Raw genomic sequence first — 70,736 nt, forward strand, 5'->3', positions numbered from 1 at the left:
GCTATGTTACTGAACCTGAGCGATTGATCCCTTGGCTGTTAACCGAACTCGAGAGATTCCTTAGCTACTGCTGCTAACTGAAGCCGATTGAACCTGCTGCCTCTTGATGACCAATGAGCGTTTTTGGGGGTTGGATGAACAGCTCTCGGTCGGGGTTGGATGAACAGGTCCCCGTGGTAGCTAGTAGAGGCCGTTGCCGCTGGATAAACATGACCCCGATTGAGCCGGTTGGGGGTTGATGAACAGGAACCCGTGGAGGGCTGGTTGAACAGTACCGGTGGAGGCTGGATGAATAGGAGCCTGTGGATAAACAGTAGCTGGTGGAGGCAGGAGGGAGACGCTGTGGATGAATAGTCATAGGTGGAGGCTATAGGAGGTCGACGGTGGATGAACAGTAGCCCATGGAGGCTGGAGCAAGGCAGTAGACGGTGGATGAATAGTAGCCCATGGAGTCCTGTTTTACGGTACGCCACACCCCTCCTGATGAACAGGACCCCGTTTCGACCGTAGGAGGTTGAAGAGAAGTCTGTTTCCTCCATTTTGTCGTGCACCACACCCCTCCTAATCAACAGGACCCTGTTTCGATCGTAGGAGGTCGAAGGGAAGTCCGTTCCTCCATTTTGCAATACGCCAGACCCCTCCCGTTGAATAGGATCCCGTTTCGACCGTAGGCTGTCGAACAGAAGGTCGTTTCCTCCATACTGCGGTACGCCAAGCCTCGTTTCGGCTGTTATGTCCAAGCCGGTTGGCTCCTGATGAACAACATGCATTTCATTGTCTCCCAATGAACACAACGCAGTTTCTCTGTTCTGGCCAGTTGGCTGCCGATGAATAGGAGGCCGTTGCTGCCCTTAGCTGCCTCTCCATGTACACAAGCCCTGTCCATACGTATGCGTGAGTAGGCATTCGAGACCCCGCCCTTATGTATGTATGTGGTCGTATTTACTTTCTTGCACCCTGGCTGTACGTACGTGTACATGATATAGACGGGACTGCGTGACATGCTACGTCTGCGCCTCTTCTACGGCACGTGCCCTTCCTTACTCGGCCACGGTTCATCGCTGCAGACAGACCGATCGACCAGTATGTACGTACACGTTCGCGACCAGACAGACAACCCTATGTAGGGTTCGACCGGGTGGGTCCCAGCTATCAGGGAGTTAAGGAGGCACTTGCTTGCGTGTGAAGATATAGCTGGTGGGTCCCAGATGTTAGGGGGAGTATCATATTTTTTGCCCGTAATATGGACATACTTCCTTCCGTGCGAAGATGTAGATGGTGGGTCCCAGCAGTCAGGGGGAAAGGTTTTTTCGCAAAATACGGTGGCCCGTCGGGTGGGTCCCTATTGTCAGGTGAATGAATCATAATTTTCCACGTAATAAGGAGGCACTTCCTTGCTGCGACCATGGACCCAGCTGTTAGCCTCTCCACGTACATTCCTCTTTCGATGGAAGTTGTTCCTTGACCACACTGACCACGGCATGCCGAGAGCACCAAGGCGGTGGACGACGGCGAGGCCTAGGAAGGGGACGACGTGGAGCTGGGGAAGACGTGGCAGTGGATGCCCATGTAGAGAGGAGTACGAGGGTTGACTGGTTCGGCTGCGGTGTGAGGCTGTCGTCGCCGTAGAATAATAGGGGTTGTGGGTGAGTAGAGGGATGGCCTAGCCAGAGTTTGGAGTAGGGTGGGGTGGTGAGGCCTGCGCGGCAGCAGAGCCGGCCATGAGAGGAAGGAGCAGGTGGCACAATCGGCACTGGTTTGGGCGGCTAGAGCAAGAAGACCATAGGTTGAAGAAGCACTACGGTTGTTGGATAGACATTGTACAGTCACTGGAGCTAGAATCGTTCATATTGACTAAGTTGACAAAGCCCTCTATCCGCATCAACTTAGTAAGCCCACAAGTCATCCTCCCACTATGGTTGGTCCCAGCTAGTAGGGGAGTTCATTTTTTTGTGCGTAATAAGGAGGCACTTCCTTCCGTGCGAAGATATAGCTGGTGGGTCCGAGTTCTCAGCAGGAGGAACAATTTTTCGCGAAATATAGAGGCCCTTCCGGTGGGTCCTAGCTGTCAGGTGGAGGAATCATTATTTTGCGTGTAATAAGGAGGCACTTCCTTGAGTGCGGCCATGGACCCAGCTGTCAGCGTCTCCCTGTATAGTCCTCTTCGGATGGATGTCGTTCGTTGAACACGTTGACCACGCCACCAAGAGCACCAGGGTGGTGGACAATGGTGAGGCCCTAGACTAGAATGACCCAGAGAAGCCCCACTATTTTCACGTAATAAGGAGGGACTTGCTTGTGTGGGTCCTACTGTCAGCCTCTCCACTTACATCCCTCTTCCAATGTTTGTTTTTTGTTGACCATGTTGACCACGCCACGCCAAGAGCACAAACGTGATAGATGAGGGCAAGGCCCAGGAAGGGAATGACCCGGAGCCAGTGAAGCCATAGCAGCGGGTGCCCATGCTGAGGGGAGTACGAGGGCTGGCTGGTCGGCTGCGGGGTGAGGCCGACGTCGCCGAAAAATAATAGGATGTGCGGGTGGGTATAGGGATGGCCTGGCGGCAGCATAGCCGACCATGGGAGGAGGGAGCAAGTAGTCCCGGCAGCGCTGGTTTGGGCGGCTAGAGCAGGAAGATCAGAGATTGAAGAAGCACGAAGGCCGTTGGATGGACATCCAACAGTCAGTGCTATGTGTTGACTAAGTTGACAAAGCCTTGCGTACGCGTTAAATTTTTTTAGGACAGTGTCATCGTCAACCTAGTAGGCCCAAAAGCCAACCTCCAAATCTGTGGAAAACATCATACAACCCATTTGCCATTATTTCCAATAATTTACAGCCCATTTTCTAATTCTTAAGGATATTTTGAAACCCATATTCTTTTTATTAGCACTACAGACCATATTCTGGGCAATGCTGAAAAATTTAATGAAAATTTGCATATTTCGATGGGGTTAAACTCTTTTAATCACGAAATTTCGAGCCACGTTAAACATAAATTTTAAAAAATTATATCAAAAAAATTCTCGCAAAAAATGAATGAATTCAAAATCTTCAAATCCAGAAAAGACGACATTTGAGTGTAATTGCCGGTTGGCTTTGGTTTAAAAATTTATAGCCCATTTCTTACTACTTATAGCCCATTTTCTGGGGAAGCCGAATACATCCCTCCTTGTCTTGAAAGATTTGCAGCCCAGTAGGGCTGAGAAAAGCAAGTAGGCCTCGGTTGGGTATTCTCAAAAAAAAGAACTGGGCTAGCCATTTTCAGAAAAGAAAAAAGATATCAACTGGGTTTGTCATGTGCTTAAATAAAAGCATAAGCGTGGGCTAGACGGGACACAGCCCCGCACAACGAGTAGTTGAGCTCTGTCTCTAAAACTAAAAAACAACTGGGCAAGCTGCTGGGTCCCTGGTGTTATCCTCTCGTTGTGTAATTTTCTCATTTATTGACTACATGGACAATGGCGTGGGACCTAGTTGTGAAACAATTAGGAGGAAGCATTTTTTTGGCTTGTAGTAACGAGGCACCTGCTTGTGTAATGCAATGACCCTGGGTCCCTACTGTCAGCCTCTCCACGTACAGTCATCTCCTGATTCCTCTTGGTTGTTGACCATGTTGACAATGCCAGACGACGACGGGCACAGCGAGCGAACCAAGGCGGAGAACGACGGCGAGGCCTCGGACGGGAATGATGCGGCAGTGTAGTGGCAGGTGGAGGGTGTTGGGAAACGTAACATGCAATTTCAAAAAAATCCTATGCTCACAAAAGATCTATCTAGGAGATGCATGGCAACGAGAGGGGGAGAGTGTGTCTACGTACCCTCATAGACTGTAAGCGGAAGCGTTTGACAACGCGGTTGATGTTGTCGAACTTCTTCTAGCTCCAACCGATCAAGTACCGAATGTACGTCGCCTCCGAGTTCTGCACATGTTCAGCTTGATAACGTCCCTTGTCCTTTTGATCCAGCAAGATGTCGAGGAAGTAGATGAGTTCCGTCAGCACAAAAGCGTGGTGACGGTGATGATGAAGTGATCCGCGCAAGGCTTCGCCTAAGCACTATGAAGATATGACCGGAGGCGTAAACTGTGGAGGGGGGCGCCGCACACGGCTAACAGTTGATGTTGTGTGTTCTAAGTGCCCCTCCCCATGTATATATAGGTGGGAGGGAGGAGGGAATAGCCAGGAGGGAGCCTCAAGTAGGCTGAATCCTACTTGGGGTTCCTCCCCAATTCGCCTCCTCCTACCATATTTACCGGAAGGGAAAAGGAAGAGAGGGGAGAGGAAAGAAAGGGGGAGGCCGAATCCCCCCTTTCCTTCTCCCACTTGGCCAGCGGCCTAGCAGGGGTGCGCCAGCCCCTTGTGGGCTGGTGTGCCCTTTCCCCTTTGGCCCATGTGGCCCATTAACCTCCCGGGGTGTACGGTAACCTCTTCGGTACTCCGATAAATACTCGATACGCTCCAGAACACTTCCAGTGTCCGAATAATATCATCCAATATATCAATATTAAACTCTCAACCATTTCGAGACTCCTCGCCATGTATGTGATCTCATCCGGGACTCTGAACAACATTCGGTTACCAAATCACATAACTCATATAATACAAAATTGTCATCGAACGTTAAGCGTGCGGACCCTACAGGTTCGAGAACTATGTAGACATGACCGAGACACCTCTCCGTTCAATAACCAATAGCAGAACCTGGATGCTCGTATTGGCTCCTACATATTCTACGAAGATCTTTATCAGTCGAACCGTTATGACAACATACGTTATTCCTTTTGTCCATCCGTATGTTACTTGCCCGAAATTCGATCGTCGGTATCTTCATACCTAGTTCAATCTCGTTACTGGCAAGTCTCTTTACTCGTTCCGTAATACATCATCCTATAACTAACTCATTTGTCACTTTGCTTGCAAGGCTTCTTATGATGTGCATTACCGAGAGGGCCTAGAGATATCTCTCTCCGATACTTGAAGTGACAAATCCTAATCTCGATCTATGCCAACCCAACAAACACCTTTGGAGATACATGTAGAGCATATTTATGATCACCCAGTTAATTGTGATGTTTGATTGCACATAAGGTATTCCTCCAGTATTCGGGAGTTGCATAATCTCATAGTCGAAGGAATATGTATTTGACATGAAGAAAGCAATAGCAATAAAACTGAATGATCAATATGCTAAGCTAACAGATGGGTCTTGTCCATCACATCATTCTCCTAGTGATGTGATCCCGTTATCAAATGACAACTCATGTCCATGGTCAAGAAACCTTAACCATCTTTGATCAATGAGCTAGTCAAGTAGAGGCTCACTAGGGATATAGTGTTTGTCTATGTATCCACACATGTATTTAGGTTTCCGGTCAATACAATTCTAGCATGAATAATAAACATTTATCATGAATAAGGAAATATAAAACAACAACTTTATTATTGCCTCTAGGGCACATTTCCTTCTGTGTCCCACTTGCACAAGAGTCAATAATCTTGATTACATTGTAATGATTCTAACACCCATGGAGTCTTGGTGCTGATGATGTTTTGCTCGTGGAAGAGGCTTAGTCAATGGGTCTGCTACATTCAGATCCATATGTATTTTGCAAATCTCTATGTCTCCCTCCTTGACTTGATCGTGGATGGAGTTGAAGTATCTCTTGATGTGTTTGGTTCTTTTATGAAATCTGGATTCCTTTGCTAAGACAATTTCTCTAGTATTGTCACAAAAGATTTTCATTGGACCCGATGCACTAGGTATTACACCTAGATAAGATATGAACTCCTTCATCCAGAATCCTTCATTTGCTACTTCCAAAGTAGCTATGTACTCCGCTTCACACGTAGATCCCGCCATGACGCTCTGCTTGGAACTGCACAAACTGACAGATCCACCATTCAAAATAAATATGTATCCGGTGTGTGATAGAGTCATTCAGATCAGTGTCAAAGCTAGCATCGATGTCGCCATTTACGGCGAGATCTTTGTCACCTCCATAAACGAGAAACATATCCTTGGTCCTTTTCAGGTACTTCAGGATGTTCTTCACCGCTGTCCAGTGATCCACTCCTAGATTACTTTGGTCCCTCCCTGCCAGACTTATGGCAAGGCACACATCAGGTCTAGTACACAACATAGCATACATGATAGAACCTATGGCTGAGGCATAGGGAATGACTTTCATTTTATCTCTATCTTCTGCAGTGGTCGGGCATTGAGTCTGACTCAATTTCACAACTTGCAATACAGGCAAGAACCCTTTCTTTAACTATTCCATCTTGAACTTCTTCAAAAATTTGTCAAGGTATGTGATTTGTGAAAGTCCAATTAAGCATCTTGATCTATCTCTATAGATCTTGATGCCCAATATATAAGCATCTTCACCGAGGTCTTTCATTGAAAAACGTTTATTCAAGCATCCTTTTATGCTATCGAGAAATTCTACATCATTTACAATAACAATATGTCATCCACATATAATATTAGAAATGCTATAGAGTTCCCACTCACTTTCTTGTAAATACAAGCTTCTCTAACAGTCTATATAAAACCATATGCTTTGATGACCTCATCAAAGCATATATTCCAACTCCGAGATGCTTGCACCAGTCCATAGATGAATAGCTGGAGCTTGCACACTTTGTTAGCACCTTTAGGACCAACAAAACCTTCTGGTTGCATCATATACAACCCTTCTTTAGAAATCCATTAAGGAATGCAGTTTTCATGTCCATTTGCCATATTTCATAATCATAAAATGCGGCAATTGCTAACATGATTCGGAAAGACTTAAGCATCGCTACGGGTGAGAAAGTCTCATCGTAGTCTACTCCTTGAACTTGTCGAAAACCTTTTGCGACAAGTAGAACTTTGTAGACAATAACATTACCATTAGTGTCAGTCTTCTTCTTGAAGATCCATTTATTCTCTATGGCTCACCGATAATCGGGCAAGTCCACCAAAATCCATACTTTGTTCTCATACATAGATCCTATCTCAGATTTCATCACCTCAAGCCATTTATCGGAATCTCGGCTCATCATAGCTTCTTCATAGTTCGTAGGTTCGCCATGGTCTAGTAACATGACTACCAGAACAGGATTGCCATACAACTCTGGTGCGGATCTTGCTCTGATTGACCTATGAGGTTTAGTAGTAACTTGATATAAAGTTTCATGATCATCATCACTGGCTTCCTCTCTAGTTGGTGTAGGCATCACAGGAACGGATTTCTCCGATGTGCTACTTTCCAATTCGAGAGAAGTTACAATTACCTCATCAAGTTCTACTTTCCTCCCGCTCACTTCTTTCGAGAGAAACTCCTTCTCTAGAAATGTTCCATTCTTGGCAACAAAGATCTTGCCTACAGATCTATGGTAGAAGGTGCACCCAATTGTTTCCTTAGGGTATCCTATGAAGATGCAATTCTCTAATTTGGGTTCGAGCTTATCAGGCTGAAGCCTTTTTACATAAGTGTCGCAACCCCAAACTGTAAGAAACGACAGCTTGGGATTCTTGTCAAACCACAGTCCATATGGTGTCGTCTCAACGGATTTAGACGATGTCCTATTTAACGTGAATGTTGCTGTCTCTAATGCATAAGCCCAAAACGATAGTGGTAAATCAGTAAGAGACATCATAGATCACACCATTTTTAATAAAGTGCGGTTATGACGTTCGGACACACCATTATGTTGTGGTGTTCCAGGTGGCGTGTGTTGTGAAACTATTCCACATTGTTTTAAATGAAGACCAAACTCGTAACTCAAATATTCGCCGCAGCGATTAGATCATAGAAACTTTATTTTCTTGTTACAATGATTCTCTACTTCACTCTAAAATTCTTTAAACTTTTCAAATGTTTTAGACTTGTGTATAATTAAGTAGATATACCCATATCTGCTCAAATCATTTGTGAAGGTCAAAAAATAACGATACCTGCCACGAGCCTCAACACATATCGGACCGCATGCATCTTTATGTATTAATTCCAATAAGTCATTGGCTCGCTCCATTGTTTCGGAGAACAAAGTTTTAGCCATCTTGCCCATGAGGCATGGTTCGCAAGTATCAAATGATTCCTAATCAAGTGATTCCAAAAGTCCATCTGCATGGAGTTTCTTCATGCGCTTTATACCAATATGACCTAAACAGCAGTGCCACAAATATGTTGCACTATCATTATCAACTTTGCATCTTTTGGCATCAATATTATGAATATGTGTATCAGCACAATCGAGATTCAACAAAAATACATCACTCTTCAAGGGTGCATGACCATAAAAGATATTACTCATATAAATAGAACAACCATTATTCTCCGATATAATTGAATAACCGTCTCGCACTAAACAATATCCAGATATAACGTTCATGCTCAACGCTGGCACCAAATAACAATTATTCAGGTCTAAAACTAATCCCGAAGGTAGATGTAGAGGTAGCGTGCCGACGACGATCACATCGACCTTGGAATCATTCCCGACGCGCATCGTCACCTCGTCCTTAGCCAATCTTCGTTTAATCCGTAGCCCCTGTTTCGAGTTACAAATATGAGCAACCAAACCAGTATCAAATAGCCAGGCACTACTTCGAGCATTAGTAAGGTACACATCAATAACATGTATATCGAATATACCTTTGATCACTTTGCCATCCTTCTTATCTGCCAAATACTTGGGGTAGTTCCTCTTACAGTGACCAGTCCCTTTGCGGTAGAAGCACTTAGTTTCAGGCTTGGGTCCAGCTTTGGGCTTCTTCCTAGGAGTCACAACTTGCTTGCCATTCTTCTTGAAGTTCCCCTTCTTTCCCTTGCCCTTTTCTTGAAACTAGTGGTATTGTTAACCATCAACACTTCATGCTCCTTCTTGATTTCTCCCTCCGCAGCTTTGAGCATTACGAAGAGCTTGGAATTGTCTTCTCCATCCCTTGCATATTATAGTTCATCACGAAGCCTTTATAGCTTGGTGGCAGTGATTGGAGAACTCTGTCAATAACACTATCATTTGGAGGATTAACTCCCAACTGAGTTAGGTGATTATGATATCCAGACATTCTGAGTATGTGTTCACTAACAGAACTGTTCTCCTCCATCTTGCAGCTATAGTACTTGTTGGAGACTTCATATCTCTCAACTCGGGAATTTGCTTGAAATATTAACTTCAACTCTTGGAACATCTCATATGCTCCATGACGTTCAAAACGTCTTTGAAGTCCCGATTCTAAGCCGTAAAGCATGGCACACTGAACTATCGAGTAGTCACTAGATCGAGCTTGCCAGACGTTCATAACATCAACATCTGCTCCTACACCAGGCCTTTCACCTAGCGGTGCATCAAGGACATAATTCTTATGCGCAGCAATGAGGATAATCCTCAAGTTACGGACCCAGTCCGTGTAATTGCTACCAACATCTTTCAACTTAGCTTTTCTAGGAACGCATTAAAATTCAAGGGAACGGTAGCACGGGCCATTGATCTATGATAACCCACAAGTATAGGGGATCACACCAGTTTTCGAGGGTAGAGTATTCAACCCAAATTTATTGATTCGACACAAGGGGAGCCAAAGAATATTCTCAAGTATTAGCAGTTGAGTTGTCAATTCAACCACACCTGGATAACTTAATATCTACAGCAAAGTATTTAGTAGCAAAGTAGTATGGAAGTAACAGTAACTGTAGCAAAACTAACAGTAGCAGTTTTGTAGTAATTGTAACAGTGGCAAAGGTAAAGTAACTAAGCATAGAGCAATATGTGAAAAGCTCATAGGCATTGGATTAGTGATGGATAATTATGTCGGATGTGATTCCTCATGCAATAGTTATAACATAGGGTGACACAGAACTAGCTCCAGTTCATCAATGTAATGTAGGCATGTATTCCGAATATAGTCATACATGCTTATGGAAAAGAACTTGCATGACATCTTTTGTCCTACCCTCCCATGTTAGCGGGGTCCTATTGGAAACTAAGGGATATTAAGGCCTCCTTTTAATAGAGTATCGGACAAAAGCATTAACACTTAGTGAATACATGAACTCCTCAAACTACGGTCATCACCGGTAAGTATCCCAATTATTGTCACTTCGGGGTTAACGGATCATAACACATAATAGGTGACTATAGACTTGCAAGGTAGGATCAAGAACTCACATATATTCATGAAAATATAATAGGTTCAGATCTGAAATCATGGCACTCGGGCCCTAGTGACAAGCATTAAGCATAGCAAAGTCATAGCAACATCAATCTCAGAACATAGTGGATACTAGGGATAAAACCCTAACAAAACTAACTTGATTACATGGTAAATTTCATCCAACCCATCACCGTCCAGCAAGCCTACGATGAAATTACTCACGCACGGCGGTGAGCATCATGAAATTGGTGATGGAGGAAGGTTGATGATGACGACGGCGACGGATCCCCCTCTCTGGAGCCCCGAACGGACTCCAGATCAGCTCTCCCGAGAGAGTTTAGGGCTTAGCGGCGGCTCCGTATCGTAAAACGCGATGCATCCTTCTCTCTGATTTTTTTTCTCCCCGAACGTGAATATATGGAGTTGGAGTTGAGGTCGGTGGAGCTCTAGGGGGCCCATGAGGCAGGGGGGCAAGCCCCCCGCCCTCGTGGACAGGGTGTGGGCCCCCTGATGTTGATTCTTTTGCCAATATTTTTTATTAATGCCAAAAAGTTGCTCTGTGGGTTTTCAGGTCATTCCGAGAACTTTTATTTCTGCACAGTGTTAGTTTGGGTTAGTTCCATTCAAATCATGTAAGTTAGAGTCCAAAACAAGGGAAAAGTGTTTGGAAAAGTAGATACGGCGGAGACGTATCAACTCCCCCAAGCTTAAACCTTTGCTTGTCCTCAAGCAATTCAGTTGGCAAACTGAAAGTGATAAATAACAACTTTTACAAACTCTGTTTGCTCTTGTTATTGTAAATATGTAAAGCCAGCATTCAAGTTTTCAGCAAAGATTATGAACTAACCATATTCACAATAACATTAGGTCTCATGTTTACTCATATCAATGGCATAATCAACTAGCGAGCAATAATAATAAATCTCGGATGACAAGACTTTCTCAAAACAATCATAATATGATATAACAAGATGGTATCTTGCTAGCCCTTTCTGAGACTGCAAAACATAAATGCAGAGCACCTCTGAAGATCAAGGACTGACTAGACATTGTAATTCATGGTCAAAGAGATCCATTCATAGTCATACTCAATATAAATTAATAGTAATGCATGCAAATGACAGCGGTGCTCTCCAATGGATGCTTTTTAATAAGAGGATGATGACTCAACATAAAATTAAATAGATAGGCCCTTCGCAGAGGGAAGTAGGGATTTTTAGAGGTGCCAGAGCTCGATTTTGAAATAGAGATAAATAATATTTTGAGGGGTATACTTTCATTGTCAAAATAACAGCCGAGAGACCTCGATATCTTCCATGCTACACACATTATAGGTGGTTCCCAAGCAGAATGGTAAAGTTTATACTCCCCCTCCACCAACAATCATCAATCCATGGCTTGCCTCAAACAACGGGTGCCTCCAACTAACAACAACCCTGGGGGAGTTTTTTTTGCAATTATTTTGATTTAATTTGAGCAAGGGACTGGGCATCCCGGTGACCAACCATTTTCTCGTGAGTGAGGAGCGGAGTCCACTCCTCTTGAGAATAACCCGCCTAACATGGAAGATACAGACAACCCTAGTTGATACATGAGCTGTTCGAGCATACAAAATAGAATTTCATTTGAAGGTTTAGAGTTTGGCACATACAAATTTACTTGGAATGGCTGGTAGATACCACATATACGAAGGTATGGTGGACTCATATGGAATAACTTTGGGGTTTATGGATTTTGGATGCACAAGCAGTATTCCCGCTTAGTACAAGTGAAGGCTAGAAAGAGACTGGGAAGCGACCAACTAGAGACCGACAACAGTCATGAACATGCATTAAAATTAATCAACACTGAGTGCAAGCATGAGTAGGATATAATCCACCATGAACATAAATATCGTGAAGGCTATGTTGATTTTGTTTCAACTACATGTGTGAACATGTGCCAAGTCAAGTCACTCAAATCATTCAAAGGAGGATACCACCCTATCATACCACATCACAACCATTTTAATAGCATGTTGGCACGCAAGGTAAACCATTATAAACTCCTAGCTAATCAAGCATGGCATAAGCAACTATAATCTCTAATTTTCATTGCAAATATGTTCATTCATAATAGGCTGAATCAGGAACGATGAACTAATCATATTTACAAAAACAAGAGAGGTCAAGTTCATACCAACTTCTCTCATCTCAATCATTTAATCATATATCGTCATTATTGCCTTTCACTTGCACGACCGAACGGTGTGGATAATAATAATAGTGCACGTGCATTGGACTAAGCTAGAATATGCAAGCATTCAATTCAAGGGAGAAGACAAGGTAATATGGGCTCTTTGTTAAATTAACAATAATGCATACGAGAGCCACTCAACATTTTTCATTATGGTCTTCTCCTCTCGACCCCCAAAGAAAAGAAAAGAAATAAAACTATTTACACGGGAAAGATCCCAACAAGCAAAAGAAGAACGAGAAACCTTTTTGAGTTTTCTTTCAATTACTACTACTATAAGCATGGAAAGTAAACTAGCTAAAAGCTATAGCTAATTTTTTTGTTTTTTCTTAAGGTTATTTGAACACACAAGAAGAAAGCAAAAAAACAGGAAAATAAACTAGCATGGATAGTACAATGAAAAAGTATGAGCACCGACAACTAGAATGAGTGTGTGAACATGAATGTAATGTCGGTGAGAAATACGTACTCCCCCAAGCTTAGGCTTTTGGCCTAAGTTGGTCTATGCCCATGGATCAGAGCTACTCTCCCCTGTGTACTGAGGAGTGTCATCTGAGTATCACTGGCTGGCGATCTCCTCCGGATCCCACTGATAAAAGGACGGCCGATAAGGGTCAAGTGGTCGTTCCGGCTCAGGCTCTAGAGCTCGTGTCTGGCTCCGGTATGCATAAACGGCCTCCGGCAAGATGAGGTACGTGCCTTTCGAGCTGGTCGTGGAAGAAGTCAGTGAGGCTTTGTTTATCCTTCGAGCTTTGGCTCGAAGAGCCCCTCAAAAATCTCTTCATCATTTCTCCCCCAAGCTTAGGCTTTTGGCCTAAGTTGGTCTATGCCCATGGATCAGAGCTACTCTCTCTGGTGTACTAAGGAGTGTCATTTGAGTACCACTGGCTGCGATCTCCTCCGGATCCCACTGATAAAAGCACGGTCGATAAGGGTCAAGAGGTGGTTCCGGTTCAGGCTCTGGAGCTGGTGTCTGGCTTCGGTATGCATAAAACGGCCTCCGGCAAGACGAGGTACGTGTTGCTCGAGCTGGTCGTGGAGGAAGTCGGTGAGGCTTTGTTTATCCTTCGAGCTTTGGCTCGAAGAGCCCCTCAAAAATCTCTTCATCATTTCCTGAAAATTTCTGAAATTTTTAGTAACTCAAAATAAAAGTGAACCAAACTCAACAAAATTGACCGCAACTACTCCCACAAGTCCCTAGAGACTATATCATGCATTAGAACTACTTAGGACCAAATAAATTTGACATGCAAGCTCAATAACAGAGTCACCTAGGCAGCAAAAATTTGCAATGAATAAAGCACTAGAACAAAAACTAATTGGACCATTGGAGGAGTCACATACCAAAGAACAATTCCCCAAAGCAGTTTTGTGAATGGAGCTTTGAGCAAGGAGATCGAAAATGGCAGCAAGATGAGCTAGAACTCGTGCTTGAGCTGGTTGGTGATTTTTTTGGGAGGAAGAAGAAGTGTGTGGGTGCAGGAATAAGTGGAAGGGGCCACCAGGGGCCCACGAGGTAGGCGGCGCGCCCTGGACCCTCGTGGCTAGGTGGTTGCCCCCTCCGTTGTGTTCTCAGTGCCAGATATTCTCAAATATTCTAGAAAAAATCATATTTAATTTTCAGGGCATTTGGAGAACTTTTATTTTCGGGGTATTTTTTATTGCACAGATAAAATCAGAAAACAGACAGAAAATACTATTTTTACTTTATTTAATCTAAATAACAGAAAGTAAAAGGAGGGTACAAAGAGTTGTGCTTTCTAACTTCATCCATCTCATGCTTATCAAAAGGAATCCACTAACAAGGTTGATCAAGTCTTGTTAACAAACTCATTCTGAATAACATGAAACCGGAGAAATTTCGAATAACACTAGGTTACCTCAACGGGGGTATGCACATCCCCAATAATAAGAATATCATATTTCTTCTTGACAGTAGGAAGAGGAAATTCAAAACCTCCAATAATAATCGATGGAATTTTTCCAATAGAATTGCTATTGTGAACTTGAGGTTGTTTCCTTGGAAAGTGTACCATATGCTCATTACCATTAACATGAAAAGTGATATTGCCTTTGTTGCAATCAATAACAGCCCCTGCAGTATTCAAAAAGGGTCTACCAAGGATAATCGACATACTATCATCCTCGAGAATATCAAGAATAACAAAGTCCGTTAAAATAGTAACGTTTGCAACCACAACATGCACATCCTCACAAATACCGACAGGTATAGCGGTTGATTTATCGGCCATTTGCAAAGATATTTCAATAGGTGTCAACTTATTCAATTCAAGTCTATGATATAAAGAGAGAGAGGCATAACACTAACACCAGCTCCAAGATCACATAAAGCAGTTTAACATAGTTTCTTTTAATGGAACATGGTATAGTTGGTACTCCTGGATCTCCAATTTTCTTTGGTAGTCCACCCTTAAAAGTATAATTAGCAAGCATGGTGGAAATTTCAGCTTCCGGTATCTTTCTTTTATTAGTAACAATATCTTTCATGTACTTAGCATAAGAATTTATTTTAAGCATATCAGTCAAACGCGTACGCAAAAACTTAGGTCTAATCATTTCATCAAAGCGCTCAAGATCCTCATCATCCTTTTTCTTGGATGGCTTAGGAGTAAAAGGCATGGGTTTCTGAACCCATGGTTCTCTTTCTTTACCATGCTTCCTAGCAACAAAATCTCTTTTATCATAACGTTGATTCTTTGATTGTGGGTTATCAAGATCAACAACAGGTTCAACCTCTACATCATTATTATTGCTAGGTTGAGCATCATCATTGACATCATCATTAACATTATCACTAGGTTTATGTTGATCACCAGATTATGTTTCAGCATCAGAAATAGAAATATCATTGGGATTCTCAGGTATGTCTACAACAGGTTCACTAGAAGCATGCAAAGTCCTATCATTTTTCTTTTTCTTTTTAGAAAGACTAGGTGCATCAATATTATTTCTCAGAGAATCTTGCTCAATTCTCTTAGGGTGTCCCTCAAGATACAAAGGTTCCTGATTCATTTTACCCCCTCTAGTCATAACTCTAACAGCTTTATCATTTCTCTTATCGTTTAATTCATTGAGCAAATCATTTTGTGCTTTAAGCACTTGTTCTACTTGAGTGGTAACCATAGAAGCATGTTTACTAATGAGTTTAAGTTCACCTTTAACTCTAGACATATAATCACTCAAGTGTCCAATCATATAAGAATTACTTTTCAATTGTCTTCCAACATAAGCATTGAAGTTTTCTTGTTTAGCCATAAAGTCATCAAACTCATCCAAGCATTGGCTAGCAAACTTAGTAGACGGGATTCCAACTTTATCATATCTATAGAGAGAATTTACCTTTACTACCTGTGTCTGGTTATCAAGACCATGTATTTCTTCGATAGGTGGTATATTAAGGCCATGTATTTCTTCAACAGGAGGTAAATTCTTAACATCTTCACCTTTAATACCTTTTTCTTTCATATATTTCTTTGCCTCTTGCATATCTTCTGGACTGAGAAATAGAACACCTCTTTTCTTCAGAGTTGGCTTAGGAGTTGGTTTAGGAAGTGTCCAATTGTTTTCATTAGTCAACATATTATTCTATAGCAATTCAGCTTGATCAACAGTTCTTTCCCTGAAAACACAACCAACACAACTATCCAGGTGGTCTCTGGATGCATTGGTTAGTCCATTATAAAAGATATCAAGTATTTCATTTTTCTTGACAGGATGATCAGGCAAAGCATTAAGTAATTAGAGAAGCCTCCCCCAAGCTTGTAGGAGACTCTCTTCTTCAATTTGCACAAAATTATATATTTCCCTCAAGGCAGCTTGTTTCTTATGAGCAGGGAAATATTTAGCAGAGAAGTAATAAATCATATCCTGGGGACTACGCACACAACCAGGATCAAGAGAATTAAACCATGTTTTAGCATCACCCTTTAATGAGAATGGAAATAACTTAAGGATATAGTAGTAGCGAGTTTTCTCATCATTAGTGAATAGGGTGGCTATATCATTCAATTTAGTAAGATGTGCCACAACAGTTTCAGATTCATAGCCATAAAAAGGATCTGATTCAACCAAAATAATTATCTCAGGATCGACAGAGGAATCATAATCCTTATCAGTAACACAGATAGGTGAAGTAGCAAAAGCAGGGTCATATTTCATTCTAGCATTCAGAGACTTTTCTTTCAGCTTAGCTAATAATTTCTTAAGATCAGATCTATCATTGCAAGCAAGAAAATCTCTAGCAGTTTCTTCATCCATAACATAACCCTCAGGCACAACAGGAAATTCATATCTAGTGGAGAACCTTCATCATCACTTTCATCAATATTATCAGTTTCAATAATTTCATTCTCTCTAGCCCTAGCAAGTTGTTCATCAAGAAATTCACCTAATGGCACAGTAGTATCAAGCATAGAAGTAGTTTCATCATAAGTATCATGCATAGCAGAAGTGGCATCATCAATAACATGCGACATATCAGAATTAATAGCAGAAGCAGGTTTAGGTGTCGCAAGCTTACTCAAAACACAAGAAGAATCAAGTGCAGAGCTAGATGGCAGTTCCTTACCTCCCCTCGTAGTTGAGGGAAAATCTTAGTTCTTTCATCTTTCAAGTTCCTCATAGTGATCAACAGATATAAATCCCAAGTGACTCAAAGAATAGAGCTATGCTCCCTGGCAACGGCGCCAGAAAATAGTCTCGATAACCCACAAGTATAGGGGATCACAACAGTTTTGGAAGGTAGAGTATTCAACCCAAATTTATTGATTCTTCACAAGGGGAGCCAAAAAATATTCTCAAGTATTAGCAGTTGAGTTGTCAATTCAACCACACCTGGATAACTTAATATCTGCAGGAAAGTATTTAGTAGCAAAGTAGTATGGAAGTAACAGTAACGGTAGCAAAAGTAACAGTAGCAGTTTTGTAGTAATTGTAACAGTGGCAAAGGTGAAGTAACTAAGCAAAGAGCAATATGTGAAAAGATCGTAGGCATTGGATTAGTGATGGATAATATGTTGGATGTGATTCCTCATGCAATAGTTATAACATAGGGTGACAGAGAACTAGCTCGAGTTCATCAATATAATGTAGGCATGTATTCCTAATATAGTCATACGTGCTTATGGAAAAGAACTTGCATGACATCTTTTGTCCTACCCTCCCATGGCAGCGGGGTCCTATTGGAAACTATGGGATATTAAGGCCTCCTTCTAATAGAGTACCGGACCAAAGCATTAACACTTAGTGAATACATGAACTCCTCAAACTACGGTCATCACCGGTATGTATCCCGATTATTGTCACTTCGGGGTTAATGGATCATAACACATAATAGGTGACTATAGACTTGCAAGATAGGATCAAGAAATCACATATATTCATGAAAACATAATAGGTTCAGATCTGAAATCATGGCACTCGGGCCCTAGTGACAAGCATTAAGCATAGCAAAGTCATAGCAACATCAATCTCAAAACATAGTGGATACTAGGGATCAAACCCTAACAAAACTAACTTGATTACATGGTAGATCTCATCCAACCCATCACCATCCAGCAAGCCTATGATGGAATTACTCATGCATGATGACAACGGCGACGGATCCCCCTCTCCGTATCCCCGAACGGACTCCAGATCAGCTCTCCCGAGAGAGTTTAGGGCTTGGCGGCGGCTCCGTATCATAAAACGCGACGAATCCTTCTCTCTGATTTTTTTCCTCCCCGAACGTGAATATATGGAGTTGGAGTTGAGGTCGGTGGAGCTCCAGGGGGCCCACGAGGCAGGGAGCGTGCCCCCCACCCTCGTGGACAGGGTGTGGCCCCCCTGACGTTGATTCTTTCGCCAATATTTTTTATTAATTCCAAAAAGTTGCTCAGTGGATTTTCAGGTCGTTCCGAGAACTTTTATTTCTGCACAAAAATAACACCATGACAGTTCTGCTGAAAATAGCGTCAGTCCGGGTTAGTTCCATTCAAATCATGTAATTTAGAGTCCAAACAAGGGCAAAAGTGTTTGGAAAAGTATATACGATGGAGACATATCAATCTACAACATAGATATGCAAATACTATCAGGACTAAGTTCATGATAAATTAAGTTCAATTAATAAAATTACTTAAAAACTCCCACTTAGATAGACATCCCTGAAGTCATCCAAATGATACGTCATCCAAATCAACTAAACCATGTCTGATCATCACGTGGGATGGAGTAGTCATCAATGGTGAACATCTCTATGTTGATCATATCTACTATATGATTCACGTTCGACCTTTTGGTCTCCAGTGTTCTGAGGCCTTGTCTATACATGCTAGGCTCGTCAAGTTTAACCCGAGTATTCCGCATGTGCAAAATTGTCTTGCACCCGTTGTATGTGAACGTAGAGTCTATCACACGCGATCATCACGTGGTGTCTTAACACGACGAACTGTCGCAATGGTGCATACTCAGGGAGAACACTTATACCTTGAAATTTAGTTAAGAGATCATCTTATAATGCTACCACCGTACTAAGCAAAATAAGATGTATAAAAGATAAACATCACATCCAATCGAAATATGTGACATGATATGGCCATCATCATCTTGTCCTTTTGATCTCCATCTCCAAAGCATCATCATGATCTCCATCATCACCAGCTCGACACCTTGATCTCCATCGTTGCATCATGGTCTCTCGCCAACTATTGCTTCTACAACTATCGCTAACGCATAGTGATAAAGTAAAGCAATTACATGGCGTTTGCATTTCATACAATAAAGAGACAACCATAAGGCTCCTACGGGTTGACGATAACTTTTACAAAACATGATAATCTCATACAATAACGTATATCACATCATGTCTTGACCATATACACATCACAACATGCGCTGCAAAAACATGGTAGACATCCTCTACTTGGTTGTTGCAAGTTTTACGTGGATGCTACGGGCTTCTAGCAAGAACCGTTCTTACCTACGCATCAAAACCATAATGGTGATTTATCAAGTTTGCTCTTTTAAGCTTCAACAAAGACTGGCCGCAGTCAAATTCGATTCAACTAAAGTAGGAGTAATAGACACCCGCCGGCCACCTTTATGCAAAACTAGTTGCATGTCTGTCAGTGGAACCGGTCTCATGACCGTGGTCATGTAAGGTTGGTCCGGGCCGCTTCATCCAACAATACCACCGAATCAAATAATACATTGGTGGTAAGTAGTATGACGATCACCGCCCACAACTCTTTGTGTTATACTCGTGCATATCATCTACGCATAGACCTGGCTTGGATGCCACTGTTGGGAAACGTAGCATGCAATTTCAAAAAAATTCCTACACTCACGCGAGATATATCTAGGAGATGCAAAGCAACAAGAGGGGGAGACTATGTCTACGTACCCTCGTAGACCGTAAGTGCAAGCGTTTGACAACGCGGTTGATGTAGTCAAACTTCTTCTAGCTTCGACTGATCAAGTACCGAACGTACGACACCTCCAAGTTCTGCACACGTTCAACTCGATGACGTCTCTCGTCCTCTTGATCTAGCAAGATGTCGAGGAGGTAGATGAGTTCTGTCAGCATGACGACATGGTGACAGTGATGGTGAAGTGATCCGCACAGGGCTTCGCCTAAGCACTACGAAGATATGACCAAAGGCATAAAATATGGAGGGGGCGCCGCACATGGCTAACAATTGATGGTGTGTGTTCTAGGTGCCACCTCCCCACGTATATATAGGTTGGAGGGAGGAGGGAACAACCAGGAGGTCGCCCCAAGTAGGCTGAATCCTACTTGGGCTTCCTCCCCAATTCGCCCCCCTACCATATTTGCTGGAAGGGAAAAGGAAGAGAGGGGAGAGAAAGGAAGGGGGGATGCTGACTCCCCCACTTTCCTTCTCTCACTTGGCCGACGGCCTAGGAGGGGTGCGTCAGCCCCTTGTGCGCTAGTGTGCCCCTTCCCCTTTGGCCCATGTGGCCCATTAACTTCCTGGGGTGTCTAGTAACCCCTCCGGTACTGCGATAAATACTCGATACACTTTGGAACACTTCTGGTGTCCGAATACTATTGTCCTATAAATCAATATTTACCTCTCGACAATTTCGAGACTCCTCGTCATGTCTATGATCTCATCCGGGACTCCGAGCAATATTCGGTCACTAAATCACATAACTCATATAATACAAAATCGTCATCGAACGTTATGCGTGCGGACCCTATGGGTTCGAGAACTATGTAGACATGACGGAGACACCTCTCCGGTCAATAACAAATAGAAGAACCTGAATGCTCATATTAGCTCTTACATATTCTACGAAGATCTTTATCTATCGAACCATTATGACAACATACATTATTCCTTTTGTCCATCGGTATGTTACTTGCACGAGATTCGATCATCGGTATCTTCATACCTAGTTCAATTTCATTACCGGCAAGTCTCTTTACTCGTTCCATAATAAATCATCCTATAACTAAATCATTAGTCACTTTGCTTGCAAGGCTTCTTATGATGTGCATTACCGAGAGGGCCCAGAGATACCTCTCCGATACTCGGAGTGACAAATCCTAATCTTGATCTATGCCAACCCAAACACCTTCGGAGATACCAGTAGAGCATCTTTATGATCACCCAGTTATGTTGTGACGTTTGATAGCACACAAGGTATTCCTCCGGTATTCGAGAGTTGCATAATCTCATAGTCGAAGGAATATGTATTTGACATGAAGAAAGCAATAGCAATAAAACTAAATGATCAATGTGCTAAGCTAACGGATGGGTCTTGTCCATCACATCATTCTCCTAATGATGTGATCCCATTATCAAATGACAACTCATGTCCATGGTCAGGAAACCTTAACCATCTTTGATCAACGAGCTAGTCAAGTAGAGGCTCACTAGGGACATAGTGTTTATCTATGTATTCACATATGTATTTAGGTTTCCAATTAATACAATTCTAGCATGAATAATAAACATTTATCTTGAATAAGGAAATATAAAATAACAACTTTATTATTGCATATAGGGCATATTTCCTTTAGAGGGGAGTACAAGGGCAACAACATGTAACTCAAGCTTACAAACAGTACAAAAACCCCAAGGATTAATTGTTCATCAAATTTAGACAAAACCCAGATTGAACGTGGCAATAACATCTAAACCAACCACTGTTTTTTGCAGTCACAAACAAATGGATCGGTCTGATCCATAAAATGAACATCATGTGCAAAAACAAATATTGGAGCATGAATACAAGTTGTTTTAAATAGAAGCCGAGCACGTTCAGAAGCCCATTTGTCCACCTGAAACTTCTTTTTTTTTGTTCAACTTGTCCGTCTGTGAGAAATTTCTTGTTGAAAAACTTAAGCCTCATGGACAATAGTAACCCTACATTCAACAGGAAGAATATGACAAAGCTTCTGTTTGCCTAGTTGGATGCATATCCTTCCATCGTTATTGTCCTCGAACGAATGTCATGAGAACTGAGAAAATCCCGGTGCTTATTATGCCACCGATTATATGTTTTGCTCCATGTGTTAGTGCCTAAGTAGATATGAAGATTGAAAACAGTTAAGGTCTGAAAAAAGAGTATGTCGAAAGAGTGACTGCAGAACAGTTAATTCTAGTACAATATATACGGGCTTTCAATGTGCATGAAATCATCACCTTTATATATAAATTCTCCAGACATCGAAAGCATCACATCAAGCCAATAATTATTTTTAGATCATAACTAAACATTCTGATATATATGATCTTGACATAATCTAGTAGCATTGATAGGCTATCCATGGATGAACTCTTCATTGAGCATATAACATAATATTAGTACCCAAAGTGTACTCCAAATGATATAAAACTTATGCGCACAAATGAAAAATGCAGCTTATGATTACAAATGTGTAGATGATAATATGTGGTACCTAAATAAGTGAGGAGCCAAACACCAACTTATTGTGATCATTACACAGGTCATGGATTATACCCAAGTTCTGCAATTTGGCCGCGAAGACGACATTTATTTGCGAAGGTTTATAACAATAATGAAGGAGCAACCTTTGAAGTGAAGGGGCATCTTCGATGATGAGCTGCTGTCCTTCAAAACAAATTCCAATGCTTTTAAGGTGAGGCGACTTTATTTGGAGACAATTGATAGGGATTTCTATTCCCAAAACAATCAGCAAGCACTCCAGGGCAGGGCAATTGGAGTGGATGATGCGACAGATAAACCACCATAAGCGAAAGTTTTTTTTAGCAGTGGGAGTCGAAGCATTTGTACCAGATCATCTGGAAGATGGCACCGGGCGAAGGTGGCCGTGTGGAGAGAGGAGGAAAACCACGAGATGGACAATAGTGGTGTGGGCTCAAATTCTTGGTGTTCGGTTCGTGGTATGAAACTTTCATGATAATGGTAAACTCAAACTGCTGGAGTTTTTCAAATTCAGGGGATGCCAGCCAAGCGTCCATCATGCAGGGTATGGACAGTAGGTAGCGTGTCGGGATGCAGAGGTGTTGAACGAGGCCATGGTGGGAGGAGACGATAGCTCCGTGGAGATCTAATTCAGGAAGGACAGATATCTGACTACAGTCGAGATTGAGGGGCGCGGTGCGCCATAGAGGGCACCACCGAGTTGAGAGGACTTGTGTGTGGCAGCAATCCCTGGTGGGGGGAAGCGAGATGATCTATGAAAGGATTGAGAAGAGGTGTCTAGAGGGGGGTGATTAGACACTAAGTACCAAAAATTGCAGTTTTTAACTTCTTTAAGTTGGAGTGGAGTTTAGGCACAAGTTTAATACTCACAATATATATCAAGAAAGCATGCAAAGAGTATATGAGCAGTGGAAAGTAAAGCATGCAACTTGCAAGAATGAAAAGTGATGGGATTGGAGGATTCAAACGCAACTGGAGACACAGATGTTTTTGTCGTGGTTCCGATAGGTGGTGCTATCGTACATCCACGTTGATGGAGACTTCAACCCACGAAGGGTAACGGTTGCGCGAGTCCACGGAGGGCTCCACCCACGAAGGGTCCACGAAGAAGCAACCTTGTCTATCCCACCATGGTCGTCGCCCACGAAGGACTTGCCTCACTAGCGGTAGATCTTCACGAAGTAGGAGATCTCCTTGCCCTTACAAACTCCTTGGTTCAACTCCACAATCTTGTCGGAAGGTCCCAAGTGACACCTAGCCAATCTAGGAGACACCACTCTCCAAGAAGTAACAAATGGTGTGTTGATGATGAACTCCTTGCTCTTGTGCTTCAAATGATAGTCTCCCCAACACTCAACTCTCTCTCACAGGATTTGGATTTGGTGGAAAGAAGATTTGAGTGGAAAGCAACTTGGGGAAGGCTAGAGATCAAGATTCATATGGTAGGAATGGAATATCTTGGCCTCAACACAAGTGTAGGTGCTTCTCTCTCAGAAAATGTATGCTGGAAGTGTAGGTTCGTTCTGATGGCTCTCTCCACGAATGAAGATTGGGTGGAGGGGTATATATATCCTCCACACAAAATCTAACTGTTACACACAACTTGCCAATCTCGGTGGGACCGAATTGAGAAACGGTCGGACCAATTTACACCGATATGGTTAGGGTTAGGGCATAACGTAATTCGGTGAGACCGATTACACAAACTCGGTGGGACCGACTTTGGTAATAAGTTAACCAGAGAGTTGGTCAGGCATACTCGGTGAGACCGATTACACAAACTCGGTGGGACTGATTTTGGTAATACGCCAACCAAAGAGTTTGCATTGTAATCTCGGTAGTACAGATTGCTCAAACTCGATGAGACCGATTTTGGTAATGGACATACACAGAGAGATTACAATCCCATCTCGGTGACACCGAGATCCCTCTCGGTGAGACCGATTTGCCTAGGGTTTGTGGCAGTGGCTATGACATCTGAACTCGGTGGCGCCGGATAGAAAGAATCGGTAGGGCCAAGTTAGACTTTTGGTTTAGGACATATGTGGATCTGAGAAAGTAGTTGAGGGCTTTGGAGCATATCACTAAGCATTTTGAGCAAGTAAGCCATTAAGCAACACCTCATCCCCTCTTGATAGTATTGGCTTTTCCTATAGACTCAATGTGATCTTGGATCACTAAAACAGAAAATGTACAGTCTTGTGCTTTGAGCTTGAGCCAATCCTTTGTCCTTAGCATCTTGAAGGGGTTCCACATCCTTTAGTCCATGCCACTTCATTGTTGAACTTGTCTGAAACATACCAGGTAAAAGTGTTAGTCCAACAAGAGATATGTTGACATTAATTACCAAAATCACCCAGGAGCACTTGTGCTTTGAATCTCCCCCGTTTTGGTAATTGATGACAACATACATCAAAGCTTTTAGAAAAAGATATAGAGAATAGCAAGTAAAGCTTTGGAAAGACATGTAACATGCATAGGCCCCCCCTACATGTATGCAATCATGTGAATATGGAATATAGAAGCATGTGAGAGCATAACCATGACAGAGTAGGCAATGTGTTATATGTATCTTGGCTATATGCATCAGAGAAAATGATGTGAATATGGGAAATGTACCTTCATGCTCATGAGTCCTTCTTGCAAACAGTATGTACATCAGCAAAAATTTCTCATACACATGACTGTGATGCATATACTTACCTTGTGGTCTTGAGTTGGCTTAGGATGGAATGAACCTGTGAAAATAAGGTTAGATAACATAGATGCACCTACTAGCCAGAGCAAACAGAAGGAAACCACAAGAGTACCAAGACTGGGATGACATGTAGAGAGTGAGTACTAAGTACCACATTTAATATAGACATGTCCCCAAAGGTAAAGATGTGCAATGAACTTAAAAAATTTCTTTCCCTTAGAAGTTTTTCTCCCCCTGAATCTAGCATGGGATACTGGGAGAAGATAGGGAACAGAAAATCAGAGCTCAAAGGAACAAATGAACAGAGCTAATGCAAATAAGATCATATGAACATGTCTTTCCCCTCAAGAAGACATGTGGCATCTCTCCTCTTGAACACCAATCATCTGGGATCCTTGAAGATTACCCTCTCCTTGAGTATTCTCTCCCCCTAGAGATGTGATTAAGCTTTGATGTGATCTCTCTCTCCCCCCTTTGACATCAATTTCCAAGAAGGGTCTTCTGGAATTTGTCGTGAATGGGTTTGGTCCTTGAGTCATAGCACAAAGCACTAAGGTAAATGTGATGCTTGTAGAGGACAAGATTCATTGAGTGGAGCTGGTTCAAAAGTAATGCATGAATAAATGGCAAAATGTCTTTTCTGTAGTGAAGTCGGTGGCACCGAGTGGTATGCTTCGGTTGCACCGAAAGAATTCTGTTAGACCAAAAACAAGAGACGGGTGTGACCGAGTTCATCACAAAGAAAACACAAGAGAACTTCAGCTCACTAGACAAGTAAGATCTCACAAGGATTTGCAAGGAATTAACTGAAAGATTTGCAATGAATTTGATGCAGGGAATGCAGAAAAAATAGAAAAGAAAAGAAATCTAGATGAAGTTTTTTTGAAAGGGGAAACAAATATGCATGAGACAAATGCAAGAGCACAGAGAAGAACACAAGAGAATTTCATCTAGAATTGGTCGGCGAGAACGTCACCTATGTTAGAGTATATTGACTTAGGAGTCAAGTGAGATCACTTGATTATAGGTCATACTCATCGTTTAAGCTCAAAATGGGGTTACCATTTTTCATTTAATCATCTTGATGTATTCACATCTTGTTGAGTTGCTTTGACTCATGACTTGGAGTAAAGCTTCTCTAAGATAGAATAACATACCTTGGGTGGTGGTGTTGATTGTGATCATGTAGTTGAACTTATGTGGGTTTGTCAAGGTTGATGTAGCTCATCAAGAGTTGGGAGCACCACTTGGAATTTGAGTTCATCCACCTACATGGGTTAGATAACATGCAAGGTGCAAATATATCGAAGACATAAGATTATCAATCATAAGAGGAATATCAAGGATTAGTCATAAGCTCATGTCTTGCATGTATCCAATGGAGTTCCTACTCCAAGTTTGAAGCATCAATGATGTTCAATTCACCTCTTAACCTGCAAAACACTTTCTCATCAAGTGGTTTAGTGAATATATCCGCTAATTGCTTTTCGGTGCGAACATGCTTCAGGTTAATGTCACCCTTAGCAACATGATCTCGAATGAAATGATGATGAACTTCAATATGCTTAGTTCGAGAGTGTTGCACAGGATTGTGAGCAATCTTGATAGCACTTTCATTGTCACAAAGTAATGGAACATGTTTCACATATATCCCATAATCTTTAAGAGTTTGGGTCATCCAAAGTAATTGAGCACAACATGAACCAGCGGCAATGTATTCCGCTTCGGTGGTGGACAAGGATACCGAGTTTTGTTTCTTGGAAGACCAAGACACAAGAGATCTACCAAGAAATTGACAAGTACCCTAAGTGGACTTTCTATCAACCTTGTCACCGGCATAGTCCGAGTCGGAGTAGCCAACAAGATCGAAAGAGGCCCTCTTTTGATACCAAATGCCTAAATTTGGTGTATGGATTAAGTATCTCACTATCCTTTTCACTGCCTTGAGATGACATTCTTTAGGATCATCTTGATATCGTGCACACATGCACACACTTAGCATGATATCGGGACGTGAAGCACATAGATATAACAATGAACCAATCATAGAGCGGTAAACTTTTTGATCAACCGGTTCACCATCTTTGGTCAAATCAAGATGTCCACTAGTAGACATGGGTGTAGTCATACCTTTGCATTCTTGCATATTGAACTTCTTGAATAAGTCCTTGGTGTACTTCGTTTGAGAGATAAAGGTACCTTCCTTAGTTTGCTTGATTTGCAAACCAAGAAAGAATTTGAGTTCACTCATCATAGACATCTCAAACTTCTCCGACATTAGCTTTCCAAACTTCTCACTAAAATGAGGGTTAGTAGAACCAAATATAATATCATCAACATAGATTTGGCATACAAATAGTTCTCCAATGACCCTCTTGGTAAAAAGAGTAGATTCTATTCTTCCAATTTCAAAGCCTTTTTCAATAAGGAACTTGGTCAAGCATTTATACCATGCTCTAGGAGCTTGTTTAAGACCATAAAGGGCTTTGTGAAGTTTGTAAACATGATCGGGTTTCTTAGGATTAACAAAGCTGAGAGGTTGCTTAACATATACTTACTCCTTTATTTCACCATTTAGAAAAGCACTTTTAATGTCCATTTTGTACAAGGTGATATCATGGTGATTAGCATAGGCAAGTAAGATGCGAATGGACTCAAGTCTAGCAACGGGAGCATAAGTCTCACCATAGTCCATACCTTCGACTTGTGTGTAGCCTTGGGCGACGAGACGTGCTTTGTTGCGAAATACTTGTCCATCTTCATCTTGCTTGTTGCGAAACACCCATTTGGTACCGATGATGTTGTGGTTGTTGTCGGGCTTCTCAACCAATGTCCAAAGTTGATTTCTGTCAAAGTTGTGTAGCTCTTCATGCATAGCGTTTATCCAATCTGGATCTTCCAATGCTTCTTCAACCTTCATAGGTTCAATGCTAGAGATGAATGAATAGTGTTCACAAAAGTTTGCTAAACGAGTTTTATAGCGAGTGATGCTCCCGGTTTGGATATCTTTGTAGATTTTCTCAACCGGATGATCTTTAGCAATTCTTGCTCGAACTCGTGAAAGCTTTTGCTTGGGTCTTGGTTGAACATCTTCTTCATCTTTTTCTTCTTCTTGGCCTTCTTCATTGTTGGCGTTGTCGTTCTCTTGTCGTGGTGGAGAAGGAGGTTGTTGACGTTCGTCTTGGTGCACTTCCTTGTTTTCTTCATCTTGGTGTGTCCCACTTGTGGATGCTTCCATATCAACTCTTGGTTCACCTTGTTGTAAGGTAGAAGCTTCCACTTGGATGGACGAGGTACTCTCCTTCACCTCCGTTGGACGAATCTTGCCAATAGACAAGTCTTGGATTGCTTCCGAGGGGTCTTTGTCTCCTACATTAATTGGCAATTGCTCTACTTGTGAGCCATTAGATTCATAAAACTTCACATCTACCGTCTCTTCAACCTTTCGGGTGAAATTGTTGTAGACACGGTATGTGTGAGAGTTTGAGCCATAACTAAGTAGGAAACCTTCATGAGACTTAGGAGCAAATTTAGAATGACGATGCTTATCAAGAATGTAGCACTTTGAGATGAATACTCGAAAGTATCCAACTTGGGGTTTGTTACCGGTGAGGAGCTCGTATGCCGTCTTGCCGAGTAGCTTGTGAAGATACAAGCGATTTGTTGCATGACAAGCTGTCTCAACCGCTTCCACCAACAAATGCTTCGGCGTCTTGTACTCATCAAGCATCGTTCGCGCCATTTCGATGATCGTCCGGTTCTTCCTCTCAACAACTCCATTTTGTTGAGGTGTGTACGTAGCCGAGAACTCATGTGAAATCCCTTCTTCGTCAAGAAAGGTGTCCACATTTGCGTTCTTGAACTCCGTTCAGTTGTCGCTACAAACCTTCTTGATCATCACTTCAAATTGATTTTGGGCCTTCCTAGCGAAGTTTTTGAAGATCTTTTGGACCTGTGATTTATCATCGAGAAAGAACGCCCACGTAAATCTTGAAACCGAAATAGGACATTGAAACCAAAATTAGCAAGTCTAGATACTGAAAGTAAGTTGTAGCTGAGAGATTCAACAAGCATGACGTTTTGTATGGAGCTATCATGTGATATGGCCACCTTACCGAGGCCAACCACCTTACCCTTTGAGTTATCACCAAAAGTGACATACTTTTGAGGACCATTGTTTTCAGCAAGCTCACGAAACATATCCTTATCTCCGGTCATGTGATCGGTGCATCCACTATCAAGAACCCATTCCTTTCCTCCTGCCATATATCCCCAAAGATTTTCCATAAGACCAAAGTGTCTCATTGCATCATCAAGATCAAAGTCACTATCATCATCCTCGTCATAGTATCAATGTTCAACATCGTCATGTGGTGGATCAAATCCTAGAGAGGGTGATTCGTTAGAGTGAGTTTGACAATGATCTTGTTTATGAATTTTTATAGCTTCGGAAATAATATCACTAATAATTCCAACATCTCCTTTGGCACACATAAGGTTTGTAAGCTCAAATAGACAATCACCTAACATATGATCACTGGAATTCATCTTACTCAAGGCAATAGACTTATGGAGAATTTCATCCAGATTTTTCAAGGAATAATTTGGAAAACGTTCTTCAAGAAATTTCCATATGGTGTAGGCACACTTAAGAGTAGGCAAACATCCAATCAAGTTTCTAGGCAAGCCTCTAATGATAAGTTCAACAGTTCTATGATTGCGAATCATGTCAATTGACTCATCAAGGGTAGGATGCATAGGATCAACATGAGGTGCACAAGGGCTAGTAATGTACTTGTTCAAATGATATTGACTAAAAATAACAAGCATCTCATTTTTTCACTCATGAAAATATTCTCCATCAAGTATAGGCACTCTATGTCTAAGACTCCCAGTAGTAGACTCATCCATATTCCTCCAATGGTGTTTAAACCAAAGCAATGGAGACCAAGGCTCTAATACCAATTGAAAGGATCGAGAAGAGGTGTCTAGAGGGGGCTGATTAGACACTAAGTACCAAAACTTGCAGTTTTTAACTTCTTTAAGTTGGAGTGGAGTTTAGGCACAAGTTTAACACTCACAATATATATCAAGCAAGCATGCAAAGAGTATATGAGCAGTGGAAAGTAAAGCATGCAACATGCAAGAATGTAAAGGGATGGGATTGGAGGATTCAAACGCAATTGGAGACACAGATGTTTTTGTCGTGGTTCAGATAGGTGGTGCTATCGTACATCCACGTTGATGGAGACTTCAACCCACGAAGGGTAACGGTTGCGCGAGTCCACGGAGGGCTCCACCAACGATGGGTCCACGAAGAAGCAACCTTGTCTATCACACCATGGCTGTTGCCCACGAGGGATTTGCCTCACTAGCGGTAGATCTTCATGAAGTAGGAGATCTCCTTGCCCTTACAAACTCCTTGGTTCAACTCCACAATCTTGTCGGAGGCTCCCAAGTGACACCTAGCCAATCTAGGAGACACCACTCTCCAAGAATTAACAAATGGTGTGTTGATGATGAACGCCTTGCTCTTGTGCTTCAAATGATAGTCTCCCCAACACTCAACTCTCTCTCAAAGGATTTGGATTTGGTGGAAAGAAGATTTGAGTGGAAAGCAACTTGGGGAAGGCTAGACATCAAGATCCATATGGTAGGAATGGAATATCTTGGCCTCAACACAAGTGTAGGTGTTTCTCTCTCAGAAAATGTATGCTGGAAGTGTAGGTTCGTTCTGATGGCTCTCTCCATGAATGAAGAGTAGGTGGAGGGGTATATATAGCCTCCACACAAAATCTAACCGTTACACACAACTTGCCAATCTCGGTGGGACCGAATTGAGAAAATCGGTCGGACCGATTTAGCAAATCTAGTGACCGGTAGGATTTTCGGTGGGACCGACATGCAATTCGGTAGGACCGATATGGTTAGGGTAGGGCATAACGTAATCTTGGTGAGACCGATTACACAAACTCGGTGGGACAAATTTTGGTAACAAGTTAACCCGAGAGTTGGTCAGGCATACTCGATGAGACCGATTACACAAACTCGGTGGGACCGATTTTGGTAATAAGCTAACCAGAGAGTTTGCATTGTAATCTCGGTAGTACTGATTGCTCAAACCCGATGAGACCAATTTTGGTAATGGACATGCACAGAGAGATTACAATCCCATCTCGGTGAGACCGAGATCCCTATCGGTGAGACCGATTTGCCTAGTGTTTGTGGCAGTGGCTATGACATCTGAACTCGGTGGCGCCGGATAGAAAGAATCGGTAGGGCCAAGTTAGACTTTTGGTTTAGGACATATGTGGATGTGAGAAAGTAGTTGAGGGCTTTGGAGAATATCACTAAGCATTTTGAGAAAGTAAGCCATTAAGCAACACCTCATCCCCTCTTGATAGTATTGGCTTTTCCTATAGACTCAATGTGATCTTGGGTAACTAAAACAAAAAATGTAGAGTCTTGTGCTTTGAGCTTGAGCCAATCCTTTGTCCTTAGCATCTTGAAGGGGTTCCACATCCTTTAGTCCATGCCACTTAATTGTTGAACTTGTCTGAAACATACTAGGTACAAGTGTTAGTCCAACAAGATATATGTTGACATTAATTACCAAAATCACCCAGGGAGCACTTGTGCTTTCAATCTCCCTAGGGTGTTGTCCGGGAGATCGCTGATGTGGTCCACTAGAGATTCTACAGGTTCCTCAGATCCTGGTGGTGGTGGTGGTGGGGGGGGGGAGCTCGCCGCTTCTCCCCGTGCTGCCGGGTGCGGGATCTACAACCGGCATCGCCGCTAGCGGGAGCCTGGCGCTAGGCCCAGCCAACTCCATTTTTATTGCGGGCGTCGCACCGAGCTCATGGGATTGAGCAGAGTAGCCAGAGACGAGTCTAGTGGTAGTGCGAGTGCGGAAGAAGGAGGGCTGGGGTTTTCTGTAGGAGTGGAAGAAGAGGAGTAGGCGTTTTGTGTACGAGTGAGTAAGAAGGCAAGTGGGGATTTTCTATATGAATGAGGAAGATGGGGAGCGGGTGAAATTTGGGGGAGACAAAAGCGGGAGAGTCCAGCGAGTTGCAGTATAAGTGGAAGCGAGGAGGAAGGAGGGTTTTTCTGGGATCGCCCCCTCTTCAAGAAATATGGGCTTTTCCTCACAAAAAACAAAAACAAATGGGCTTTAAGATGGATAGGCTTTTGTATCAGCCCAGTCGGATGCCCTTGTTTCATACTGGAGGGCCTTAACACTAGAGGCAGCCCATTAGAAACACTCTCTAGCTCTTCAGGTTATTGCCCATTTGATAGAAAAAAGAGACACATCCATCTTAATTATGGCTCCTCATCGGTAACATTTTTCAACTTGAGAAAAAGTTATAGATCCTTTTCGGGCCGGCTTGGCATCCCCCAAATTAGAGGATGGTGTACTGCATGTAGACACTCACACTGGTCGTAGCGCGGCAAAATGAGGGGTAAAATAACATGCCCACAAGGTTGTAAAGGTTGACACGCTAACATCCACACTAAAGTAAGCTTCACAAGATACGGTATGCATACTAGCTAACATTCACAAGCACTTAAGTTCAGCATGTTTACGCATCTAAATGATTCACAAGACTATAACCTAGACAAAGCTATGAGAAGCTGTAGAAATAAAGAAAAAATGATAGATGCTTCTATGAGCAAAGGGCCTCCCTGCGCACGCATTAATTTCCTGGGCATGCTTCTTTCTGCTCAATGTTGCGTGCACTTTGAGCATGTTGGCAACTCCATAGCTAGCTTGATAGCACATCTTGCAATTTACGCTGACACATTGCAGCAAGCAGAGGAGGCAATAGAGATCACTCAACATCAGACCATTTTGTGCAGTTCCACTGAAATCATCTTCATTGTCCTGAATGTGAAAAGATAGGCAAGTTTTGTACTTAAACGGTGTCGCAAAACAGTAGCAGATATCAATAGCTCGGCATGACAAAACACAATCATCTGAACGAAGGGGATACTAACCTGCGTGAGGAATATTATGCATAATTTTATAGGTGGTTAGTTGATTTCCACCTTGGGATATCCTATGATGGCACGGAGGAAATTCTATGCAATCGATGAGCGCAATTCCTTCCGTGTGGCTGTACAAAATTTGTTCGACAAACCCCAATATCTTTTTTGTGCAGTTCCACTAAAATAATGCACCACTATTTGCATGAACCCTACTCGCCGGCCAGGCCATCAATGAATCAATCTCTTATATCTTGCGTTGATGGAGCGGCTGCAGTGCTTGTTTGCTCCTCCACACATGACATGCTCATTCCACACTGCAAACATCAAGTCAATGTACGAATAAGCTTATTTCATCTTGCGTTGTTCATTCTACCTAGTTAAGAATGTAGGAATACCTGGAGCACCGTAAGGTCAGCTAACAACAGGTTCCACTAAAATTGAGGTTTGTGCTTCCGTTTGCACAAATAGACACCATATGAAGATAGACAACCCTGTTTGCACAAATATGTAACATGGTTATTTAAGCAGTGTCATTTTTTTGCAGAGGCATATGATTAACAGTAGCATCTCATATGTTATCAATGGCATTATAGTGACAGTATGAAAAAGTGCCATTAACTAAGAAGTGCCATCACACCAAATCAACACTACCACTAGATTAACGGGGGCTTACATTAACATGCATAACAATTGCATTATGACTATGTGATGACAAATTGGGAGTTGCACTTCATCAGTATGTACATGCATGCATTGGTGCAGAGACGTGCTATACAAACATTTTTAACCCCTTTTCGCTATGACATTTGGAACCATCGCCAAGTGAGTGTGGGCGATAGGGGGGTCCTTCCCACGCGACCCAGAAACCGTCGGGGATAGGTCCTACTGGAACACATATGCTGGGGCAAAATGAGCTCGTGTGCGATCTGGCGGGGCATCAAAACCCAATTGTTTCCATTCGTATGTACATCCCACATGGTGAATCCCAGAAAAACATTTCCGTTCATATGTATATCACACATAGTTTTTTGTGTGGAAACATTTGTGCAAGGTGGCCTAACGCAAATAGTTCTCTGCTGGGAGCCGTGTGTGATTGTTAGTTGATAGAACACGTCTACTTTGTAGAAACTGTGCGGGTTGTTTGAGTTCATCGCCCACGATGCTATCTAAGTAACCGTCTGCAATAGAAAACCCCAATAAACAGGGTAATTAGCCTATTATTTATAATCCATGTACTAATCAAATTGATATTTCTTATAAAACACACCAGATATTTCATATTCCTATAACAGCAACCATGATTTCATAATCGAATTACATCAGATAGCTTCGGTACTCAGTTACGCCATTACACAACAACACCAAGTTTAACATGCAACATCAAAAACCTTTGGAAAGTAGTATCATACATGGTAAATATATAGATGAATCTCATTTGGGAAACTGCAGAAGCGGAATGCAAATATTGAGCCTTCAGTGATGTTGAATGTCCTTGCAACTTTAGGCCAGTGGCTATGGATAATTGCCCGCCCAACCTTCGTCCTCTTTAGAAAGACTTCAATATTGTACCGTGGGTGTTGAATGAATACCTTCCTTGCCTCTTGACCATGCAGGTGGTTTGAGAGGTAATCATCGGTGAACTGCTTTGAAAAGTACTGAAAACAAAGATATGCATAAATCGTCATTATAAATTTTGAAATGGCGCAAGGGGTAAAACAAGGTAAAAGATTTAGTACCATCCTATAGTTGACTGATGTCTTCTTCATTGTGCAAACAAAGATCTTGTTGTTATTCGTCGCAAGTTTCTTCATCCTAAAAATCTTTCTGAGTTTCTTGACTTGATTGATATTCATGGACATCTCATTTCCCCATATGCAAAATGGGTCGAACAATGGGTCTAAGCCTCTGACAACAGGACCTACATGTGCAAGACCAAATTGTAAGAAACCTAAATATTAGATGATTCCTGCAACTGCACAATAATGTTCTATTAGCCAAAGGACCATGCTTGAACAAACCTCGATGGTAAACCGCAGTGTCTCCCATTGTTTCCCTGCAACATACGTAAGGAAGATCTTGATCAGTTTAACTGAGAGTTGCCATACTATCAGTAGAATATGTATTGAGTACAGCCAAATTCGATTTATTTCACATGCATAACAATACAAAATTGTACCCACAACAAATGAAAATCAAATTGCAGAACTGAACCAAACAGTCAAATGGACAACAGACCAAATGAACCAAAATAGTTAACTGAGCACGACATTGCAGAATAGAAACGTGTACTAGAGGATAAGACAGTTAACAAAACAAAGAATGCTTGAGAACAGTACTACGAAAAGTTACGTTTCAAAGGACCAAAGTGTTAACCGAACATTACATTTCAGAGGACCAAACTGTTAACTGAACATCAGATTGCATATTAACATTACAAAGGACAAATCACTAGAAGGCACTAGGGGTGGCCTCGAGAAAACATCACGAACTGTATTTTAAAGTAGACAACCGTGCAGTGGTGTCGACGGTGGCCTCGAAGAAGAGGTGCTCCTCCAAGATCTGGCGGTCGGCACGCATAGCAGCCATAGCGACCTCGTACGCGCATGCGGTCGCGATTTGCTTCTCCGCTACCAGATGCTACTGAGCTCCACGTTATACTGCATGCAAAATGGCTGTGGGCGGCGCTTAATTGGAGGAGGGGGACAGTGATTTCAGCGGAAGGTGTCGCGCCATCGGTCGGGGCATGTGGGACGGGAAAAGGGGAGGATGGTGTGGGTGGGGTGTGGATTACCTGACCATATCGACGAGGACGCTCAACAAGAAGAAGGGTCAGTGGCGAGGAGGCTGCGCAGCAAGAAGAAGGGTCGCTGGCGAGGAGGCGGTGCTGCAAGAAGAAGGGTCGCCGGCGAGGAGGCGGTGCTGCAAGAAGAAGGGTAGCTGGCGAGGAGGTAGTGCTGCAAGAGGAAGGGTCATCGGCGAGGAGGTTGAGCTGCCAGTAAGCAGCAGTGAAGGTTTGAACTTGGAAAGCAAGGAGGAATAGTGGAAATGTGGCTTTGGTGGGAGGGATGGGGCGGGGAGATAGATATTTCCGCGGTGGCAAAAAAAATTTCACTTGGTGCCGCAAGAAACTGGCGCGCAAGTGTTACAAGCGGGGGCGGTGGACTGTAGACGATGAAGCTTCGTGCGTAAGCCAGACAAGATTATGCGCCAAGATATTTTATATCGCATCCCACACGATTCTTTCTAGTAAACTGTTTGTGGTATAACTGATTTTTTCATTATGTTTTGAAAGACAAAATGGTGTTACAGAGGGAAAGGATGGTGTTTGAATTGCTAGAACATTTATGTACAGTGAACATGCAACTACATAAGTGTCGTGTTTAAATTTGGAATTATTCCGGGTTTGTTTGGCATTTTTATGCATTAATTAAGTTTCTTGGCATTTAATGTGCATAATTCAAATTTGAACTACACGCACATGGTCCAGTGCACGAAAGTTTGTTGAAAAATCACATGTGTGTCTTTGGGTGAATTTATAGGTCCCATGCAAGAATGGGAATGAAATTCAAACATCTGGGCGTCGTGGCTTGGCCGAGAACATTGAGAAACTTGGTTTTTAAATTCTTGAAAATTCAAAACTCGCATGAAAATCATGAAACTTGGCATGGTGTCATTTCTTAGCACAAACATGCTGTGGTAAAAAAATTGGCAGCATTTGGACAAGTTTTTGGTATAAGCTTCTTGTAAACCGGAGCTTCTCTCGAGAAGGATCGTGGTTCCTGAGGGGGGACGTGTCACCTTTGTGTTTGAAATGATATAGGCTACCTCCCCCCCTTGTTTTTACAGGGGCAACATAGAACTATATGAGTGCCGTGTTAAAATTTGGAATTATTCCGGGTTCCTTTGGACTTTCTTCTACATTAATTAAATTTCTGGTAATTTAATGTGCTAATTCAAATTTGAACTACAAGCACATGCTCCAATGCACCAAAGTTGGTTGAAAAATCACATGTGTGTCCTTGGGTGAATTTCTAGGTCCCATGCAAGAAATGGGAATGAAATTCAAACATCTGGGCATCGTGGCTCGGCCGGAAAGATTGAGAAACTTGGTTTTTTAATTCATGTAAATCCAAACACGCCTGAAAATCATGAAACTTGGCATGGTGTCATGACATGGCATCAACATGCTGCGGTAATTTTTTTGGCCGAATTGGGAAAAGCTTTGATATAAGTTTCTTGCAAACCGGAGTTTCTCTCGAGAAGGCTCGTGGTTCCTTGAGGAAACGTGTCACCTCCGTGTGCGAAACTACATACGTACACTGCTTTCTCCCGCCTTAAGTTTTTTACACAGACATATTAGACCAAATAGAAGTATTTTGCTAAATTTTGGAATAATCCCGGTTCGTTTGGCCTTTTTATACATTAATTGAATTTCTAGGCATTTAATGTGCATAATCCAAATTTGAACTACAAGAACATGCCCAGTGCACCAAAGTTGGTTGAAAAACCACATGTGTGTCCTTGGGTGAATTTCGAGGTCCCATGCAAGAAATGGGAATGAAATTCAAACATTTTGGCATCGTGGCTCGGCCGAAAAGATTGAGAAACTTGATTTTTTAATTCTTGTAAATCCAAAACACACCTGAAAATCATGAAACTTGGCACGGTGTCATGACATGGCACCAACATGCTGCGGTAACTTTTTTGGCCGAATTGGGACAAGCTTCTGTATAAACTTCTTGCAAACCAGAGCTTCTCTCAAGAAGGCTCGTGGTTCCGAGAGGGAACGTATCACCTCCGTGTGTGAAACGACATACGTACACTGCCTTCAACCGCATTAATTTTTTTACACAGGAAGATTAGACCAAATAGAAGTATCGTGCTAAATATTGGAATTATTCCGGGTTCATTTGGCCTTTTTTATACATTAATTGAATTTCTGGGCATTTAATGTGCATAATTCAAATTTGAACTACAAGCACATGCTCCAGTGCACCAAAGTTGGTTGAAAAATCACATGTGTGTCCTTGGGTGAAATTTTAGGTCCCATGCAAGAAATGAGAATGAAAGTCAAACATCTGGGCGTCAAGGCTCGGCCAGAAAGATTGAGAAACTTGGTTTTTTAATTCATGTAAATCCAAAACACGCCTGAAAATTATGAAACTGGCATGTTGTCATGAGATGGCACCAACATGCTGCGGTAATTTTTTTGGCCGAATTAGGACAAGCTTTGGTATAAGCTTCTTGCAAACCGGAGCTTCTCTCAAGAAGGCTCGTGGTTTCGAGAGGGAACGTATCACCTCCGTGTGTGAAACGACATACGTACACTGCCTTCTCCCGCCTTAATTTTTTTACACAGGCAGATTAGACCAAATAGAAGTATTGTGCTAAATTTTGGAATTATTCCAAGTTCGTTTGGCCTTTTTTATACATTTGAACTACAAGCACATGCTCCAGCACCAAAGTTGGTTGAAAAATCACATGTGTGTCCTTGGGTGAATTTCTAGGTCCCATGCAAGAAATGGGAATGAAATTCAAACATCTGGGCGTCGTGGCTCGACCGAAAAGATTGAGAAACTTGTTTTTTTAATTCCTATAAATCAAGAACATGCCTGAAAATGATGAAACTTGGCATGGTGTCATGACATGGCACCAACATGTTGTGGTAATTTTTCTATCCGATTTGCGAAGGCGCACACATTAACAAATGGAACAAGTGCTGTCACGTTAGAAATCGGAAACAGAACTATTATTGGAACCGTGGGCGTTCTACTTACCAATTACATGCCGCCATGCGTCCCCGTTTTTTATTGGCTAGGAGGTGTCGTGCGGGGTAGCTATCTGAGTACGGGAGGCGTGCGACCAAACCCCTGCACGTGCTCATCGAGAGGAGAGCCCTTTGACCTCTATCCGCCGCGCACCTCTCTCCCAACATCTCCATTAATGGCGCCCGAGCCCCTATTTCACGATGTGACTATGTCTCACTAGACTGAGATTTAAGAGAGAAAAATGAAAATCTAAAAAGAAAGTTTTGCATGGATCTTGATGTAAGATCCGACGGACCTATATAGGATCGACTGCGACTTATAGCAAGCACGATAAATATAAGGACAATAACAGTGGATAATAATTGTCTTAAATATTTAGGAACATAATTAAAAAAAGCCACATGCGGCAATGCCTGAAATACACAAGGGCAAAAGAAGAAGGAAGACAATGATCTGGCTCACTGATCTCTACTTTCTTGATGCGTTGCTGCAGGCCGCGGGAACTAGTCTCCACGGCAAGCGGCGATGAGCTCTTTCTTGTCCTAAATATGCTGCTTGAGAGCTTCCACAGATTCCTCCGCCAGCCTTTCGCGCTTCATGCGCAGCACAACATTCTCGTCCATAAGTTTCTCGACGATGACGCGGGTCCTCTTCAACAAGGCAGTGGTCTCCTCCTGCTGCTCCGCACTTCCGACGATCTTTGCCGTCAGTAGGTCACGCTCGGCCTCGAGCTTTGCATTGCTCTCCATTTGTTGCCGGATAGCACCGATAGTCTGTTCAAATGAGGCTTTCATGTCGTTCTGCAACCTCGCACAACTGGAGATCTGATCCATCTGGCTATGGACGATCGCATGCATGCGCCTGTAAGAGTCCTTGCCTGCTCGCGAGACATTTTCCCAGGCCGCCATGGTGCGGGAGGACATCTCTGCTGCTTTCGCGGCGCGATCGCACCAGTCTGCTGCATCGACGGCGCGACGGGACCTCCGTGCTGCTTCAGCGGCGCGGCGGGACCTCTGTGCTGCTACGACCGTGTGGCAGGACATGTCGGCTACTTTCGCGGTGAGGCGGGACATCTCTCGTGCTTCTGCTTCCATGCTCGCCTCTCCCTGGTGGCAATATCTCGACCCAGAACTCACACTGGCCATGGCAGACGCAAGGGAACAATGATGAATGAGTTGTTTGTTTTTGTGGATGAGGAGTTGAGGAGGAATGTGTAGTCATCTTGGCGTAGTAGTATTTATAACCGAGTACTATTACACTCCTAAGTGGGAAACCGTTTAGGTTATGATCGGTGTGAACGGGTTTGCCACTTGGAATGTGACGGGATGCAGGCTCAAAATTTATTGAAAGTGCGGCACTATTCCCGGATGGCGTAACGTGGGCATGCTTTCTCAGCCGCGTACATGGAGTTTGCACCATAGGGTGCACCACAATAGGCAATGTCAGCACACATCTTGTTCCAAGAACCATGCGCCCCATTATTACCGTCGCGCACGCCTCTTTTAATTAGAATGTGTGCCCGTCTAGCGCACACACATTGATCTGTCTAACTGTTTCTGTTTGTTCTGGCTAACCACAAGCAGTTCATCCGTGTGAAGTGTATGCCATCAAACACAGATACTTTGATCTGGCTGACCGTTTCTGTTCTGTTGCCTAATTGCAAACAGTTAATCCTTCTAAAGCGTATGCCCTCAATCGCACACACACCTTTATCTAGCTACCCATTTCGGTTGTATCGCCTCATCACAAACAGTTAATCCGAGTGAACTGTATGTTGTATATCGCACACGTATTCATATGGCTGCCCGTTTCCGTTCTTCTTCATCAACGCAAATAGTTCATTGAACTGAACTGTATGCTCTGCATCACACACGCAACCAAAACCTGAACCGTGTTTGATGCATCTGTCGTCGCAAACGTTTTGCACCTTTTTTGACGGTTTTTTACACCACCGTTTGCGATTATTGCATCGCACATAGTTTCGTCGAAGGGTCTCTGATCGTAGTGCCGCATTAGCAGCATCCTACAGTAGTGATGATTAACAGGAACGATCGTTCTAACAAAGGGTTATATGGAATGGAGGAACACATCGTTGTGTCAACCATTGTGCAATTAAATTTTGTGCAGTTCAACGGAGATGCAGCTATGTTACCGGTGTCAGAGTTAAGTGTAACAACCCAAAACACTCTTTATGAGAAATAAAGCAAGACAGAAGAATTTCATAAATCGGTGGTGGAATTGATTCATTTTATCAATGGCAATAGATTGTCAGCAACATTACTTAGTAGAGACATCACATTAACAGTGGCATTGTTTCATTTTACCTATAATGTTAGATTAACAGCAGCAGTAAGGGCATAGGGACAGGGGAGGCATAAAGTGGTGAGGCTGAGGTGTTGCCGAGTGCGGCAAACATGCAAAGCATGTCTGGATTTGTGCATTTTTTGTTCTCATGAGTGACCTTTCCTATGTGACCACAAGAAATCTAGACGTGCTCATTCTAGGTTGCATTGTCGACCCAACGCCCCCACTTTCTGTCTTTTTTCGACCAAGAGACCAGTCAGGCCAACATCTTTATTTACCTTTCCAACCAAGAGATCGGTTCATTAGCCAGTATCTGCAGTACCTTTTTTCCTCTAATAGTAAAAATGTAGGTGGTGTTCGTGTGTTCGACAAGCCGATGGAACTAGCTACATGTAGAGCTTTTTAATACTAGAAGACTATCCGCATGCGGAATTCACCGACGTGGGGAGCAATCCTAACTTGATGAAAAAAGGTATGTGGCGACATGGGGAGCTAGGCTATTAGAACAAGGCCGGTTCTAAAAAAAATATTCCTCTGGTCGGCGGAATGTGGCGAGGCAGGCGGTGGGATCTGCCAACTCGACGGCGGGGAGCAAGGGTGAGGAGGACCTCCCACGCCGGCTCCAGGTCAGAGAAGGCGGTGCGCGTCGGCTTCCTCCCTCGCCACCGGCGACCACTAAGGAAGTCCTGGATTATACGGTCCTCGGAAAGCCGACCTATGTGACATGGGCCGGACTAACGGGCCTTGAAGATACAAGAACAAAAGGCCTCCTCCCGTGTCTGGATGGGACTCTCCTTTGCATGGACGGCAAGCTTGGCGTTCGGATGAATAGTTTCCTTCCTCTTTAAACCGACTTTGTACACCCCTAGTCCCCTCCGGCGCCTATATAAACCAGAGGATTTAGTCCATAGAAGGAACACAATCATACAGGCTAGACATCTAGGTTTTAGCCATTACAATTTCAAGGTAGGTCAACTCTTGTAACCCCTATATTCATCATAGTCAATCAAGCAGGAAGTAGGGTATTACCTCCATTAAGAGGGCCCAAACCCGGGTAAACACCGTGTTCCCTGCCTCCTTGTTACCTTCGATCCTTAGATGCACAGTTCAGGACCACCTACCCAAGATCTGCCGGTTTTGACACCGACATTGGTGCTTTCATTGAGAGTTCCTCTACGCCGTTGACAAAAGGATCGATGGCTCGCCTTGACATCAGAGATAGCATCACTTCCGAAGAGGCCCCAGTTTCAAGGAAAACTCTCCAACTCGGTAGCTTCATTATGGGCGCCCGCCCGACCGTTGAGCCAGAGGCAGCCCAATTCATCGCCAAAAATCGCCTCCACATCGACCATGAATACTCCAAGACATTGGATCCGGCAGATGTTTTGGCCTTAAACGAACTGCTAGATCGCATTGCCGCCCTGGGGGTTGCAACCGACTACGATCGAATTTGGATTAAACCCGATCAGAGAGAAATCAGATCTCCGTCGATCACCCATCATGTGGCAATCATGGAGGAACAAGCCGACGATAACTCTTCTCCCACGTTGAGGACAAATTATGTTCGGGTTTTCGAACTCGGAGAGCCCGACTCTCGTCTTCTGGAAGACACTTCTTGTCCTCCAAACATGGAATCGAGTGCCGAGCCTAAAAACACACCGGATGCTCCAGAGCCCAGGCCTCTAACCTCGGAAATTCTTTGGAATCCGGATTCCTCAACAGGTCAGGGTTCGGATTCGATCCCACCCACCCACCACAAACAATATTCCCCAAGCAACTCTGGTCCTCCGGACATATGCGACTTAATGTATGTGCGGCAGCAGCCCCAGGAAACAGTCCACCACTTTTGGGCTATATTCCTGCTTATTAAAAACAAGATCAAGGACTGCTGCAACGACGACGCGATCTCAGTATTTTGCAACAATTTCATGGATAAGGGAATCCTGAATGCCCTCAACCACCGTCGTGTACAGCACTTTGCCGATTTGGCACACATAGTACAGAAGTACTGCGCAATGGAAAGCGCCTGGAAAACCCAGACAGCCTGCTGGGAACCGCAGGCCTTTAGGCCATCCCCAGGACGGGCAAAGAGGACGCACCCCCGCGGAGCACCTAATCACCATCCCATGGACAAGAAAATTAAACCCATTATGGGGGATAAATTGTCCTCGAGGAATGGCTAGACAAACCCTGCAAAATTCAGGTGACACCGGACAGCGAACCAACGCATAGCCTTTGAGCATGTTGGATACTCCGGCAGGTGGCCAAAAGCGGCAAGGGTCTCCTCACTAAAAACACTCCAAAGAACTATTCTTCGGGGGATAATGATCCCAAAGTATTCACGGTCTTCGAGACCTTTTCGTCGAATAATCAGCGCAAGAGGGCGCTCCGCGACCTTGCCGAAGTCTTCCACGTGGCAGCAGTAAGCCCTTGGAACGATAGGCTATCACTTTTAATGTTGATGACGAACCAAGAGCCCGCTCAGTCTGGGCACCAGCCGCTTTGGTCCAAAACCCAATTGTAGACGGCTTCCGCCTCACTAAACTGCTCATGGACGGCGGCAGCAGACTGAACCTCATTTACGAGGACACGCTCGATAAAATGCAAATGGGCAGGAGTCGCATTGAGCAAAGTAACAGAACCTTTCGCGGTATTATCCCCAGCCGAGAAGCCAGATGCTCGGGAAAAAGCAAACTCGATGTGGTATTCGGCACACCGAATAATTATAGGTCCGAAGAGCTACTCTTCCGTGTGGCACCATTCAACTGCGGGTATCCTGCTTTTCTGGGGCGAGACGCATTCACGCGCTTCCAAGCCATACACCATTACGGATATATGAAGCTCAAAATGCCCGGCCCCAATGGAATCATCACTATATCAAGCGATCCGGACATCACCCTCTGAGCTGAAAACAAAACCGCATCTCTGGCCCTTGAGGCGTTATCTGAGGCCCTCGCGGCCGAGGAATTGACCACTCTACTTCCACAGTAGACAGGATGACGTAATCCTCGATAAGAGACCAAAGTCTACCTACTTCAAGCCGGCTGACGAGATAGTCAAATTTCAAGTCCACCCGACAGACCCTAATAAAACAACTTCCATTGGGGGGCACAGCTGGATCCGGCGGTGGACGCTGCACTACATGCATTCTTGCGTGAGAACTAGGACATGTTTGCTTGGCATCCTTCCGATATGCGAGGTATCCCACGAAGACTAGCCGAGCATAGTCTCAATATATTGAAAGGATACAAACCAGTCAAACAAACCCTTCATCGATTCTTCGAACCCAAACGACAAGCTATGGGGGAGGAGCTAGCCAAGCTACTAGAAGACGGGTTCATCAGAGAGATCAAACATCCGGACTGGCTAGCAAACCTGGTCATGGTACCTAAGAAGGATAAATCCTGGCGCCCGTGTGTCGATTTCAAAGACCTTAACAAGGCTTGCCCCAAGGACCCCTTCCCACTACCTCAAATCGACCAAATTATCGACGCAACCGCAGGGCACGATTCCTTGTGCTTCCTTGACGCCTATTCCGGATATCATCAAATTAAGACAAAATAATCCGATCAGGCTGCAACGGCATTCATCACTCTGTACGGGCCCTTCGGCTTCAATACTATGCCTTTTGGGCTCAAGAACGCCGGCGCAACTTACCAACGCATGATTCAAACATGCTTGGAAAAATAGATCGGCAAAACTGTGGAAGCATACGTAGATGATGTAGTCATCAAGACCAAACATGTCGATTCGTTGGTGGATGACTTACGCCTTACATTCGACAACCTCCGAACATATGACATACGGCTTAATCCGGAAAAATGTGTTTTCGGTGTTCCAGCCGGAAAACTTCTTGGGTTCTTTGTCTCCAATAGAGGAATTGAAGCGAACCCCGCTAAAATCCGAGCCTTGTCACAGTTGGCAACACCAACAGACGTCAAGCAGGTCCAAAAATTAGCCGGGTGCGTGGCAGCTTTAAGCCGTTTTATCTCCAGATTAGGGGAAAAGGCGTTGCCATTATATCGTTTGCTACGCCGCACGGACAACTTCATGTGGATGGACACTGCCATAGCCAGACTGGAGGAAATAAAGGCTCTGTTAGCAAGCAACCCAATCCTGGCCGCACCAAATTTCGGCGAACCAATGCTACTCTACATATCTACAACTCACCAAGTAGTGAGTGCGGTGCTCATCGTCAAACGGAATGAAGAGGGACACAAATTATGTATCAACGGTCCTTACACCATGTAAATCCCAATACCCCGCATTATCAAAAGACTAGCACATATGCCCGTGCGTTGCAACGGGAAAGATAATTTTTTTTGACCTGGAACTGTAGGACTTAGGCCCCACAGCAATTTTATTACTCCCAAACAAAAAATACATATGTGCAGTAATTACAAGGTCAGGGAGACCCTAAAAGAGAAAAGGCAAGGTGAAAAAGCTAACCTCAAGGAGGCAAAAAAGAGATCCATCTAATCAGATGATCTTTGAATTTAGGTTTAATCCTATGAACTAAAAGAGAAACATCCAAAATAAATGAAGCTCTCCACCTACGAAAAGATGGTTTGATATTCCTGAAAACCCTGTCATTTCTAACATTCCAGATGTTCCAGCAAGCTAGAAAAACAACTTCTGAGAAGAAAGGCCTTGCAAAATCCCTTCTAGCTTGATAAGCAATGGCAGTCATGTCATCTTCAGCAGGCCAGCTTATTTGAAGGTAGTTCCATACCCTGCAACTAAAGTTACACTGGAAGAAAAGATGATCCCTGTCCTCCTTGGTGTGCGTGGGACACAACACACACAAATTTGAGTCAGAAACATTCCAGTGCCTTCTCTCCAGCATATCTTGTGTATTCAGCCGATCCATGATCAACATCCAAGCAAAGAACTTGATCCTCAAGGTGCAACAACTAGCCCAAATCCAGGACAATATTGGGTTTGACACAATATGCTTATGCAAGAAGGTATAATATTTCTTGGCAGAGTAATCCTTTCCATCCTCTTTCCAAACCCAAACATCATTCAACTGGTGATTAAGATTTGAATTTCCAAGCAAGGATTGCAATGACTGCAACTCACCAAAAGCTCTCTCAGAGAGAGGTAAATGAAATAAAGGAGTGAGCTCAGACATGTCAAAAACCTTAGCAGCAGAAATAAGAGGGTCAATAACAAAGGAGAATAGTCTTCCAAATCTTTGATCAAGTGGTACACTGGAATCTCCCAAAGACCAAGAATCAGACCAAAACAGAACTGTGTCACCCCTATGAACATGCACAAACACAGACCATCCTGAACTTATCCATTAACTTGCAAAAATCCCTCCACCAGAAGGAACCACAAATGGTTGTGGCATGAGGGACTCTACCATGATAGTAAGTATTCCAAATCAAATGCATCCCAGGGAACATCAACTTTATTGTAGAACTTACTAACATGCTTGAGGAGTAGGGCTTCATTCTGCAGCCCCAAATTCAAGATACCCAGCCCACCTTTATTCTTTGGTCTGCAGACCAAGCTCCAAGCAGCCGAAGACTGACCAGACTCCTGTCCATACTTTCTCCAAAGGCACTGCCTCTGAATTCTCTCTAGTTGCTTTAAAATACCAGGAGGCAGGTCCAAACTGCAGAGGAAAAAAATAGGAATAGAAGAGAGAGCAGAGATCAAGTACTGTAGCCTTCCTCCTTGAGCAAGGAAGGAAGAGCTTACAGAAAGTTTCCTCTCCATAGTATCCACCAAAGGCATTAAGTCTAGAATCTTGGGTTTGTTGATTCCCATAGGTAGCCCAAGATAGGTAAAAGGCAGAGAGCCAACCACACAACCAAAGACTGAAGCCAGCCTAGCTATCTCCACTGGATCAACATTAATAGGAAGCATAGAAGACTTATGATAGTTGACATGCAACCCAGTGGACTTGGAGAACAGAAGTAACATCTTCTTCAAAGCAACCAATTGAGGTTCCTCAGCAGGCAATATAATTAGGTGTCATCAGCATACTGAATAATGGGGTAGTCCTTGTCATGACAGGGAATGGGAAGCTCCAAAAGTCCCTTATGAAACATATCATTCACAACTGATTGCAACAAATCAGCAGCAATTGCAAACAGGAGTGGAGAGAGAGGGTCACCCTGCCTAACACCTTTCTTGCAGGTAAATTGCTTACCAGGTACTCCATTAAGCAAAACAGAAGAAGTACCAGAAGCAAGGAACTGCTTAACCCAGGAAATCCATTTGTCATTGAAACTTTTGTGTCTCAAAATCTGAAATATAGCCTCATGCTCAATTGAATCAAAAGCTTTCTCAAAGTCTAACTTAAGAATAACAATAGGCCTTTTAGACTGGTGGCATTGATGCAAGTATTCAAGTGTCCAAGCCACAGAGTCCTGGATTGTTCTGGATTGTTCTTGACTTGATAAAACCATATTGGTTTTTGTGCAAACATCTCATGATATCCAACTGAAGCCTGTTTGCAGCCATCTTTGAAAGAAACTTAACCCCCATACCAGTAAGAGAGATAGGTCTAAAGTCATTGACAGATTCAGGAGACCTCTTCTTTGGTTCCAGAGTGATGTATGAATAGTTGACATGTTCGTCAAAATTTTCTTCGTGCTCTAGGGAGGCGCAAGCCCATGTGAATTAAGAACTATACTACAGATACAATGCTTTTGGTATGATTTCTGTATCATACTTCCGATAACATAATACATGAATAAATTAAAGTGCACCATAATAATTACTTCCTCCATTCCTAAATATTTGTCTTTTAAAGGTTTCAAATGGACTACCACATCCGAATGTATATAGACATATTTTAGAGCGTATATTCATTCATTTTGCTTCGTATGTAGTCATTTGTTGAAATCTCTAGAAATACAAATATTTAGAAACGAAGAGAGTAGATTGACCATGGTACACATAAATCGTACTCCCTCTATCTATTTTTATCCGACCTGATTTTTAGATCTCCGACACCAACGCGACTATCATTTGGCCAATAAGCAGGCATACTTTTTTAGTTAACTTTTTATGTTAATTGCAAGCACTCGCTCAGTTTCACCGCTATTTTTTTTGCGGGGACACTGCTATTTATTATGTTGCCCAAATATGTTGCGCCACATTAGTATGCAAGGAAGGAAGACAATCCGAAATTGCCCAAATAAATGGCAGCCCGGATTAATTTTCATTAGCCAGCTCACAAATATATTTAATTAGAGGCATCCAGCACATAATTTCATTTAATCAGAGTCAATTCATCGGGTAAATGGCAGCGTACATGTCCTCTTTTATGCATGTGTGGCATACCCCTCTCTTCCTGCGACCAACACTTCTTCTGGTGGGCCCCACCACTAAAACAACATATTTTGTTTTTTTTTCTATTTCCTTTCCCTTACCTTATCTCCTCGACTCTTCGAGTGGCCTTAGTTCAAGCTCCATGAGGCGTTTCCCACAAGATGAGACGGTGAGATGCAGTCCGCTGTTTGGGGCCATCGCCGTTGCTAGCGGCAAGTAGGGGTCCGTCGCGGATAGCACAGCCCGCGTCCGGCATGTCCAAGCCCCAGCCTAAGCTATGGCAGCTGCTCCCATGCCTATTCTCCCCTCAATTCGAGCTCGGAAACGACTCACACAAGATGAGATTGCGGTGTGCCGTTCGGGGCTGTCACCGTCGCCGGAGGCAAGGCGAGAGCTATTGCGGGTAGCACCGCTTGCGTCCGGCACACTTGTACCTGAGCCTAAGCTGTGGCAGCTGCTCCATGCCGCAGTGCCCCGCTAAACAACATCGTGTGCGGGGGCGGTCAGCTGGTACCTCGAAATACAGGGGGAGCTCATGCAGACTCACTTGAAGTTTGGAGCTCGATGCAAGCTCACAGCCTGAGGTGAGTGCTACCCCCATATGCTACTTCATCTACCTGTAATTTTCCCTTTCCTATGAAGTGATGGAAACAGAGAAGGGGCAGACTGTATGCACATATGCATGTACTGTAGTTTGACATGCAGCTTCACTTTTCCATTCTTAGTTTTCAATCACACGAGCGCAAGACTACATTGAACTGGAAAACTAAATCATGGAGGAATAACCAACAACTAATTCGTATTCATATATATCATTATTTGAGCATAAAACTATCAGTTAGCAGTTTGAATTCGTAGAAATCATGGAAATCATGCAAAATGATACTTTGAAACTGAATACACAATTATATTTTCTACGGGCTACCATTCTAAAACCGAGACATACCTTAGAACAATGAACAATGAGTATCAAAACCAACTGTACTTTTACAAGCACTCATTTAGTAGACGACAAGCATGGATGGTAATACAACTGCATTTTACACAGAATACTATTATATCATTGTAATGCTTCTTATATAATACGTACAAACTGTTAAAACAAATTCAAAGGCTTCACCTCGGTGTTAGTCGTTAGTATAAGATGCTGAGATGATAAAAAAAGGTAAAAAAAGGTTGAGATGACAAAACAAAATATTGTAGCTTGGAATGTAGCTGAGAATATATAAATCTTAGATAATCAGTAAAATAACAATGCAACTTTTTATTGGAAAAATGTACCTTGTGGAAAATCATCTTAACTATAATTGATTATTGTCTCCCCTTGGAACTACTGTACAAAACCTGAAGTCGTATACTATAGCGAAGCACTAAACACATGCATATACATGAGGCATGTTTGAAACATGAGGCCGCTCCTTGCTATATGTATACGTGAGGCATGTTTGAAACTGATTCTGTTGATGCGCATGGCTGCTTGTGTGGCATGCCCGCGATCATCACTCCCAGAATTATAATGTAATTCTGAAGGAGTAATTTGCACGCCCATGATCACTCCCCAAGCTTTTTCTGTAATTTGCATGTCATAGATTAAACACTTCTTTTGTTTTAGTCTTATCTCCTCTGTATGATAAGAGGGTCTATAATTTGTAGATTCAAGGCGCAACAACGTAGCTATGGATGATGAAGTGCCAGGAGCTGCTTCAATGCTCAAGAACACAGTGGATGCATGCTGATCCACGGAGAGAGCAATTTTCTAGCAATCCTAATCTATTCTCATGTGATCTAGGGGGCAACATTGACAATGTAGTAGATGGACAGGAGAAAGGATGTAGCCCGGAAGATATTTTGGCAGTAATCTGTTGTTACACAGGAGAAAAAAAAGTGTTTTGCTGATTATCTGGAATAAATTAGAGAGGTACGCTGATTATGCATGCTCAAGAATCCTTTAACACGTGCATGTGGTTCCTCTTTTGATTGTGCATTCTCAGTTGCTAGATTTGAACGGTGTTTGAACGGTGTTTGTCGAAGTCAGAATTGAACCACACGGGAATCCCTTTAATAATTTCCTTCAGTTAGAGATTTCATTGTTCCCTCCCTTCCTCCTTTGATTATATAGAAGATGATCAGGAATTCCTTCATAATTTCCTTCCTTATTTCTTTGCCACTAGATTCTTTTCCTTCCTTGGTTAATTTCCTTCCTTATTTCTCTCGCAAAGTCACTCAAATTCTTTCCCTTCCTGTTTAATTTCCTTCCTTATTTCTCTGCGAGAGACACTCAATTCCATCCCTTCTTTGGTTAATTTCCTTCCTTATTTCTCTGTGAGAGACACTCAATTCCTTCCCTTCTTTGGTTAATTTCCTTCCTTATTTCTTTGCGGGAGTCAATCAATTCATTCCATTCCTTATTCCTTGCACGCTTTTGTTCTCACACCCTTCGCTCGTTAATTCCTGAGACGGCTCCTTGATACGGAGAAAACATAAAAGTGTATTTGAATTGGGAGGATTTAATGGAAGAGAGCGAGGTGGGACTATTCTGCACAAGAGGAAGAGGGAAGATAGCTCTGCCGCGGCTCCATGGCTCATCCCCGTGAACTCAACGACGTCCATGTGCGGGGGCAGGTGGAGGCCGGCGCGGACGAGCAGGCAATGGAGCGCGTCGACGGAGCCGTGGTGGAGGTCATGGGCGCCAATCTGCTCCACCCACCTCGAGCTGACGTGAGGAAGAGGGAAGATAGCTCATTAGCCTGCAGCGGCGCCATGGCTGCCGGCCGGCGAGCGCCTCACCGCTGCTGCTGGCCGACGAGAACAAGGGAGCACGGGTGCTAGGAATGAAGACGCACCTGGGGGGCGGGGACGCCGGAGGTGGAGGAGAGGCCAAGAGGACCAGAGGCGGAGGGGAGAGCCGAACGACCGACAAGTTCGCCTACGGAGCCCAGCCGAAGCTTCCCCCCTTCCAGCTTCTCTGCCATCGGATAGGATAAAGAAGGGAGTGCGGGCGAAATTCATATTTGTGATGAAGGCCCAGCCGAGGCCCAGTTTAGCGAATCAGCCACGTACGGGAGAACAAAAATGGACGCAGAGAAACAGTTAGGGCGAAAATTTAGTACCATCTCGAATATGTTGTAAATCCAAACTGAAAACGTAAAATCACGGGAAGAAGTGTATTGTGACGCTGAACCCGACAAAGTCAATCTATGCTTTATTATTAGGGAAAGATAACATATGCGGTCTGCATGGCATCTCGCAAGCTGCGGCACTACTTTCAAGAGTGCTCCATCACGATCGCTTTCGAAGTATCACTTAACGATATTATAAATAATCAGTACGCCACCGGCCGGATTGCCAAATGGGCCATTGAGCTCTTACCATTTGAAATAATTTAGAAGCCACACCGAGATATTAAATCTTAGGTGTTGGCTGACTTCGTCACCGAATGGACAGAGGCCGAAATCCCTAAAGAATATAGCACATATTCCAACTGGGTAATGCACTTCGATGGCTCTAAGATGCTAGCCGGATTAGGGGCCGGTGTCGTCTTGACATCCCTCACAGGAGACACCATCCGTTATGTGCTCCAAATATTGTAAACAGATTCTAACAATGCAGCCGAATACGAGGCCTTACTACACGGTCTCTGGATGGCCGTCTCCATGGGTATACAATGCCTTGAAGTGCGCGGGGATTCAAACCTCGCAATATCTCAGATAAATGGAGACTTCGACACAAAAGATTTGAAGACGGCGGCTTATCGTAATGCCGTACTCAAAATTTTAGCTCGATTTCAAGGGCTCGAGAGAGTAATCAAGCGGCAGACATACTTGCCCGCATGGGTGCTAAATGCGACCCCGTCCCACCTAACACCTTCTTTGAGAGGCTTTTTAAGCCATCCGTCGCATGGCAGGATGGCAACAACAACATTTTTCCAGAGCCAACCATGTCCCCGGATTCCGAACACAACTCCGATATAGTCGGGGGTTCGGACACTGAGATAACACCATCATCCCACGAAATCACTGATTTAATCGCCCCATGGACCAAACCTTTCCTCGCCTACCTTACTAGGTACGAGCTCCCTGCTGATCAGATGGAGGCTCGTCGCATTGTTCGATGTGCGAAGGCATACAAAGTTCATGAGGGGGAACTGTACAAGAAAAGTACAACCAGAGTATTACAATAGTGTATCTCCGAAGAAGAAGGACGCCAGCTCTTGGCCGAAATACACGCCGGTCTTGGTGGCCATCATGTCGCTGCTCGGGCCCTTGTAAGTAAGGCCTTTCGTACGGGTTTCTATTGGCCCACAGCCCGAGCAGACGCACAAGACCTTGTACAGCGATGTGTTGGATGCCAGCTATTCGCAAATCAAAGCCACATGCTGCCCACTGCTTTACGAACAATCCCCATTACGTGGCCTTTTGCGGTCTGGGGGCTTGACATGGTCATACCCCTTAAAGAGGGAAGCCATAAGAAGAAATATTTACTGGTTAGGGTCGACAAATTCGCTAAGTGGATAGAAGCCAAACCAGTCAAAACGGCCGAGGCCGGACCAGTTATAGACTTTATATCCGGTGTGGTGCACCATTATGGTGTACCACATAGTATCATTACTGACAATGGTTCCAACTTTACGGCCGATGAGGTAAAAACTTGGTGCGCTAGTTTGCGCATTAAGCTCGATTACGCCTTTGTATATCACCCTCAGACAAACGGTCTGGTTGAGCATGCTAACAGCTTGATCATGAGTAGCATTAAACCCAGACTAGTATGATCCTTGCACAAATCAGACAAGCACTGGGTTGAAGAACTCGATTCCGTACTCTGGGGGCTGCGTACCACGCCCAATCGCATGACCGGATACACACCTTTTTTCATGGTGTATGGCGCCGAGGCAGTACTGCCTTGTGAAATTTATTCATGACTCACCACGAGTGTGCATGTATGAAGAGAGGGAGGCCGAGCTCGATCAGCAGGACGATCTGGATGGCTTGGAGGAGGAGCGCGACATCACGAGGGCCCGTTCCGCATTTTACGAACAGCAAGCCTGGCGATATCAAAGCAGGGAAGTACGGGCAAAGACTTATAATGTCAGTGAACTCGTCCTGCGCTTACCAGAGAAGAAAAAGGACAATCTCAAACCCAAATGGGAGGGTCCCTTCATCATAGATGAAGTTCTCACTGGAGGAGCCTATCGCCTGTGCAACGCTTCAGATAATCGTTTAGAGCCTAACCCATGGAACACTGCTCGGCTCCACAGATTCTACGCCTAAATCCACACTTGTAACCTTCTTTCGTCTTTTCTCCTTCTCACCCGTCCTTTTTCTTTCAGTTTTTACAACTTCTACCAGTGTTCGGATCAACCGCACACTCGAGGGATATACATCATTAAATGTACATACCCCTTCTCACCTGGGGGCTTCTTTTTACAGAAGCTTATTCTGATTATTATTTTTTCGAGTGTCAAGCTCACTGTATATATGTGTTGTCTACTCATATGTGTCCTGTCTTCGCCATTATATGCACCTTTATGACTTAATTTTTTGCCAAGCTGGGTTGCCTGGCTCATGTGCATATGCCCTACGTTCACGCTTGTTTGGCTAGGGCATAAAGGGAGCACCTCTACGATTGTTACAGCCGGGTTATCCAGACGTGTACCTCACACTGGTGAAGCCGAAAGCTAGCGTTCTTAAGGGAATGATCGGTCAGCGGACAAGAGACGAACTGCCCACGTTGCAATATACATGTCACATCCCTAATTCTGGTCTGACCTATGCTAGTTTCCATGTGAGCATCATGTTTAAATTCAAATGAAACTTGAATTGAGGAATTTTCAAAAAGCCTCAAAAAACCTCTAAAAATAACCAACATTTAAATCTCATCAAATGAGTCCAAGAAAATGTTCCTGTTATTCTATGAAAATATTGGCATGAGGTAAAATTCAAACCAATATTTTTGGAGTCACAGAAATAATTTATTTTGGGCCTTTGATTTAAATCAATAACATATTTGGGTTGGAATTATTTCTGCTATATAAGAAATAATGTTCAAATATTTTTGTAAATTTGCATGTGGCCTTGGACTATCTCTCTGAGCTCACACAAAAATTTACAAAAAGTTTTAAAATGATTTAGTTCTCAAACTAAATCAAAACAAAATAACAGAAAATAAAAATAAGAGAGAGAGAGAGAGAGAAAGTACCTGGCAGCCCACCTGGCCCAACTCCAGCGGCCCAGCCCACCGTAGCCGCCACCGTCTTCAACCTCCTGCCAGTAGGCAGGAGGGTGTGTGCCCGACGCGCGTCAGCACGCGCCAGCACGCGCGTTCCACCTCCTGCTTGCCGCTTCGCCCCCGCTTCTTCGGGTGGCGCCACGCATGCCCCTGGAACCCCCTCGCGCTCCCCCTCGCTCCTCCCCCTCCTCTGTTTCTCTTACGCGCGGCCGCCGAGCGCAGCTTCGCCGCCGCCGAGCACCGCCATGGCCACAACCACTGCCTCGCCTCGCCGATGCGCTCAGAGGATCCGCCTCGACCCCCTCTTCCTCCTCACCGAGACACGCCCCGCGGGAGCCCGTACAATGCCGCCATCAGCTCCGTCTTCTTCCTCGGACTCCGGTGATCGCCGTCGCCACTTCGTCGTCTCCAGAGCCTCCCCCGAGCTGCCGACCCATCCATGCGATGCGCTGTGAGCCTCTAAACCGTTTCCCCCTACCCCCGTGCACTAATTCGAGCTATAGCTCTCGTTTCCATCGAGACCGAGACCTCGCCGGCACCGGCCATGTCGCAGTCGTTGTTTTGGCCAACCTCCGTCCAAACCAAGCATGTCACCGCACTCAGTACACCCCCAGGAGCACGTTGCACCCACCAGCTCCCCCTCCCGTGCACCACAACGCCAAACCCGCAGGTGCCCGAGCGCCGGCCGCCGCCACGAGCTCGACTCCAGCGAGCTCGTTCCACCCCGCGCCTCCCGCGTGCCTCCCCTGGATGTGCGCGAGCAAGGGCAACCCTCTGGTGCCCTTGGCTTGGCCCAAAACCGCCCGTAGCGCCACTCCGGCGAGCTTCCGCCGCGGTTTTGGTCACCGCCGGCCATTCTCCGGTGTGCCGACGTGGCGTTATTAGCTTTGGTACTAACCACGTTTAGTTAGAACCCACAGCCACTGACAGTAGACCCCAGCGCGGGGTCAAACCCAGTCAGCGCTGGATTTGACCGGCATTAGTCCCTGTGTCAATGACACGCGGGTCCCACCAGCCAGGTTTGACCCTGGTCAACTCGGTTGACCTACTGACATCATGATGATGTCATGCTGACGCAGTAAATCTATTTCTGGATTTAGTTTAATTTGAAATAATCCAGAAATTGCAGAAAATACTCTAAACTTCTAAAATTCATAGAAATTCAACCGTAACTTAGAATGAAATAAATTATATATGAAAAATGATCAGAAAAATCCAGTCTTTCCATCTGTACTGGTTTCATGCATGTTAGAGCAACCTAACCTTGCTGTTTAGATGAAACAAGATAATGCACTTATATGAGTTCACATTCTGGGTTTGCATTCGAATCTTTGATTCAAATGAACTCAAACCATCCTGCTCTTAGCTGCATTAGCTCAACACACTCATTTTGCCATGTCAATATCATGCATCATATTGTGGATTGCATTGATTGTATTTCTTCTCTGCTGCCGGTATTTTTCCCCTCTCGGTAGACGATGTTCCGACGTTGTGGTCGTTGACACTGATGAAGACTCAATGTTATCTTCAGAAGTGCCAGGCAAGCAAAACCCCCTTGTTCATTTCGATACAATCCTACTCTCTCGCCCCTGCTCTTTTTACTGCATTAGGACAACAACGATTCATCTGTTACTTGCTGCGGTAGCTGAACCCCTTTATCCTCTACATGACCTGTCATTGCCACAGTAAATAGATGAAACCCAATAGGATGAGTAGGAGTTGTTTAAGCCCTGTTGTGCCTACACATTCATGCTTGTTTGTCATGCTTGCTACTGCTTAGAGTTGAGTCAGGTCTGATTCATCGGGGATGAACCAGAGGTGTGTGAACATGTCCTACTGTGTGTGAGCTAAGTGTGTGAACACGATTTGGTAAAGGTAGCGGTGAGAGGCCATGTAGGAGTACATGGTGGGTTGTCTCATTTAAGCCGTCCTCAGGAACTGAGTTTTGTGTTTGTGATCCATGAAACAGCTACTACCATGCATTGGGCCCTGAAATATGACCCCGCTCGACTTCTTAATCACCCTTGTCCTCTGTCCAGGACTTGCAAGTAGTTTCTAGTGTTTGTAGTATGATGGAGGTCGTGCGCAGCGCTGACCGGAGGGGTGGGCGGTGATGCGGTAGTCACGTGGCCGTGTATATGGGGCGCCCGTTTCGTGTCATGGAACCCTGTACACATCGTTCGGGGCCGTATGTGGAAACCTCGGCCGGACTCCCTGCGGATGGAACCTGAATAGGCGATAAACCTGGACTAGAGACTTGAGTGTTTAGGTAGGTCGTGGTCTACACCCACGTCGGCTTTCGCTTGAAGTCTGCCGAGCACATGTCGTGTGCAGACGCTAAGTGGTGGAAACATGTATGAAGAAGTACACCCCTGCAGGGTTAACATCATCTACTCGAATAGCCTTGTCCGCGGTAAAGGACTTCTGGGTTGCCTGTACAGTTCATAGACAAGTGAAAGTGGATACTCTAAAACGCGCAAGATAAGCGTTAGTGCTATGGATAGCGTTCTCGTAGGGAGACGGAAACGGATCCATAGTGGTGTATTGATATGGTGAATATGTGGAATCATGTGCGCCACCTCAAAAGAGTTACTTGCAGTCGTAGTTCAGGATAGCCACCGAGTCAGAGCAGGCTTGCTGTAGTTAAACTCCACTCCCCCTTTGTTAATAATGATGCATATGTAGTTAGTTCTGATGTAAGTCTTGCTGGGTACATTTGTACTCACGTTTGCCTATTTTATGTTTTGCAGAGAGAGTTCGGTCTCGCTAGTAGTTCCGCGTGGTCTTCGACGTTTAGCTTGTTACCCCAGCTATGATCTTGTGCCCTCGACAGGATCTTGTAGATAGTCAGGCTTCTCAGCCTTTTTCATTTGTAGAAGTTTGTACCCAGACACGTTAAGCTTCCTCATGTGCTTTGACTTGTTTGCTCTAAATGCTCGGTCGAGAGACCCATGTTTGTAATATCTCGCTCCTTGGAGCCTAATGAATAAATACTTGAGTTGTAGAGTCATGTTGTGATGCCATGTTGTATTTGCACACATCGAGCATATTATGTGTATGTTATTGAAATGCTTGGTATGTGTGGGATCTGACTATCTAGTTGTTTATCCTTGGTAGCCTGTCTTACCGGGAAATGTCTCCTAGTGCTTCCACTGAGCCTTGGTAGCTTGCTACTGCTCCGGAGCACTTAGGCTGGCCGGCATGTGTCCTTCTTCGTTCCTGTGTCTGTCCCTTCAGGGAAATGTCACGCGGTGTCTACCGGAGTCCTGTTAGCCTGCTACAGCCTGGTTTACCGGAGTCCTGGTAGCCCAATTGCTACAGCCTGGTTTCACTCGCTGATGACCGACACGTTCGTTGTTGGGTCATGTATGCCTGTCCCTGTAAGTTAGTGCCACTTTGGGTTCACGACTAGCCATGTCAGCCCGGGCTCCTTGTCATATGGATGCTAGCGACACTAACATATACGTGTGCCAAAAGGCGCAAACGGTCCCGGCCTGGTAAGTCGACACCCGTGGGAAGACCGTGCGTGAGGCCGTAAAATGATATGAGGTGTTACATGCTAGATTGGTGTGCCATTGAGTCGGGGTCCTGACAGCTTTGGTATCAGAGCCTGACTGCCTGTAGGGTTACCAAGCCAAACTGGTCGAAGTTGAGTCTAGAAATTCATTAGTTATATAAGGGAAATGATTGTGGGATGGAACGTATTTTTACTCCTTATACCTTATGCCCTTCTGATCTAAGTCATCTTATCTTTCCTACGAGGTTAAGGAACTAGGCTTTCTCTTCTGTCAATCAGGATCACGTGTTACTAATCCGTAGACTTATAAGATTGTTGGATCCAAGCCTCAGTTCAGTTTCTATTATCTCCATGTATTCATAGTTGATCTCAGAACCTTGATATTATGATGATCGAGTGGTTATGCCACCATTTTGTAGGATGTCTCAATCCTTTTGAGCATTTACAGCCGTTATGCTGTCCGAGTCATCCCAGGTTTCGAAACAATCTGATGCATTTACAAATCCCTTCTCTCCGTTCTCGAAGTTTCTTGTGCCAGATCAACCACACTAACTAGTGTGTTGGGGTACTTCATTGCCTCGGCATTTATGTTGGAGCTATTATTATGACCCTAGGTGTCTAGAGTATCACCTAGTAATCTAGCCACGTTTTGTGTCCCATTGTGATGATTCTGGCCTTCATTCTTGAAAGCATCCCGTGATGCCACTTAGTAGTAGGTATTCTACTCCTGGGTTTCTGAACCCGATATTTCCCTACCTACTTCATGTTGTTAGTGTTGCTAGTTCCTTTAGGTTATTAGTAAACTTTGCATTAGCCCTCGAGGTCCGTGGTATTTCCTTCTTCCAAATACTATGAACCACTTATGGCACAAGTTTGTTAGATCAAAAGATCACAACAAGAGTGCTCTTGACGAGTTCTCCATTCTATATTGTGACTCTGCCAGTTCTACCTTCTCTGCATGGGTTATCCGGAAGAAATATGTTGAACTTGTCCGACATGCTAATCCATGCATCCACAACTCGGAAAATCATATGTTATTTTGAGTTGTCCCTCTTTAGTTGTATTCTGACCCTCGTCTATCAATTGATAGTCAAGAGTAGTCGTGCACCCGTGCTATCGATGCGTATTACTCTTGTGGCCCGTCAAGCCATCCTATTCGGAATGACTAGGAGAAACAAACTCCAGTACCTCATCCATTTCTAGGATTGGGTCAAAGCAGTTGTATTCCACAGATCAAATGCAATCAAGCTTTTGGTCTGCTCTACCCTGAAGTATTAACCACTTTATGTCAGGAATGTCATGAGAATTGCACCTTCTCTTATGAATTCTTGATGTAGTGATACTTCTCGCCATCATTATTCATTCCTCGGTGTCGTGTTGCCGCAACCGGAATGCCGACAAGTGAATCGTGATGTGTGAAATCAATACTCCTAGCATACCATGTTTCTTGGTAGTTAATGGACATCAATATCATTCTTAGCGTGTTGGTTATTGAATCACCATCCTAAGGTTGATCGTGCTACCTAGTCCTTATTTCCGATGCACTCTCCGATCAATGAGTTAGGATAGTGCCAATCCCTTGCTTATTTGATCATATCGTCTTGCCCTGAAAAGCAAGATTGCTCTCGAGCTTAGTAACATATTGGTGGTTCGTGATTTACCGAATATCTTCTCAGAAGTATCACCAGGTCGTCACCTGACCGCTATGTTGAGTTCGTGATCAAGTTGGTTTTCTTGTAACCACCCTTTCTCCAGGAATCTGTGTCAGATACCCTGAGCTAGTTGGTTAAGCTAAACAACAAATTGGAGAGTTGGAAGATGAAAGCTTGTCCGACTTAGTTCATTTTAAGGGATATCTTGTGTGTGTGTGTTGAAGATAGACGATATCTTCCTTGATTGAACCTCGTGGTCAATTATTGGATCTATTGTCTTGCCAAAACTTTGATTTGAGTATGGGTTATCCTCAAATCAAATCAGAACCAATGATGTTCGTAATGTTGTCTTACTCGTGGTTGATTCCTCGGGCATACACCATTATATCCTTTGGTCTGACCAATCCTATCACCACGTTCTTTTAATTATGGAATTCCATTTATATGGAAACCTAGATGAATTGCTGTTGAGCCCACCGACAACATCCTTGTCTTCTCCATAATTTTGTTGAACATTAAGCTAGTGTTGGAAACTTTTGAAAGCATTTGTTCATGCTAGCTCATGAAGCATATGTTTGGATGTAAGAAGTGACTTTCTCCAGTTCATGTGCAGTTGATGCAAGTTGCCACCGTGAATCCGAGAAATTCAATGTTGCTTCCTTTGGAATCATCCCAAATCAGTCATGCATACGTGCGAAGTATTCTGTGGTTTGGAGATTTGCAACCTTCATTCTATATGTGTCCCTAGTACACCAAGCCACTGATTGATTTGTTCAAGGAGAAGAAGTTCCTTCTTGAGAGCATGCCTTATGTAAGAACTCCGATATCCACGTTGATGGCTCCCACCTGAAATCAGTAGTGTTTCATCATAAGACTACCACGTGGTCATGCTTGTCTGGGACAGCGTGTTCACATGGGTGTAGTAGAACCAGCTCATGTTTTGGAGCTTTCTATCGTCGTTCATCTCCCAAGAATCTCGCAACGTCATCTCGTCGATTTGTGTTGCAAACTTTCACTTTCCTTTCTAGGCTTGACGAGTCTGGAATATCCTGACACCAACCAGATCTGAATCTCAGGCAGATGTGATGGTTGGAATGTGTCCCAAAAATTATAATATTGCTCTCTTTGTAACCCGATAAAGTGGGTGTCGTGGCCAACACACCCAGCCGGAAGACCTATTATTGTAGTATCTTGATTGAGGAAGTTGGCCACCTCCCCATAAGGATTTCGCAAGATTTACTTCCGTAGCTATTCCTTATGGATTTTTGAGCTTCTGAAGTCTGACCTATTACTTGATATTCTAGATACCAGACCATTTCAATAAATGGGTTACAATAGTACATCAAGGAGAACATTAGAAGCGGAGTGCTAAATGTCTCTTGGTCGATCGTCTAGATTTTGCCCCTTGGCCTCGCTAAGGTGAAATCTGAGAAAGTGTTATCTTCCTTTGCATCTGCATCATCCATCGCTATTCATCATGGTAGTATGTTGTGTTGTCAGCACCCTTGACACGGATGTTGGTAAAACCTTGATGATTATGGAAATGCTCAAGTTCTTGAAAGCACGCACAAGCATTAGGTGCTATCATAGTTACTAACCAGGATTGTTCTCAGTTTCCCCGGTTATGCTATAACCATTCCAATAGTGGAATCACTCTCTGCTGTTGGGTTTCTCCCCAGTTACTAGAATCATTCCCAGCAGTTGTGGTTTGTTCCCAGCTTACACCTTCATTGTGCTATCCTATCTTGGGTCCCATCCATTTCCGATGATAAGCAAAATAATCCCTTGTGTTGTCTTCAACAAGGTAGTCCACATCATCCATTCTGGCCCGAGAATGTCATTCTTTCGGACTCCTTCAAATGATCGATTGTGATTTGCCTTAGGCTGGTATAAAGAGTCTCAATGATCTCTGAATCAAAGGTCATTATTTTTGCCACTTAAAGGGGATATATCTACGAGTCACCATCCCTAAGGTGTCTTGTTGTGGTATCATGGCAACTCAACTCCTCGCTACGTTGACAACCATTCACCACCCTCCTAGGTGTAGAATTGTTATCTACCTAGTGAAACTTTGTCATCCGTTCACTCCATCCTTTTTGAGGTGTGCTTCATGTCTCATCTCGAGAGATGTTGTTATGTCTTATTCCGTGAGTTGCTCTATCTTGGAGAAGATCGATCCTTGTAGATTTTCCGTTCCTTTGGTCGTAGAGTTTTGGTAAACACCTCAAAGGGAAGGACGTCAAGATCAATATGCTGTAACGAATCAACATCTTCAAGAGGTGCAATCCGGATCGTGAAGATCGTGTTAGCTTCGTGTCCCCTTTGTCTTCTTACCTCATGTCTTGAATCTCGGGGCGAGATTCCTGTTTAGAGGGGGTGAGTTGTCACATCCCTAATTCTGGTCTGACCTATGCTAGTTTCCATGTGAGCATCATGTTTAAACTCAAATGAAACTTGAATTGAGGAATATTCAAAAAGCCTTAGAAAAACCTCTAAAAATAACCAACATTTAAATCTCATCAAATGAGTCCAAGAAAATGTTCCTATTATTCTGTGAAAATAATGGCATGAGGTAAAATTCAAACCAATATTTTTGGAGTCACAGAAATAATTTATTTTGGGCCTTTGATTTAAATCAATAACATATTTGGGTTGGAATTATTTCTGCTATATATGAAATAATGTTCAAATATTTTTGTAAATTTGCATGTGGCCTTGGACTATCTCTCTGAGCGCACACAAAAATTTATAGAAAGTTTTAAAATGATTTAGTTCTCAAACTAAATCAAAACAAAATAACAGAAAATAAAAATAAGAGAGAGAGAGAGAGAGAGAGAGAGAGAGAGAGAGAGAAAGTACCTGGCAGCCCACCTGGCCCAACTCTAGCGGCCCAGCGCACCGCAGCCGCCACCGTCTTCAACCTCCTGCCAGTAAGCAGGAGGGCGTGTGCCCGATGCGCGCCAGCACGCGCGCGCCACCTTCTGCTTGCCGCTTCGCCCCCGCTTCTTTGGGTGGCGCCACATACGCCCCTGGACCCCCTCGCGCTCCCCCTCGCTCCTCCCCCGTCCTCTGTTTCTCTTACGCGCAGCCGCCGAGCGCAGCCGTCGCCGCTGACGAGCACCGCCGTGGCCACAACCACTGCCTCGCCTCACCGATGCGCTCAGAGGATCCGCCTCGACCCCCTCTTCCTCCTCACCGAGCCACGCCCCGTGGGAGCCCCTACAACTCCGCCATCAGCTCCGTCTTCTTCCTCGAACTCCGGTGATTGCCGTCGCCACTCGGTCGTCTCCAGAGCCTCCCCCGAGCTGCCGACCCATCCATGCGATGTGATGTGAGCCTCTGAACCGTTTCCCCCTACTCCCGTGCACTAATTCGAGCTCTAGCTCTCATTTCCATCGAGATCGAGACCTCGCCGGCGCCGGCCATGTCGCCGTCGTTGTTTTGGCCTGCCTCCGTCCAAACCAAGCACGTCACCGCACTCAGTACACCCCCAGGAGCACGTTGCACCCACCAGCTCCCCCTCCTGTGCACCACAACGCCAAACCCGCAGGTGCCCGAGCACCGGCCGCCGCCACGAGCTCGACTCCGGTGAGCTCGTTCCGCCCCGCGCCTCCCGCATGCCTCCCCTGGATGCGCGCGAGCAAGGGCAACCCTCTGGTGCCCTTGGCTTGGCCCAAAACCGCCCGTAGCGCCACTCCGGCGAGCTTCCGCCGCGATTTTGGTCGCCGCCGGCCATTCTCCGGTGTGCCGATGTGGCGTCATTAGCTTAGGTACTAACCATGTTTAGTTAGAACCCACAGCCACTGACAGTGGACCCCAGCGCAGGGTCAAACCCAGTCAGCGCTGGATTTGACCGGCATTAGTCCCTGTGTTAATGACACGCGGGTCCCATCAGCCAGGTTTGACCCTGGTCAACTCGGTTGACCTGCTGACATCATGATGATGTCATGCTGACGCAGTAAATCTATTTCTAGATTTAGTTTAATTTTAAATAATCCAGAAATTGCAGAAAATGCTCTAAACTTCTAAAATTCATAGAAATTCAACCGTAACTTAGAATGAAATAAATTATATATGAAAAATGACCAGAAAAATCCAATCTTTCCATCTGTACTGGTTTCATGCATGTTAGAGCAACCTAACCTTGCTGTTTAGATGAAACAAGATAATGCACCTATATGAGTTTATGTTCAGGGTTTGCATTCGAATCTTTGATTCAAATGAACTCAAACCATTCTGTTCTTAGCTGCATTAGCTCAACACAATCATTTTGACATGTCATGATCATGCATCATATTGTGCATTGCATTGATTGTATTTCTTCTCTGCTGCCGGTATTTGTCCCCTCTCGGTAGACGATGTTCTGACGTTGTGGTCGTTGACACTGATGAAGACTCAATGTTATCTTCAGAAGTGCCAGGCAAGCAAAAACCCCTTGTTCATTTCGGATAATCCTACTCTCTCGCTCCTGCTCTTTTTACTGCATTAGGACAACAACGATTCATCTATTACTTGCTACGGTAGCTGAACCCCTTTATCCTCTGCATGACCTGTCATTGCCACAGTAAATAGATGAAACCCACTAGGATGAGTAGGAGTTGTTTGAGCCCTATTGTGCCTACTCATTCATGCTTGTTTGTCATGCCTGCTACTGCTTAGAGTTGAGTCAGGTCTGATTCATCGGGGATGAATCAGAGGTGTGTGAACATGTCCTACTGGGTGTGACCTAAGTGTGTGAACACAATTTGGTAAAGGTAGCGGTGAGAGGCCATGTAGGAGTACATGGTGGGTTGTCTCTTTTAAGCCGTCCTCAGGAACTGAGTTCTGTGTTTGTGATCCATGAAACAACTACTAATATGCATTGGGCCCTGAAATATGACCCTGCTCGACTTCTTCATCACCCTTGTCCTCTATCCAGGAGTTGCAAGTAGTTTCCGGTGTTTGTAGTATGCTGGAGGCCGTGCGCAGCACTGACCGGAGGGGTGGGCTGTGATGCAGTAGGCACGTGGCCAGGTATACGGGTCGCCTGTTTGGTGTCACGGAACCCTGTACACATCATTCGGGGCCGTATGTGGAAACCTCGGCCGGACTCCCTGCGGATGGAACCTGAATAGGCGATAAACCTGGACTAGAGACTTGAGTGTTTAGGTAGGTCATGGTCTACACCCATGTCGGCATTCGCTTGAAGTCTGCCGAGCACATGTCGTTGATACATCTCCAACGTATCTATAATTTTTGATTCCTCCATGCTACTTTATCTACTATTTTACGCAATATTGGGCTTTATTATCCACTTTTATATGATTTTTGGGACTAACCTATTAACCTGAGGCCCAACCCAGATTTGCTGTTTTATGCCTATTTCAGTGTTTCGAGGAAAAGGAATATCAAAGAAAGTCAAAACGGAATGAAATCAACTGGAGAAGTTATTTTTGGAATGAAAGCCACCCAATGGACTTGGAGTGCACATCAGGAGATACTGGAGGTGCTCACGAGGGTGGGGGCGCCCCCCCAGGCGCGCCCACCTGCCTCGTGGGGCTCCCGTAGCTCCTCCGACGTACCCCTGCACCCATATATACTCTCGTACCCTAAAATTTCCAGAACAGAAGATAGATCGGATGTTCCGCCGCCGCAAGCCTCTGTAGCCACCAAAAACCTCTTGGGAGCCTGTTCCGGCTCCCTGCCGAAGGGGGATCCCATCACCGATGGCCATCTTCATCATCCCGGCGCTATCCATGACGAGGAGGGAGTAGTTCACCCTCGGGGCTGAGGGTATGTACCGGTAGCTATGTGTTTGATCTCTCTCTCTCTTGTGTTCTCTCTTGTGTTCCTCTATGGCACGATCTTGATGTATCCCGAGCTTTGCTATTGTAGTTGGATCTTATGATGTTTCTCCCCCTCTACTCTCTTGTGGTAAATTGAGTTTCCCATTTGAAGTTATCTTATCTGATTGAGTCTTTATGAGAACACTTGATGTATGTCTTGTCGTGATTATCTGTGGTGACAATGGGATATCATGTGCCACTTGATGTATGTTTTGGTGATCAACTTGCGTGTTTCGTGACATTGGGAACCTATGCATAGGGGTTGGCACACGTTCTTGACTCTCCGATAGAAACTTTGGGGCACTCTTTGAAGTACCTTTATGTTGGTTGGATGAATATGAGATTGTGTGATGCATATCGTATAATCATGCCCACGGATACTTGAGGTGACAATGGAGTATCTAGGTGACATTAGGGTTTTGGTTGATTTGTGTCTTAAGGTGTTATTCTAGTACCAACTCTTTTATAGATCGAGCTGAAAGAATAACTTTGAGGTGGTTTCGTACCCTACCATAATCTCTACGTTTGTTCTCCGCTATTAGTGGCTTCGGAGTGACTCTTTGTTGCATGTTGAGGGCTTGTTATATGATCTATCTATGTTATTATTGTTGAGAGAACTTGCACTTGTGAAAGTATGAACCCTAGGCCTTGTTTCCTATCATTGCAATACCGTTTATGCTCACTTTTATCATTAGTTACCTTGCTGTTTTTATTATTTCAGATTACAAAAACCTACATCTACTATCTATTTTGCACTTGTATCACCATCTCTTCGCCGAACTAGTGCACCTATACAATTTACCATTGTATTGGGTGTGTTGGGGACACAAGAGACTTTTTGTTATTTGGTTGCAGGGTTGTTTGAGAGAGACCATGTTCATCCTACGCCTCCTACGGATTGATAAACCTTAGGTCATCCACTTGAGGGAAATTTGCTACTGTCCTACAAACATGTGCACTTGCAGGCCCAACAACATCTACAAGAAGAAGGTTGTGTAGTAGACATCAGTCATGTGCAGACGATAAGTGGTGGAAACATGTATGAAGAAGTACACCCGTGCAGGGTTAACATCATCTATTCGAATAGCTATGTCCGCGGTAAAGGACTTCTGGGTTGCCTGTATAGTTCATAGACAAGTGAAAGTGGATACTCTAAAATGCGCAAGATAAGCGTGAGTGCTATGGATAGCTTTCTCGTAGGGAGACGGAAACGGATCCATAGTGGTGTATTGATATGGTGAATATGTGGACTCATGTGCGCCACCTCAAAAGAGTTACTTGCAGTCGTAGTTTAGGATAGCCACCGAGTCAGAGCTGGCTTGCTGCAGTTAAACTCCACCCCCCCTTTGTTGATAATGATGCATATGTAGTTAGTTCTGATGTAAGTCTTGCTAGGTACATTTGTACTCATGTTTGCCTATTTTATGTTTTGCAGAGAGACTTCGGTCTCGCTAGTAGTTCCGCATGGACTTCGACGTTTAGATTGTTACCCCAGCTACGATCTTGTGCCCTCGGCAGGATCTTGTAGATAGTCAGGCTTCTCACCCTTTTTCATTTGTAGATGTCTGTACCCAGACATGTTAAGATTCCTCATGTGCTTTGACTTGTTTTCTCTGAATGCTGGGTCGAGAGACCCATGCTTGTAATATCTCGCTCCTCGGAGCCTAATGTATAAATACTTGAGTTGTAGAGTCATGTTGTGATGCCATGTTGTATTTGCACATATCGAGCATATTGTGTGTATGTTATTAAAATGCTTGGTATGTGTCGGATCTGACTATCTAGTTGTTTATCCTTGGTAGCCTCTCTTACAGGGAAATGTGTCCTAGTGCTTCCACAGAGCCTTGGTAGCTTGCTACTGCTCCGGAACAATTAGGCTGGCCGGCATGTGTCCTTCTTCGTTCCTGTGTCTGTCCCTTTTGGGAAATGTCACGCAGTGTCTACTGGAGTCTTGTTAGCCTGCTACAGCCCGGTTTACCATAGTCCTGCTAGCCCAATTGCTACAGCCCGGTTTCACTCGCTGATGACCGACACGTTCGTTGTTGGGTCATGTATGCCTGTCCCTGTAAGTTAGTGCCACTTTGGGTTCACGACTAGCCATTTCAGCCCGGGCTCCTTGTCATATGGATGCTAGCGACACTATCATATATGTGTGCCAAAAGGCGCAAATGGTACCGAGCCTGGTAAGGCGACACCCATGGGAATACCAAGCGTGAGGCCTCAAAGTGATATGAGGTGTTATATGCTAGATCGGTGTGCCATTGAGTCGGGGTCCTGACAATACACCCCCAAATTATAAAGTGTACTGTGATCTCTCCATCATAGTTCATGTATGCGCAAAAACGCATACTGGCTCAGGGAAAGGAACCCTTAATGGAACTATTCTCTCTGGAAGATGTTTCTTACGATCAAATGTAATATAACATAACTCCCTGAACAACTTGTCTGTTCAAGCAACAATGACCGGATTGCCTAGTTTCCGAACATACCTTGGTGTTTTACCAACGGTTTAAAATATCCGGAAACACTCCAAACCTCGGGTTCTAGAGGTCGAAGCGGAAAGTATGCCATGACAATTGTTTTACAATTCGGATGGAGAAAAGTTTGTTGATGAAGTACATTACTACTTGGACTCAAAAACTTCCTCTTCCTCTAGACCCTCTAGTAGGTCGTCTAGTTTACAGTCCTGTCGAGAAAACTTAGCTGTTGTTTTCACTTGGTCATACACTAAGCTAACAGGAATTTCTTGTCCGTCTGGTCCCCGAGGTCTGACCCGGGCCATATGATTCGGATCCAGCTTGGTATAATGTGTTTTCACCATGGCCTAGGCTTCCCGAGTGCCTTCCCGACATGCTGATATCTTCCATAGCTCCAACCGGCGATGAGCTCCCTTGAATAAATTTGCAAGCTCCTCCAAACTTCCTGGAGGGGAATTGGATGGCCATAAAGCCTTAGCCATGTTCCTCATTGCTTTTCGAGCTTGCTCGTGCACTTTGGACAGCTCTTGTATCAAGTCGCCTTGGAATCCGGATACTTCTCCTTCGGGACGTCCGGTTAGCACACCTACAGAAGCAAAAATTGTAAAACTTTTCAATAGGAGACCATCTGACAGATTGGTTAAAAAGCATACTGAATATGCCGCCTTTCAACTTCTTGTTCTCCTTCAAAGCATCCAATAATTGGGCTCTTAAATCCTCCAGTTCCTCAGCCTGCTTGATATTTGCGTCATGTAGTTTATTCTTCTCCGTGATGGTCCGTGTTAACACACGCTGAACTGCGGCTTCTTGCCCTTCGGCATGTTGCTTATCTACTTGAGCAGCTCGTAGCTCTTCTCCAGCTAATCTGTCGAGCCTACCAATGAGACAAAAGCATAATCAAATAACCTCGCTGTATTCACGGAGCCTTATCTCCGAGCTGCTGCTCCACTTACCATCAGGCGCCTTCTTGGATTTCTTCAAATCTTCGAGTTCGGCGGTGACAGCAGATAGCTTTGTTCGGCATTCTTTGAGCTCCTTCGATAATTTGTTACTCCTCTTCGTGAGTACCTAACAAAATAACGACTCTTAAATCAGTTGGGCCAACTGCTTCAAGACTCGGGGGCTACTGGCATATGATTATTGAATCTGCCCAAAAAAAATCTTACCCGCGTATCCTTTGAAAGCTGGTAAGTGGCTCCAGCAATTCCATCACGAGCAGCTCAGATGTAAGCATCCGCTGAGCTGAGAGCATTAAAGGCCTCTTTGGTAAAATGTGGGTCGTGCATAGCCGCTCTCCACCGTCGGTGACCCATTGCACTCTCCACTTTGGAATTTGTGATGGATACATTATCCGAATCCTTCGGGAGATAACAATCCGTAATTGCTCCCGCATCCCCTCCAGTCCTTGTGGCAGGGGCCGGGGCTAGATCAGTCTGTGCCTGGCCGTCTAGGTCTCTAGAAGTTGTCCGGCGCACACTTCTCCTGCAAAATGGTATCACAGGGAACATCGTTATCCATTGAATGCATACTAAAGGATTATACATCTTCGATGCCGAGGAGGGCCCGGCTGTATCATTGTTCGCCTTTCTTTTCCGACAGGCGCCTTGTGCAGTCGTCGTCTTCTTAGAGGCTGCCTTTGCCATAGTACACTGGTGCGAGCATCGCCCCTTGATAATACAATATAGTGCGGTGGGTGAGTCATGATGGGAAAACTCTTTTTGAGGAAATGTTTCCTGGGTACTTACATGGGAGGAAGGAAGAAGGCCGGGGTAGTCGGCTCTAATGCCCACCTCCGTGCCGTCATAGCTCATCTGATAAAAGACTCCATCCTCAAAATCCACGAATATGTCTGAATCTTCTTCGTATCCAGGATCAAGTTCCCGATTATGGTCCTCCGGTTGCGGGGCGGGGCTTTAGATCCCCTCGACGACCTTTCTCCATTCCTGTTAAAGGCGGTTGGATTAATGTAACGCCCCGGATTCGATGCGCCAGGTGTCTTCCAGTTATTTGCCGTCGTTGCCATGTCATTTGCTTGTGTGTTGCATTTTATCATGTCATCGTGTGCATCTCATTTTGCATACGTGTTTGTCTCATGCATCCGAGCATTTTCCCCGTTGTCCATTTTGCAATGCGGCACTCCTATGTCCCCCGGTGTCCCCCTTTTGTCTCTCCTTGTGAGTGGGTGTTAAACTTTTTCGGAATGGACCGAGGTTTGCCAAGCGGCCTTGGTATAGCACTGGTAGACCGCCTGTCAAGTTTCGTGCCATTTGGAGGTCGTTTGATACTCCAACGGTTAACCGGGTAACCGTAAAAGCCTCTTTTGTCTTGCAGCCCAACACCCTTTCAAACTGGCCCAAAACCAATCTAACTCCCCTCCATGCTCCCGGTCGTTCGATCACGATCGTGTGGGCGAAAACTGCACCCCATTTGGACTCTCCTAGCTCCCTCTACCTATTAGTATGCCCTCTCCCCCGAAATTCGCGGTCTAACCCTAGCTTCTTCCTACTCCCGCCGACGGACACATCCACCCGCCGCCCGGACATGTCCAGCCGCCGCTCGCCAGCCAACCACGACGCGCCACGTCGCCCCTGGCCGTCCCCGCCGGCGCAGCCCCGCTGTGGACCCAGATCCGGCCCTCCTCGGCCCGGTCGCGCCCGCCGCCACGCCCCGCGGGCCC

General features: G+C 44.3%; 1 long non-coding RNA gene across 1 annotated transcript; it reads left to right on the forward strand.

Annotated features, from left to right (window-relative positions):
* The first annotated feature begins 48,515 nt into the window (after nt 1-48,515).
* Nucleotides 48,516-50,304, forward strand: LOC119281505. The gene is made up of 2 exons (XR_005138444.1): nt 48,516-48,947; nt 50,017-50,304. It is a non-coding gene; the product is annotated as an uncharacterized LOC119281505 (long non-coding RNA).
* Nucleotides 50,305-70,736: the final 20,432 nt, after the last annotated feature.

Source organism: Triticum dicoccoides, chromosome 3B (assembly GCF_002162155.2).
Source record: "Triticum dicoccoides isolate Atlit2015 ecotype Zavitan chromosome 3B, WEW_v2.0, whole genome shotgun sequence".
NCBI lineage: Eukaryota > Viridiplantae > Streptophyta > Magnoliopsida > Poales > Poaceae > Triticum > Triticum dicoccoides.